This window comes from Bos mutus, chromosome 23 (genome assembly GCF_027580195.1).
Source record: "Bos mutus isolate GX-2022 chromosome 23, NWIPB_WYAK_1.1, whole genome shotgun sequence".
Classification (NCBI taxonomy): domain Eukaryota; kingdom Metazoa; phylum Chordata; class Mammalia; order Artiodactyla; family Bovidae; genus Bos; species Bos mutus.
In genome coordinates, this window is record NC_091639.1 from 22,320,314 (window position 1) to 22,391,021 (window position 70,708).

A 70,708-nucleotide genomic window follows, 5' to 3' on the forward strand; every position below is an offset into this window, starting at 1 on the left:
ATTACTTTTACTAGCAGCTCCTAAAGCCTCTGCTGAATTCTCCTTTTTTCCTGATGCTCCAGTCTTGAGCTCCTATTCCCCTCCCTTCCTTTTTCATAATCGTGGAGCAGATAGATTAAGGTTCAGCATTAGACATTCTGCATTTTAAAATTCTTGGCTATTTCTGCTGTCGGATATCTTTCACTGGCACTTTCTTCCTTGGTCTCTGCCTATTGCTGCTCTGCAGGCTGTCTCTCCTGGGCTATACCCCTCTTCCTCTTATATAGTTTTATGCCCCCTTCTCCTTCTTCCCTCCCTCTTCCTGAATGTGCATATATCAGAGCTAACTTTCCACAGCCAGGTATGTCTTGCTCTGAGGAATTACAAGGCCAGATGTGAAACTCATTTTAAAATGAAAAGTCCCAGGGCCCTGAGTCATTCTGCCTCCCAGAGATGAAAATAAGGTGCGTCGTGTCTTGGGAGACAGCGCCACCTACTGCCCAATGAAGTGAAGTGAAGTCACTCAGTCGTGTCTGACCCTTTGCAACCCCATGGATTTTAGCCCACCAGGTCCTCTGTCAATGGAATTCTCCAGGCAAGAACACTGGAATGGGTTGCCATTTCCTTCTCCAGGGGATCTTCCCCATCCAGGGATCTAACCCAGGTCTCCCACAGTGCAGGCAGATTTTTTACTGTCTGAGCCACCAGGGAAGCCCTGTTCTGGGTAAGGTGGCAAATAATCCAGATAAGAATAATTTAGAATTGAAGTTGAAATGGTGATGAGACATACAAGGATGCACAGGAATTTTAACTCAGTAAGTACATCAAGACCATAGATAAAGATCTGGATGGCAGTGGAGCTCAGGGAGCTTACTGGACCTTCTTAAGGTTCACAGCTGCAAAGTGGTGGAGCAGAGATGGGAATCTGGCCCATCTGCCTTCAAAGTCCATTCAGCTCCACCTCATTGTGCTAGGATGCAGTTGATCCCCTGTAATGCATGGTCAGAGAGGTGAAAGGAAACCCAGGAGGCAGCAGAGGTAAGAATTTCAAGGAAGGGACTGCTGATGCTCTCATGTTTCAGAGTCATCAGTTTGGATATGGACTGACAAAACATTCTTAGGATTTAGTTGGAGCCTTGAAAGACTGGCTTAAGATACCCATCAGCGGGCTAGGCATCAAAAGGTATGTCTTCCGCGAAGGAAGACATAGTCCTGTCCCTCATGGAGCTAAGCATGAGCCAAAGTCAGAGAAGTTGGAAAAAATTTAACAGTAATAAATTAGGAGCGGAGAAGGCAATGGCACCCCACTCCAGTACTCTTGCCTGGAAAATCCCATGGACGGAGGAGCCTGATAGGCTGCGGTCCATGGGGTTGCTAAGACTCGGACACAACTGAGCGACTTCACTTTCACTTTTCACTTTCATGCATTGGAGAAAGAAATGGCAACCCACTCCAGTGTTCTTGCCTGGAGAATCCCAGGGTCGGGGGAGCCTGGTGGGCTGCCATCTATGGGGTCGCATAGAGTCGGACACGACTGAAGTGACTTACCTTACCTTACCTTAATAAATTAGGAGATAGCTCAGGGACTTCTCTAGGCTTCCCTGGTGGCCCAGCAGTAAAGAATCCACCTGTCAGTGCCAGAGACATGGATTCAATCCCTGGGTAGGAAAGATTCCCTGGAGAAGGAAATAGCAACCCACTCCAGTACTCTTGCCTGGGAAATCCTACGGACAGAGGAGCCTAGTGGGCTACAGTCCATGGGGTCTCAAAGAAACTTAGTTACTAAACAACAACAAGGACTTCTCCAGTGGTCCAGTGTTAAGACTTGGTGCTGTCAATGCAGGGAGCACAGGTTAGATCCCTGATCAGTGGTCAAAAGATAATTTTTAATTAAAGATAATTTTAAAAGAAATTAGGAGGTGGTTCAGGAAAAAGAGTGATGCATATAGACCTGCCAGCCCCTCTGAAACCTTTGTACAAGTTAGAATGTCCCCTCCCCTTCATCGGGGGCAATGCTGCTATGGGATGCCGAGGTTCACGGCTCTGTAAGTAGACTGTGGGCTGGGTCTCCTTGCTGACTCATCCCATCTCCCAAGTGTTCTTGTACAGTGCACACCCTGCCCAACTGTAAGTGGAGGCCCTGGAACAATGAAGATTGAGTAGTTAGGAAGGTTTCATGCAGTAAACTGGGACATGAACTAAGTTTAAACTGATTCTAAGAATTTGAAGCAGCTACAAGAAGAGGTAAGGGGCTTCTCTGCTGGAAAGTGTCAGAGCAGAGCCAGACTGAAGTAGAGGGAAAAGATGCAAATCACTGGGCTCCTGGCTCCAATATTTTAAAGTAGGTGAAATTAGACAAGATCACTCATTCAAATGGCTCTCTATATGCAAGGAACTAGGCTGAATAGTCTGTGAGGCAGGGAAATAGTAATCACCCCTAACCATTGTGCACTGGTTTGTAATTTCTGAAGCATCTCCATTCCCAGATGTGACATTTGATCCACTTTCCTGAGAAGGAGGCTGAGATTGTGGCTGTCTTGGAACATGAAGCTCCAAATCTCAGAATTAGGACCATAATCCAGATCTTTGGGGTAGTTTAAATTTCTTTCATTTTAGCCAGAGACTTTTCTTCTTCTTTAAATGTAATTGTTTAAATAGATGATATCCTTGTTGTTGTCATTTAGTCACTAACTCATGTCTGACTCTTTGCAACCCTATGGACTGTAGTCTTCCAGGCTCTTCTGTCCATGGATTCTCCAGGCAAGAATACTGGAATGGGTTGCCATTCCCTTCTCCAAGGGATCCTCCCAACCCAGGGATGGAACCTGCATCTCCTGCATCGGCAGGCAGGTTCTTTACCATTGAGCCACAGGGGAAACCCAGGTGATATTCTTCAGTTCAGTTCAGTCGCTCAGTCGTGTCTGACTCTGATATTCTTACTTGGTTCCCAATTTAAAAGGTACAATGGGAACGTAAAGAAGAGTCCCTTTCCAACCCCAGTTCTCCATTTTAATGTGCCTTTTCTTCATGGGAGAGAGATTGAGCATCTTTTCACATGTTTTAGAGACTTTTTTTCTTATGAAGTGTCTGTGTATTTCCTCTGTCCAGTTTCATACTTGTTAATTTTTGTGTGTGTGAGTTATCTATGCATTAAGGGAATTAATGCTTTGATTTTTTTTTATAAACTACCATTTTTATTTTATTTTATTTTTAGCTGCCCTGGGTCTTCACTGGGGCTTGCAGGCTTTCTCTAGTTGTGGAGCACGGGCTCGGTAGCTGTGGCTCATGGGTTTAGTTGCCCTGCCACATGTGGGATTTTAGTTACCTAACCAGGGATGGAACCCGTATCCCATCGCAAGGCAGATTCTCGACCACTGGACCACCAGAGAAGTCGTAACCCTTTGATTTTGATGATAATTCTAAGTATGTTTTCGTTTTACATTTTCATTTTGTCACTTGTCTCTTGACATTCTTTCGCAATTCCCGCCCCCCCACACACTCAGATCTTTTAAAATATGATTGAATTTATTTGTCTATTCTTCTATGACTTCTATATTTGAATTATTCTTAAGTTGGCATTAAGTGTGTCTCTACCGTCAAGTTGCTCAATAAGCTTGTAGGAAAATCAAGAAAAGTACCTGAATAACTGTAGAAGAAGTTACCATATGATCAGTAAACCAAAGTGGCACAAAGTGCTATTTTTCATCTATCTATCCAGAATCCATTCCCAGCTTTCCTGGGAAGGAGGCTGAGACTGTGGCTGTCTTGGCAGTGAAGCTCCAAATCTCAGAATTAGGACCATAATCCAGATCTTTGGGGTAGTTAAAATTTTTTTCATTCTAGCCAGAGATTTTTTTTCTTCTTTACATGTAATTGTTTAAATAGATATCTTTGTTGTTGTCATTTAGTCACTAACTCATGTCTGACTCTTTGCAATCCTATGGACTGTAGTCTTCCAGGCTCTTCTGTCCATGGAATTCTCCAGGCAAGAATACTGGAATGGGTTGCCATTCCCTTCTCCAAGGGATCCTCCCAACCACTAACTTCCCAAGTCAGATAATTATCAATCTATCTGACAATTCATCTTTCCATTTATTAAGACTTTATTGATCTTTTTGTAAGGACAAGGAAAAGTGTAAAAAGATGACATTTTGTGGTGAAGAAGCCCATGGGCTAAAATGACAGACACCCAGATCTAAATCCCAACTCCCTGTTTACCAGTCTATGGACTCAGCAGGTTACTTAATCTCTCCTCATTTTCCTTTCTCATATTATCTCATGAGACGTGACAAATTAGGAATGTGGAGGGGTCAAGAATTAGAAATTGATGACCAGATGATGTAGTAAGAAGCTTGGGAGAGAGATGTAAGCCAAGTCTAATGCCTGGATTTGTGACTTTGGGTGGTAAAGGCTGTTCTGACAAGGACCAGAGAATGGTTACCAACGTGGTCCCCAAAAGGAAACGTCACTGGATGTGAGCAAGTCAAGGAGCTTAAGGGCCTCAGGCCTGATGGTCAACTACATCGTCCTTGAAATCACCCAGGACAACAGCAGGATTGCAAGGTAGGGTGGGGAAGAGCCCATGAGCTTCATTCACAAGACTCCGTGGCTCATCTGTAACAAATCGGGGGAATTGGCTCTGTGGAGGACAGTAAGGCAGAGGGAGAAAGTGGACAGCCAGAGCTCCACACACAGGTATTTTTATCTGGCTCTGGGGCATCACGCTCAGGAGGTGGTGGTAGGGAGTGTGTAAGATGCTCATTCCATCTGTCACCCTGAGATTTGAGGGAGCCATTGCCTTTGATAAAAAGGCCAAGTAACTCTGACTATGGTGAAAGTAACATTTTTTAAACAATAATTTTTATCTATTATTTATTTATTTTTGGCTGTGCTGGGTCTTCATTGCTCTGCAGGCTTTACCCTAGTTGCTCTGAGTGGGGGCTACTTCTCGCTGCCGTGCTAGGGCTTATCGCTGTGGTGGCTGCTCTTGTGGAGCATAGGCTCTAGACACACAGGCTTCAGTAGTTGTAGCACATGGGCTTTCTAGTTGCAGCTCCCCAGGCTCTACAGCACTGGCTTCATAGATGGGGCACACGGGCTTAGTTGCTCCATGGCATGTGGGATCCTCCTGGATTGGGGACTGAACCCATGTCTCCTGCATTGGCAGGCGGATCTTTACCACTGAGCCACCTAGGAAGCCTGGGAAAGTGACTTTTTAATAAGAACCCCACAGCAGACAGTGGCCAAGTGGAATTGAGGAAGGATAGTATGGAGTGAGATCTGAACAAGAATGTTGGACCTTTTAACAAAGCCTCAGGAATTCCCTAGAGGTCTAGTGGTTAGGACTCCACACTTTCACTGCCAAGGACCTGGGTTCAGTGCTTGGTTAGGGAGCCAAGATCCCACAAATCTCACAGGGTGGCAAAAAAAAAAAAAAAAAAGGCCTCAACTGGCAACTCTTATTAGTGTTATTCCCCATGGGCTCCCCCAGGGTGAGTGCTGAGGCCAGCCTGACTAGAAGTGGGTGGGCACCGGGCATTCCGGTATCACGAGCAGATGCCATGGTTCTGTGTCACCGACACCGACCACACCTGGATCCCGAGGTATCAGCTGGGCTCTGGGATCATTCTGTGTCCTGACTGACTTCGTGTCGTATTCACGTCGGAGGCACCAAGACTTTCCTCCTTCCTATGTGCAAACAAGCCACACCTTTCACCAACCAAAGTCCATCTCACCCCTCGGTTAGTCACGCAGCTGTAGGGAGGATGGGCCTCATCACCTTTCCCCCATTTTTACTAACACGTGAGCATATATAATTCGCATGATTTAAAAAGAGCCAGTCGCCTGCTGGCCATCTCTCCAGATCTGGACCGTGAGACACGACCTGAAATCGCCACGGGAGAAACTGAGGTAGGATACCAGAGGAGCTTTTCTGGAGGAGGACAGACAAGAGGCTTGGGGATGAGGGGATGAGAGTTGAATGCAGTGTTTTAAGGGACATAGGGACGGGAGAGTACTTTCTTCCTTGGGTCTTTGGAGGTGGTTTGAAAAGAAGGGAAAAGGTCTCTGGACTTTTCTCTGTCCTTTTCTTCTTCTCTGTCCCTTTGATTGTGGAATTTGTATAACCCCGAAAGAGATGCTGGTTGACAGAGATGCTGACAGAGGTGCTGATGCAAATGTCAAGTCATAATTGACAGCAGTAGCTAAACTCTTAGAGTGTGACCACGAGCCTTCAAGTATCGCAGTGTGGTTCTCGACCAGTTCCTGCAGCTTCTCTCAACTGAGGGCAAATCAGAGACTTTCAACTTTGAAGTTTACGAAGCTCTGGCTTCTGACAGGGACATTCTGGCCTCTTAACTTTGAGCTGTAAAAATATTCACAGAAAATTCTGAAGAGGAAACATGGTCTTTGAATCACCTACTTCCTCCAGGTGTATGAAAAGAGTGATTTTATGTCTAGTAAAGACTAGGAAACCAGAGAGTAATGTGAAAGATGACGTATTTCTGGAACTTGTTGCAGAATGGTGATTTCTGTGGTCCATGCTACGCTCTGTTGATGAAGAGCAGGCGGTTGCTTGAAATTGGAGGGCTGAGTTGTGTCTTCTGAGCCTCTCCGGGGCTGCCTCCTCCTTAGCTGGACTGTCAAGGGTGGCAGGCCGTCCGAAGTTCCTGTGGAGAAGAAGGCCCTAGTAGATAGGACGCTGGTAGCGTGCAGTGGAGGCCATGGGCCCCCTGCGGGAGGACCGCCAGGAAGGGGGCGTCTGCCCCATCTGCCAGGAGTGCCTGAAGGAGGCAGTGCGCACCGACTGCGGCCACCTCTTCTGCCGGGCCTGCCTGGCCCAGCACCTGGAGAAGGTCTCGGCCTCCGGAGTCCACAGCTGCCCCCTCTCTGCCGGAAGCCCTGTTCCGAGGGGGTCCTGGGGGCCGGCTATACCTGTGACAGCCACCAGAAGAAGGTGTGCTGGTTCTGTGAGGAGAGCAGACGTCTTCTGTGCATGGAATGCCGGGTGACCCCTGAACACAAGTCTCACTGTGAACTGACCATTGAAAATGCCATCAGCCACTACAAGGTAACGCGAGGTCATTGTTGCTATCCCCCTACCACCACCTCCCCGAGTTACTCCTTTCTACTCCCTGTCCTTGATCCCAGGCATGTCATAGAGGTTCAATAACTGACACTTGTCTTTGTTTCTTCTGCTTCATCCTGTTTTAGACCTTTGTCTTCATTTCCCTGTGTATATCTTGCTACTGATGTTAAAGTTTCAATGTATTAATACAATGAATCCTCAGTGAGAGGAGACACTGTCACGTGACATCAGATTCCCAGGAAGCATGACCTCCTCACACTTTTCATCTGTAGTACGAAGGAGCTGGACTAAATAAGGCAAAACCCTTTTAATATTAAGACTATATGGTTCCCTTGATTGATAGTACTAGGATATTGGCCAGAAACATAATCAGGTTTTGTTGATGTTTATTCGATAAGTCATAGTCCGACTTTTTTCCAACCCCATGGACTGTAGCTCGCCAGGCTCCTCTGTCCATGGGATTACCCAGGCAAGAACACGGGAGTGGGTTGCCATTTCCTTTTCCAGGAGATCTTCCCAACCCAGGGATCAAACTTACATCTCCTGCTTGGCAGGGGAATTCTTCACCGCTGAGCCATATTTACATATGTTACCAATTATCCTGTAAATATATTGAAACTTGGAAATTAGTACATGATTCTCTCTTTTCCTTCTTCCTTTGTCTTTTTTTCCTTCCTTCCTGTAGTAACTATTTTTATCTTATTTTTAAAAACTTTTATCATCAAAGTGGTACATTCAGATAACACTGTAATGTATAAAGTCAAAACTAAAAATCTTTCTTCCTGTTTTCCCCCATTCTCGGCCCCTAGAAGTAACCATTGTTAGATTTTTGTGTATAAATCTTTCAAAAAATTGTGTGTGTGTGAGCACACTGTCTAAAACACAGACATATAAGGATTCTCTACATATCTTTCTGTGACTCATTTTTATCATCTAAAAATACATCTTGGACATTATTTCATTTTCCCACCAGTACCTTTAGATCTTATGAATTCAACAACTGCATGGTGTTCAGCTCTATGAATGTACCATAAATTGGCTGGTATTGAGTTATCTATACATTACTGTTCTGTTTTGAGATCACAAGAAATGTTGCAACGAGTATCCTTCAACATTTATTTTAAAGAACTTAGAATATCCAAGATATATTTTGATGAAATAATAAGATAGCTTCCAAATTATAATCAGTTTTCCTGTCATCATTTATTACTGAATAACCCATGGTCCCCCACTGATTTGAATCCCAACTTTGTAGTATGCCATGGTGCGTATAGACTTGCATATTTTCTTGACTCTATTCTATTCTATTTCTGCCTGGGTGTAAAACCATTCTTAAAACTGTCCTTTTCCAATGTATTTTAGTGTCAGGTAGGTCTTAGAACTGTCAGAATATTCTTATTTTTCAGAATTTTTGTGGATATTTATATATGCCTATTTTGCCAATTAGCTTTAGCATTTTTCAAACCAGTCTTCCCCCTCTCCCACTCCCAATTTAGTTTCCCTTTGATTGGATGGAAAATTGACATATTTTCACCATGGTGTCTTTCTATCCAATAATGAAGGATGAATTTCCAAAGCTTTCTTTTAGATTCTTGACTTTTTGAACACATTTTGAAACAGAATGAGAAAGTGAGGAGTCCAGATCAAGGGTGACTATGGGAAGAGAGAGAAATAACTCAGAAAACCAAAGAGGCCAAGTTCTCTAGTTCTAACATCATCCCCTCTAAGTGTGGGGGATCACAGGAGGGCAGAGGGAGGCCTCCCACCTGCTGATGGGCCAGTGAATATATGGGAAAATCGATTCACTCACTCAATGATTTATTCAGGTCTGCTTTGCGTATGATGTCATGCCAGGCATTGTTGGAACTATAAAGATGATTCATAATCTCTGTCCTCAAGTCTACCTTTAAATTATGACAGGGAACCTGAAGTAAATAAAGAGCAATATTTGTTTAAGAAAGACTTGAGTAAGTTCCTGCAGTGTATCAGTAACTACCATGCATGCTAGGAATACAATGCTGAATAAGTCAGATGCCATCCCTCCTGCCAGGGATTTTCCAAAGAAAGACAGGCAAGAAATCAAACAAATGACAAGTCTTGTATGATCTAGGAAGAAAACAAACAGATGGAGAGTAATGGGTGACCCATGCGGTCAGTGAGGGCCTCACGGAGGAGGTGGCACTGGTGCTGAGACCAGGGAAAAGAGAAGGCGGCCAGTGGGAAGACTGGGCAGGAGGAGATTCAGATTGGGGAGCCCCAGATCTGGAAATGTCTTGTTGTACTTGAAGAGTTTATAATTAGAGTGTGAATTGACAGCATCTACTGACAGATTAGAAGTGGGGTGAGGGAATGAAGGGAATCAAAAGATGACTTCATGAGCTTCTAGTGTGAGAAACTAGATGGATGATGGAAAGATAAGGGCTGAGGAGGACAGGTTTGAACAAAACATCAAGTTTCATTTAAGACAAGTCTAGTCCAAGTTGAGACACATCAAAGCAGGATCTTAGATATGCAGCTGGCTAAGAAATCTGAATCTCCAAAGAGAGTCTGGGGTAGTATTCCCAGAACCTAGGACAGGGTGCCATCAAAATAAAGATAATATTTAAGGGAATTCCCTGGCAGTGCAATGGTTAGGACTCCATCCTAACCCTCCCTGGTCAGGGAACTAAAATCCCACAAGTCACGCAGAGCAGTCAAAAAAACAAATGAAAGTAAATAAAATAAATTTTAAAAGATAATATTTAAAACTAAGGGAATTGCTGCAATATCCCCAGGAGAGAGTCTAGGGAGAAAAGAGTTTCCAGGGCAAGGTCCTGAGAAAGGCCATCACTTAGACATAAGATGGAGGGGGACCCAGTAAGGGAGACTTGGACTGAGCCACTAGCAAGGCTTCAGAAAAGCTAGGGAAGTGGTGTTCCAGACGCTAAGAAAGAAGTGACTGCAGAGTACATTGAATGATGCTGAGCCATCTAGTTAGATGGGCGTTGGCAAAGAAGTGGATGCTGGGCTGGGAGGGGGCACACTCTTTCCATTGAAACAGTGGGGAATGAAAGAAGGCATCTGCAAGGGGAGGGAGTCTTGCAGTTTGGGAGGAGACTCACGTGTTGTGATTTGAGCCACTGAACTGAACTGAACTGAATATTTGAGAAAGAACACCAGCTGTGTGGTTAGAGGTGGGGATGTGAAAGGTTTGAAAAGAGTGAAGCTGTGGTAGGTCAAGTTTGGAAAAGTGAATCTATCTGTGAGTGAAACTGAGTGGGACTGGAATGCGGCATGGAGCACCAACTTGATTTTTGAAACTAGGGATTTAGTGTTTTCTGTTCGAAAGTTATTATGCAGTTTTGATACTTACTGCTTTTTGATTTATTTTTAAATGTAGTAGCATCTTCACCAAATAGTAATTTTTGTCCCTGATATTCTTGCTGTCTTTTCAGAAGGGTTTTCTTATGCAATGCTTCTAAGCATGATGGAGAAGTCCATGAAAGTTTAATTGGTATCACACTAAATTTGTTGCCTACATTAAGAATTATTACTTTTATGGGCCTACATGGTCTTGACCAATAGCGGGATATATTAATATCACTAAGTGTTTTCCTTTATGTTGGTGAATCAGATGTTACACTTCTTAATTTAAATCTCATATTGAGAGTAGCCACTCCAGTTCTCTTGCCTGGAAAATCCCATGGACAGAGGAGCCTGGTAGGCTGCAGTCCAAGGGGTCGCTGAGGGTCGGACACAACGGAGTGACTTCACTTTCACTTTTCACTTTCATGCATTGGAGAAGGAAATGGCAACCCACTCCAGTGTTCTCGCCTGGAGAATCCCAGGGACACCAGAGCCTGGTGGGCTGCCGTCTATGGGGTCGCACAGAGTCGGACACGACTGAAGCAACTTAGCAGCAGCAGCAGCATATATTTTATAAGAGTAATTTTTTTGGCAATTGGTACATTGTAGATCCAAATGAGAGTCTTTGCTGAATTCATATATCCTTTAACTTAATTTCCTGACATTTTCTATATGTATGATCATGTGGACATTGTCAGGTTTAGTCATCAACACCATTTTTCTTCATAAAATATAATAGACTATACCTTTCTTATCTATATTTTGGGACTTGTTCTGTAAGGAGCATGTTTTTTGAAAATTGGTCTTTTTGGTTTTTTGGTGACTGTATAGGGAAAGGTAACTTTTTGCCTTCTAACCACTTTTTGTTTGATGCATATTGTTAGTAAGTCATTTGAGAGGATTTTCAATGTTGCTAGGTTCTCATGTTTCATCACTACTTACTGCCCTTTTTGGTCAAAATTTTTTTATTGTGAAATCACATTTTAGGATCACAGACTTTAAAAAAGCATTTATTAATTCAAAACAGATCTTGAACCATTGCTTATCTTTCAATTTGTCTTTTTTCTCTCAAACTCCCTGAGGAATATTTTAGTAAGATAAAAGTTAGTAGAATTTTGCTTTTTAATTTTAATGAGTACCTTATTCACATAATATGCACACACTAAATATTATCTTACTGCAAAACTGGATGAATAAATATTTGTTTTTAAAAAGGACTTTACCTTATTCATTTTGAATACCATAAATGATAGATCTGAATTATCTTTGATTATTTCATGCATTTATCTTTATTGCTGCTATCTTTGCTTCCTTTTTTATTTACCCAATGTTCATAGTTGACTATAAACTCTTCATTAAAGCTACTCCAGAAGACAGGACTGTGATGTTTTGAACCAGATCTCAGGAACAGGCCTGACTTTGACAGGCAGAAACAGATAGCATTTCTGGCAGAGGGAACTAAAAGAGAGGTGTGGCTATATGGGGCATGTTCGGGAAACCACAAGCAACTCCATTTGGCTCCTGTGAAGAAAAGGGAGAAAGTAGGGAAAGGGAACACAGAAAACATAATTGGGTTATTGGGGAGAGGGGGATCTTGGATATTGGGTTAAGGAGTTTGGGCTTATCTTTGAATTAGAAACTCTTTTGAAGACAGGAGTAAAACAGATAAAAGACAAAACATGACTGAGATTTCAAGTTGGATGACAGGCAGAATAGTGGGTCCAAAGACAGAAATATGGCACTCAAGAGTAGTGGATTGTGAAAGAGGGTGGGAAAGAGGAAGATAAGTTTGATTACTCCAGACTGAGTTTGATTATTCCAGACTGAGTTTGATTACTCCAGACTGAGCTTGAACTGCCAATAGAGCAGTGGGAGATACTTAGGTCTCAGCTAGAAATAGGATTGACTGTTAGGACAAACATCTTTCAGGAAATTATGATAAAATCTGAAGCCTGACATAGTTCAGCAAAAGAAACGGGTTAAAGAAACAACCTTGCAATGGTCAAGGAAGGACAGGGTGTGGGAGGTGGGTAGAATGGGGTGGGGAGAATCACATCAAAGAAGAGGAGCCTGAGAAGGCACCTCTGAAGTCTCTTTCCTGGAATTCACTGGTGACCTTGGAGAGAGCAGTTTCCAAAGAGTGATAAGAAGCAAAGGCAGATGCTGGGAAGCAAAAGGCACGAGGATGTGAAGACAGTGAGAACCGCCTACTCCTTCAAGAAATGTAGTTGTGACACCAGAGAGAGTAAATGGAAGGGGTAACACAGTGAAGATTAATTGCTTGTTTCAACTTTGTGAGACCTGAACTTTCATGCTTATGCAATTCTCCACCCCACCTGAGCCTCCACCTTCACCAGCGAGGCCCCTGAGTGAAATTCACATGCCCTTCCTTCTGTTTTATTCCTTCTCTGCTGGGAAATGCATGCAGGTAACACCCAGTGATGTGACAAATTTTTAATAAATTCTGAGTGACATCACTGTCTCTTCTGTTTACTTTTGTTTGCTTGAATGTTCTTGCTGATGTCTCACCCATAGCCCTTTGACTTTGGTTCTATCTTCTGAATCTCAGGTCCAGAAAGAACTTTCAAAGTCATCTTATCCAACTCCAGCCTCTACCTGTACCTCTCCAGTGATGCAGGACACTTCTTTTCCAAAGAGGAAGTGAAGCAAAATGACAGGGAAAAAAAAAAATACCCCCATGAACAGCCAACAACAACGAAATCCCCTCTCCTCCATTTTTTTTCACCTGAGTTGAGACAGATTTATTTAGTGAAACACATACTCTTCAGTTAATTGCACACTCTTATCTTTAGTCCAGGCTTCCTTTGTGGCTCAGTTGGTAAAGGATCCACCCCCAATGGGTTTGATGCCTGGGTTGGGAAGATCTCCTGGAGAAGGGAATAGCTGCCCAATCCAGTATTATGGCCTGGAGACTCCCATGGTCTGTACAGTATTCTGGCCTGGAGAATTCCATGGACTGTATAGTCCATGGGATCACAAAGAGTCGGACACAACTGAGCGACTTTCACTTTCTACCTTTAGTCCACAAATTCCGTTTTTGTTTTGTTTGTTCCATTTAATTTAATCACTGTTCCTCTCTCCTCCATGGGTAACTGCTTAGTGTTTGTTATATTTTCATTTGTAGACAGTTTGCAAAACACACATCGCTGCACTGTATGTTTATATATTGAATTAACAAAATTACATGATGGGACTCATCTATTTCTTTTCCCCCTCAACTGGGCCCCTTGTGGGATCTTAACTTCTGAGCAGATATTGAACCTATGCCCTCTGTGGTGGAAGCGTGGAGTCTTAACCACTGGACCACCAGGAAGTCTCTACTTCTTGCTTTCCATTCTACCATGATTTGAGATCAGTTCACGTTTTGTGGGTCACACGGTCCATTGTTTCTGATAGCTGCCCAGTGTTCCAGAGCAGACACCTTCCTCATTTTACCCATCCATTTCACAGGAACGGACTCTACGTGATTCCAACTCTGTTACCACAAACAGTGCTGTAGCATACACAGTATCTTAGAACCTGAGTGAGGAATTCTCTGGGATTTTTACCCAGAAATGGGACCACCAGATCATAGAGGAAAGCACACCTCAGTGGCCAAGATCCTCAACAGAATGCTGTGCTAGTGCACCTCTCACCAGCCCGCAGTGTGGTTCTCACACCCACGTACATCCCACCTTCCCCAGGTGTTATCCGTTGTCTAATTTTTTAGTAATCTGATGAGGGTCAAGTAATATTCCTTTGTATTAATTTCCATTTCTCTAATCACTGATGAGTTTGGGCATCCCTTCTTCTGTAAATTAATTGTTCATATTCTTTCCCAACTTTTCTTTTGGTTTCCTGTCTTCTTATTTATTTCTAGGCTTTCCTTTTATTTATTTATTTATGTATTTATGGCTGCACTGTGCAACTTGTGGAATCTTAGTTCACCAACCAGGATTGAATCCAGACCCACGGCAGTGAAAGCATTGAATCTCAACCACTGGGCTGCTAGGAGGTCCCTAGGCTTTCCTCTGATGTCCTGTATATAATAAGTCTCTTGTTGGTTTTAGACATTGCAGATATTATCTCCTAGTCCATCATTTCTCTGTTAGTTTTGTCCATAGTGTTGTTATTGAACAGAAATATTTAATTTTTAAGGTCATCAAATTAAATCATTGTCTCACAGTTTGTGCTTTGGGGATTTTATTTAAGCCAAATTTTCCTTACCCCCAGGCCACAAATTTATTCTTTAATATTATGTTCTATTAACTTTATAGTTTTCCTTTCATGCTGTCTTTAATCCATCTAGAGTTCTGGATAAGCATTTGGCTTTATTTTTCTCTGTTGTTGTAAGCCAGTTTCTCAACACCATCTCCTACAGATTTTGTCTCCTCTCTTACTGATCTATATACTACTTTTTATTTTCTTTTCTTTCAGTTATATTGAGATATGATTGACAAACAGTAGTATGAAAGTTTAAGATGTACAGTGTAATGATTTGATGTATATTCATAACAAAATGATTATTACAGTAAGTTTGGTGAACATCCATTATCTCTTATAGACATGAAATTAAAAAAATTAAAAAAAGACTTTCTTGTGATCAGAACTCTTAGGATTTACTCTGTTAACCACTTTCATATATAACATACAGCAGTGTTGATTATATTTATCGTGTTGCACATCCATCTCTAGTACTTATTTATCTTATAACTGGAAGCTTGTACCTTTTGACTGTCTTTATCCAATTCACCCTCTTCCTATTCTCTACCTCTGATAACCACAAATCTGATTTCTTTCTTCTGTTTGTTCATTTTGAAAGAACAATTGACCTGCAATAATATGTTAGTTCCTCTTACACAGCATGCTGCTGCTGCTAAGTCGCTTCGGTCGTGTCCGACTCTGTGAGACCCCAGAGACGGCAGCCCACCAGGCTCCCCTGTCCCTGGGATTCTCCAGGCAAGAACACTGGAGTGGGTTGCCATTTCCTTCTCCAATGCATGAAAGTGAAAAGTGAAAGTGAAGTCACTCAGTCTTGTCCGACTCTTAGCCACCCCATGGACTGCAGCCCACCAGGCTCCTCTGTCCGTGGGATTTTCCAGGCAAGAGGACTGGAGTGGGGTGCCATTGCCTTCTCTGCTTACACAACATAGTGATTCAATATTTTTATACATTTCAAAATGATCGCCAGGACAAGTCTAGTTACAGTATGTCACTATACAAAGATATGACACAGTTACTGACTATATCCTCCACACTGTACATTTCATACCTGTGACTCATTTCTTTGTAGTTTTTCTTTTTAAAGTCTTTTGTAAACATGGGTCTCTCCCTGAGCTCTCTCTTCTTTCATTTTCTAAATGTTCTTGCCCCAGCACCATACTGTTTTATTGCTAAAGCTTTGTACACCCTTTTATCTAGCAGGGCAAATACATTTTGTCACCAGTCTAAAAAGGGATGACAAGGAGATTGTTTCTAGAATCTTTCGCTGTCACCCCCACCCTGTACCTTTCTTCCATTTTGAATGATTAAAGGCCTGTGTTGATATCTGTATCAGCTTTGTTTATTTTTGCCTCCTACATAGTTTTTCAAAAACCTGAAAGTAAATTTTTTAGAAACTGAAATCATTCATTATATCCTTAGTTTCCCAGACACAATGACCCATCCAGACACTGATTTAAGATTTAGAGAGAGGTCCCATGCCTTCCTGGGCTACAGGTTTACCTCTAAGAGAGGATTCTTGTCCATCCCAGCCAGGGTGGGGGAGTGGTACCAGAGGCTTTGCATCTCCTAAGTCAGTTCTCACTAGATTGGCTTCACTTGTTAATGAGAAGTAGTAAGAGTTGCCAGTGATCAGCACAAAACTTTTAGGTGTTGGGAGAAAAACACCCTGAAGTCAGAGTAGAAACGATTCTGTTACTATCTGTTATTCCTGTATAGTTAAGGCTTAAAAAAACCCAAACTACCTCTTTTCACCATCATTATCCATTAAATAAACTCTTGTATTTCTTCCCCCAAGGATGACACATAGAAAGCTGCCTCTTTTTAGGCAGAATTTTCCTTTAGCCTCATCCTGGGATCAGGACACCCACCACTCCCCCAATGTGTTCCGTGGGCATCACCCTCCCCCGTGGTCTCATCATCAAGCATGTCTGTCTCCCTAGGAACGACTCAACCGCAGGATCAGGAGGCTCAGAAAGGACATCTGTGAACTCCAGCGGCTCAGAACTCAGGAGGAGGAGAGACTGCAGGAGATGCAGGTGGGTTTCTTAGAGTCTCAGGAAGGACTCCAGTCTGGCCATCTGTCTGTCTGGAGCAGCCTGCTGCAAGGGGAGTGCCTGGAGGCTGGAAACATGGGTGCTGGGCTCCGTCTTGGGGTTTGTTGGCTGAGTGGCCCGGGCAAGTCAAACGCTCTGAACTTCATGTGGTTTATATGATCAATGAAAGCCAGTCCTGCTCCACCTGGTTCAAGGCAAGAATCAGAGACAAGCAGACTATCAATTGAAAATTACTCCGTAAACCATAGGTTTCTTTGTCTCTGACCATCTACCCTTCTATCTCTCTTGCTCACTTCAGTGTGGGGTCTCTCCTCACGTTATGACCCAAGAGGGTTAAAAGGCAGTGGGAGGATATAGCAGAGTCTGTGCGTGTGTGTGTGTGGGGGGCGGTTTGGGGGTGTGTGTAACATGCATGTGTGGATGTTCACAAGGGTGTTAGGTGGGGAGACAGTGTCCCGGCATTTTTGAAGAACATGGCTGCCTCTTTAACACCCATGACAGGTAGAGTCAATGTTTCGAAGGGAGGAGGACTGAGAAATCAGCATTCTCACTCAATTGTCAGAGGCGGAGGGCTAGGCGGAGCCTTCTGACATCAGATCTTACAGAATTCCTTTCCTGGAGTTTCAGGCAGACCATGGGACCCACAGGCTAGAGGCTGAGCTGGAGCAGCAACCCCAAACCAGAAGACAGCTGGATGCCCCCGCTCAGCGGCGGCCAGACCAGTGGAGGGATGTGTCAGCAGAGCTGTCCAGAATCCCTGGCATCTCCAGGGCATTACTTCAGTTCAGCAGCCTGGTCACTGATCTGGAGGGGATGGCCAAGAAACTGGACACCAGCCTGCTGAAGGTGCGTGGGTGCCTTCCAAAGCCTGGAATTCTCCCCAAATAGTGGGCAGCCTACCTGTAGTATCCCTCTGGGAGGTGTAAGAAGAGACTTCTCTGTGACATGTGGTGGTGACCTGTCCAAGGCTGCCCAATGCTGCTGCAGCAGAGTGGGTACACAGAAGGGGTGCACCCCTCCAGTCCTCAAGGTGGCAGTCCCGAGTGCCATCCACTAGTGGGGTGGAGAGGGGACTTGGAGGGAACAGGAACCTGAGAACTGATGGTGACTCTCACTCTTTCTCTCTCCTAGGATGCCAGTGACCTACTGAACAGGTATGAGCTATCCCATCTCCCTTCCTACCTGTGCTTCCACACACAAACCCACACCAACCTAGATGTGTGTGGGGGCTTTCTCAAGGTCAAGGAGTTCCACTGTTCCTTTAACTTGCATCTTCATGCTACATGGACAGTGGAAGAGTCAACAGAATATACTGAAGGATTTTTTGTTTCTAGGAGTGCTCCAGAGCAATTAGAGGCTATTTATCCCAACTTAGAGAAAAGAATCAATGAGTCACTTGTCCAGCCATCCTCAGCGGCTCTGACCTGTTCATCCCTGGGCCATCTCATCTCAGACTCACCTCACCCTCCTGGCTCTCCTTCCCCCAACCTGTCCAGCCTCCCATTAGGTCTGCCCGATGGCCCCTCAGACCTGCCATCTCCTGAACATGACCTCCATTCCTCGTCGCCAGAGCTGTGACCTGATGCCTGACCCTCAGACCCCTGGACAATAGTCATAGCCTCTCTCCTGAACCAGGCTTGTACTCTGGCTCCCACTGCAGGGGTCAGGACCCAAGACCTCTGTTTTCCTGTGAACTGATGGTAGCACCCATCTCTCACCATCTCATATTGAAATGAGAGCATCATTTGAATGGTATGAGCTCACAATGGTGAGACCACATCTGCATGTGGAGCATGCACATCTGTTGGAAGGAACATTTCTTCTGAGCTCCTGTAGCACCTGGTATCTGTACCACTCGTCTGGCACTTTTATTATTTTTGTGATGGACAGACTCTACAGTGACCTCTCATGATTCTCCCTTCATGGTGTTCATACGCTTGTGTGATCCCCTCTCCCTGAGTGTGAGCAGAACCTGTGACTTGCTTCTAATCAATGGAATATGGCAAAGGGGATCTAATCAAAGGGCTGACACTGCACGGACTGCATTACACAAATGGGACGCCTCCTTGTTAACACTCTCCCTCTTGAGATTCTCCTTGCTGAATTGATGATGTGAGTGACTCTGCGGCCAGCAGGCAGCTTCCAGGAGCTGAGAGCAGCCTCCAGCCTTCAGCCAACAGGAAGCAGAGGCCCTCAGTCTTGCAGCTGCTGAAAAATTAATCCTGCCAACTGCCTAAATGAACTTGGAAGTGGATTTTTCCCCAGTCGAGTCTCCAGAAGACAACCCAGCCCAGTTGACACCTTGATTGCAACCTCATGAGACCCTAAGCAGAGAACCCAAACTTCTGATCCACAGAAACTGTGAGGTAACAGACGTCATAGAAACTATGATATAATGAATACAGATCAATGAATAGTACCTTTGTATATTAATTATTTGTGCATCACTTCTTTGGGTGAGTAATAACAGTGACCCAACCCACATCCATCTCACTTGTCTGATGTATAAAATGAGACTATTTTTTTAAATGGGACTATTAATAATACCTACCTCATAGGGTTGTTGTGATCATTAGATGAGTTAATATATTAAAAAATATTTATTTACAGTGACTGGTCAGAGTGAGCTCTATATGTGTTCGTTATTATTACTAACATTTTTTAAATCTTTAATTCTTTCTTTGAGAACTACTTGTGTCCCCTCCAGCACCCTCACCATAGCTTCCCATGAAGCTTGGTTAGTGGTGGAGAAGTCCCATTTTCCTTATTTACATGTCTGATCTTATAATAAACTTTTCTGTTATTTGAACTAACTTGAGTGAGTTGCCATTCCTTTTACTAGAAAGAGCTGCTACAGTGTAAGCTGTGAAAAAACCAAGTGTGCACAATCCTCTGAGGGTGTTGGAGAGGGTGATGGGGAGCTTGGGGCTCTGGACTCCAGCACTTCCTGGAGGAGGGAACCTTGAGACCAGACTGTGACAAGCAGAGTGTGGAGGCTCATGGAGCTACCTTATCTTGAAGTCACCGTGTTTTAGGATCAATCCACTTCCTCTGCACTGAGTCCACACTCCAAACAAATGAACTTCAATTACCCTGCAAGTGCTGATAGACCAACACGAGTATTTTCACTCACTAGCAGTTTTATTTCTTAGTGTAAGAAATATAAATTCTATTTCTGAATCCAAGTCCCTTGTTAGGAGCATGCCCAATAATAAAATATTCACACCTACCGGGGGACCCATTTCTGAACAAGGTAGCCTGGTGGCTAAGAGCTCTTGGGTCTGACATAGATCAAAATCCTGGGTGCATGATTTTGGCTGAGCAAGTGCCCAAAATTCACCAGACCTCAGCATTTTTAACTTTAAAATGTAGATAATAATAGGAGCTACCTGGCAGGGTCACTAAGATTAAGTGACATAATACATGTAAAGTCCTTCAACAGGCCAAGATCTCTCTTTAAGTTCTAATGTATTCTTTAAATATATATACATTTTTTTTTAATTGGAGGATAATTGCTTTACAATGCTATCTTGTTTAGGCTGGGATCTTCATACACATTTACCCTAGAGGCTAATCGTCATTTTTAAAAACACAACTAAAACCAGTGAAAAATAAACAGAAAAAGACAATCCATGTTTTGGTGGAATCCCAGGTCTGGGGACTTGGGGTATGTTTTACCATTATATAAGGACTTACATGTGCCTTTTTCTTTTTCTATTTTTTTTTTTTTGACTACACATTTTACATGAAATACTGAACATTCCCAGGAAAAGCAATTGTACCTTCATTTTCCAATTCCTCACTCCTGATCTCCCCATGTTTTCTACTTGCTAAACTGAGGGCTTCCCTCATAGTTCAGCCCATAAAGAATCTGCCTGCAATGCAGGAGACCTGGGTTCGATTCCTGGGTCAGGAAGATCCCTTGGAGAAGGAATGGCAACCTACTCCAGTAATCTTGCCTGGAGAATCCCAGGGACAGAAGAGCCTGGCAGGTTACAGCCCAGGCGGTTGCAAGAGTAGAACATAACTTAGTGACTAAACCACCACTAAACTGGGGATAAACAACAGGGAATTCCCTGGAAGTCCTGTGGTTAGGATGCCAGCTTCACTGCCATGGGCCTGGGTTCAATCCCCAGTTGGAGAACCAAGATCTTATAAGCCTTTTGGCCAAAAGAGGAAAAAAAGAAGAGGGTAAATAACAGAACTTTTGGGGTGACTTCTAAGTCTGGGCCTCAAGACACTGTGCCTATCTCCCCTTAGAGTTTGCACCTGGATGGTTTGCTCCTCCCAGAGGCCGCAATGGGGAGATGATAGAACGTTTTACTTTATGTCTGAGCAGATTCAACAGAGACAGTATTAAAGTGAAAGGTTATTTAAGCAGAATAAATGACACACCACCAAGAACTAAAAATAAAATATAAGACAATGCTTTTATTGTACATAGGATTTAAACTTCCTTGGAATGACAGAAATCATCTTACAAACTCAAGGCAGCCACGTGTTAGTTCTTATCCCTGAACCAGCACCAGGCAGGGTGGCTTCTGGAGTCATGAACACTCAGCTTCTTCACACCATGTGCAGCCACAACTTCTGCCAATACAACCTGCTCCCCTACAAGGTCTCTACCCAAAACCACACATCTTTACAAAGTCCTGATTCTCTCCCTTCTTCTGCCCAGTCCCTCAGATGACACTTCTTATCCAGCCCTGGAGCAGTCCCAGTGCTTTGGGCTACAAGTCACAGGTCCCCCTCTGTAACTCCATTTGGGCAATTCACCCCCTGCCTCTGTCTGAGATTCCTTCCCCAGTACAAACCTTATTACAGTGCTATCTCTGCTCCCACAGCTGAGCTATTTGGGACTCATTCCTGTTCACCATCTTATTCCTTTCGTCTCATTTCTCAATGTCAGATGGTGATCAACAGATCAAGAACAGGATTTTCCTGATTTTCCAGAGGATGAGTGTGGACCTCAGGTTGTGGCTTATGTCCACAACTTCCCTGACCCCTTCCTACCAAGGCCCTGCATTTTCATCGCAGCCAGAAGAAGGCACTTGAGTGGTGTCAGGGGTGGGTGTCATGAGCAATCAGCTCATGAAGACAGTGCAAATGACCCAGTATCCCATGGGTCACAGATCATCCATCCATTTCTCTGCCACACCTTCTCCCTAAGATGCTTTTCCCCCTTTTTTCCTCATTCACTATAATCATCTTTTGGTTTTATTTCTTTATTTATTTTTGTCCACACTCTGAGGCATGTGGGATCTTAGTTTGCTGACCAGGGATCAAGCCCACACCCCCTGCATTGGAAGCATGGAGTCTTAACCACTGGACCACGATACCCATCTTTTAGACTCCCCTTTCTAGAAAGCCATCCCTGACTCACCTCCTGCCTCCTAATGGGTTATACCCTCCTCTGGGCTGTTCTAGTGCCCAGATCAGACTCCCATCACAACACTGTGCTCTCATTTCCTCCTTAGGTCACTGTCTCTTCTCATGACCTCCTTCAGATACAGGACAAGTTTTGTGGGGTTTTATTGTTTGTTCGTTTTTTTCTTTTCCCTTTCATGTCACCAGTGGCTACCATACTGCTTGGCTCATAATTAGCACACAACAAATATTTCCTAAGGATATGAGTAGGTGAACTCTAATATTTTAGGGGAGAAAACAAGATGAAAAGAGGTGAGATGCCTAGTTTAAGATCGTATAATTCATTGCAAGGCTGAGTCTAGAACCCAAGTCTTCCTCGCTCAAATCCAGTATTCCTTCCTCTTACACAGTGCTTCTGTGCCTGGTGGAGATGGTGGTGAGGAGGGCTAGCAGTAGTCTGAGTCCCATCCACCCGGCATTGAGGAAAGGGCTTGATCAGCAGACTGAAGTTCATCCCACCTTGTCCCTCTCCAAAGTCCCGACTCTTACCACATCATCTAAAGCAGTCATTTCAAATCTCAGGTGACCCAGCCAGGGTCAAGTCCTTAGGTCCCCTCTTTGAGCCCTGTGCTTAGGACAGGGTAGCTGCACCCTCTTGGGAGCTCAGGGAGAACTTGGACCCTCGGCCCCAGAGCCCAAAGAAAGGAAAGACTTTCTGGGTGAAGGACGCAGTGAAGGTGTAAATGGGTTCCTGGGTGACGGCGTTGGCAAAGGTCACCCAGCCCACCTCGTAGTCGATGGACACCCGCACCTGCTGGGGCTGCTCCTCCAGGGTCAGTCGGGTGGGGAAGGAGCTCAGGGCTGAGACGAAGCCCCAGGCCAGCCTCACCGCCCACACCCCCTCCTCTGGCCGCATCCGAAGCTCCCCCTTCCGGCGGATGTCCTTACTGACCACGCCTAGGGTGCAGCTGCCCCCGTGAGCCAAGTCCACACTCACCACCCACGTGTGTCTCCCCCCTGTGAAGCCACCATGGGCCAGGACACAGGTGGCCCGGTCAAAACGCTGGGGGTTGTCCGGCGACTTCTGCCACTTGTAGGAGAAACGAGCCTGCTGGTAGTCCTCGGACAGCAGGAGCTTGGGGTGGGAAGTCCGGGGGTCTAGAGAGATGTGCGCTGTGGGGAAAACAAAAGGGATGCAGATGTCAGCAGACACACTATCACCTTCAAGAAAGGTCTAACCACTCCCCTTGGCATTCACGTTAGCATTACTCCCAACAACGTGTACAGGAAGCATGGGTATCTCCTGGGAACTTGCTAGTGACACTCTCAAGCTCCACCCCAGACCACCTGAGACGGAATCTGCATTTTAGCACAATCCTTAAATGATTCCTGAACCTGTTAACACCTGCTTCAGAGGATGTGTCCAGTTCAGTCGCTCAGTTGTGTCCGACTCTTTTCTGTGACCCCATGGAGTGCAGCATGCCAGGCTTCCCTGTCCATAACCAACTTCCAGAGCCAACTCAAACTCATGTCCATCGTGTCAGTGATGCCATCCAACCATCTCATCCTCTGTTGTCCCCTTTTCCTCCTGCCCTCAATCTTTCCCAGCATCAGGGTGGTACTGATGCTGACTTTTCCAATGAGTCAGTTCTTTGCATCAGATGGCCAAAGTACTGGAGCTTCAGCTTCAGCATCAGTCCTTCCAATGAATATCCAGGACTGATTTCCTTTAGGATTGACTGGTTGGATTTCCTTGCAGTCCAAGGGACTCTCAAGAGTCTTCTCCAACATAGCTTTCTTGATAGTCCAACTCTCACATCCATACATGACCACTGGAAAAACCACAGCTTTGACTAGAAAGACCTTTGTTGATAAAGTAATGTCCCTGCTTTTTAATATGCTGTCTATGTTGACCACAGCATTAGTCAGTTGGTTAGTGTGTTAGTTTGGACATGCAGGCTCTCATCTGGTTCTCTGCAGTCCCCTGAAAAGCACTTCTGCCGCCTGCAAACTGGCTGACGCCCAGAGCTGTGTGTGCCTGCTCTCATTTCCTCTGCTGACACATCACGTCCTATCCCTCCTGTATCTCAGAGGGCGGGGACATCCCCCCACCCCCAGTCCAAACTTCATGATCACTCCCTGGGTGCATATGACTCATATACTCAGTCTTCTTCGCTCCTGTCAGGCTCCCTGACTCACCCACGGGGCATTCATTTTGCCTCAGGAATCTACAATCAGGCTGTCTGAGGGCCACTTTTTGACATCAAAACTTCTGCAGATCTCTGCATAGTGCTACTTTTAGTATCCATAAGTTGAGACAAATACGTGAATTCTGATATGTCCATGAATTAGAGTCGCTTCCAAGAACCCCACGACTTCCCAGTGTCTTTGGCTGATAGACTAGGAACAATGGCCTTGAGAGGGGTCCAGAATTTATTCCTTTCCTGCCCACAGGTTGCACGCCTATCATCCATGAAACAACACCCAAGAGAGAGTGGGGGGGGTCCTGACAATTCTAAGAATGTTATTCTAAATCCAGATCAAAGTTCCCCTCATCCAGGAAGCCCTTCCCGATAGACCTTGGCCCAGGCTCATTTAATCTTTCTATCTTGTCAAGTGCAGATCAGAACCTGAACTTCCTGTCAGGTACGTGGTATGAGTGTGTGCATTTTCCTTCTTCATGGTTCTCAGGCAGTCCTTATAAAGGCAGTGACATATATCACTGCCATGTGTGACATTATGTGTGTGTGTACATTTATTTATATATATATATATATATTATATATATATATATGTATGATATATATGTATTTGACTAGTACATTTTCCAGTGTGGAACCCGGCAAAATTATCCGTCCTTTTCAACTTTAGATTCCTCACTCCCTCCCATACTGACAGAGGCAACTTACCTGGCTCATAATCCAACTCAAAGCTGAGTTTTTCTGTAAAGAGGAAGTAAAACAAGATGCAATTTCATTAGTCTTACAAAACCACAGAACATTTACCGATGAGGAAACTGAGGCCCCAGGAAGGGAAGGGACAAAGAGAAGAATGGCAGGTGGAACCCTCTAGACCAGTGGTTCTGAACTTGAACTTGCATCAGAGCCCCCGGAGCACTTGTTTTTGATTCAAGTGGCCCAGGGTGGGGCCAAGATTTGCATTTCTGGCAAGTTCCCAGGGCATGCTGATGCAGGCTGGGACTTCATTTTGAGCCTCACTGTCTAGCTCTGAGCAGGCAGAGACCATGTTTACGTTCAATGCCTCCCACAGAACCCAGGACATAGTAAATGCTCAAGAAACATCTACTTAATGAACAGATAAACGGGTTAATTTGTTTCTCATTCTGCTTGGAAATAATTTAGGGGAGAGTCAAAGGTCAGCCTTTGACGAGAGTAAAATTTCCTTCTCTGCTAGGCCACTTACTTGCAGGAAGTGGACTTAGGGGAAAACTCTTCTAAGGTGACTTTTTTTGTGGGCAGGTCATTTAGAACTAGGTGGCATCATACATGATGTCATGTGGGACGAGGGGGAGGTGTTGGCAGCAAGCCACTTTTCTGACTCTCATTTCAAACCCTCCATTCCCTCACCTATCACCACTCCCTGTCTCAGAAAAGGGGGTCATGGTCCCCACATGGGCAGTTCAACTCTGAGAACCAGCCTAATGGGGTGGAGGATGGGGGAAAGCCAGGGAAAGGAGGAAGGGAAGTCAGCTACCACAGGGCACAGAAAAATACTCTCAGTGGCTATTAATTAACAATTATAAAAAAAACTCATTATATATCACAAATGCCCCTATGGCTTTTTTAAATTATTGACAGTGACTAATTTTGTTAATCATTATCTTACATGTCACTTCATGACAAGTGGTTAGATCGGTTTCATTATTTTTCAAAATAGTTAAATTTTTCTGGAAAGCTTCAGCTTTCTTATCTCACTCCTTGTCACATTATTCTGAAAGCAGATTTTATAAAGATTGGCAAATAAGGAAAACAAGGCACTGGAAAGGCTTGAGCCTTGTCAAAGGTCACACAAGCGTAGGGAAGCAGGGCATGGAGGCCACTCGTAAGCCCAGGCTTCATGGCCACCTGTGCTCCATGGGGTCCTCTTACCCAGAAACATCTTCATCTCCCTCTGCAGCGGGAAGGCTTGCTGGGGGAAGTCCCGAATCCTCTGGCCCAGCTCCGGAGATATAGCCACTGGTTTCCGGCACCTCCTGGTTTCACATCTAGGGGCACAGAAATGGCGGGGTCTGGGATTTATCCTCCTTAGCGATGCCCCCAGACTCAGTTGGTCATCTTCTTCTAACTGAGCTTGGAGGTGCTAGTCCCCATGGGCAGACATCATTCCTCTAGGATGGACCCCCTTCCTCTCCTCACTGCCCACTCTCGGGCAGTGCCATGCTGGGTGTGTACCTATGGTTATACGTGGAAATGCAATTGAGGATGTGAAAGTTTACATGTGAGTTTTATCTGTAATGTGAGAACGTATGTTTGTTTGGCAATAACCAGGCGTGTAGTGCCTGTTTGTTTATGTATGTGGGGAAAGAAGAGACAAACTTACCTTATTAGAGTGCTTCTGATATCCTAGGAAAAAGAGAGAAAGCAGAGACTTGGTTTCCACTTCTCCTTCCCACAAGAAAAGACAAAAATACTGTATTCTCAGCCCTAGATAGAAAAGGACACCAGATCCATGGAGTCACAGCATTTTAGGGTTTATGAGGCTTCAGGGATCTTGGAGCCCAACTCCTTTATTTTATAAGATGCAGACAGTGAAGTGACCTGGCCCTCAGAGGCAAAGACAAGTCCCATCCCAAGGTCACCTGCTTCTCAGTCCCAAGTGTGTCCCCCTAAGTCATGCTGCCTTTGTGATGCCATACTGGGACCCCAGTATCTCTCCTCCAGCAAGACAAAGTGAAATAGACTAGAAAGAACTTCCTGACTGGGGGGTGGTGACACAGAGAATGGTTTGCCTTGAAAACAGCACCTGACATTTGTTTGCTTAGTGCCTGATGCTTTTCAAAGTGCTACTTTCACTTGCATTTTACTGTAGGATCCTCACAAATAAATAAAGTATTTGTGAGATAAATAAAGCATCTTCCCTATCTGAATGGATGGTAGGATGAAGAGACCACAATCAGAGCAAAGTGACCTGGGAGCTCTAGGGGAAGCAAGGATTCTTAGAATTCAGAACTTATGGTCCTGTGACCCATCTTTCACTTGGGGTACACAGATCTGTGAGTGAAGAAGAGATGGCTCAGGTGCTAAAGATGCCACAAAGCCTAGGCCAGCATGGTGGGTGGGGCGGGGCTCAGCTCTCACCGTCAGGAGCTCCCTCGCCGGCCTCTCCTTCTTCTCCTCCAGTTCCTCAATGAGGGTGTTGAACCGGCCAATCTCCCCAGTGACCAGGACATCAAACTCATCCCGATGCTTCAGGATGTCCTCATCCAGCTTCTCCAGCTGGTCTAATAGGATGTTCTGCTGCTCTTCCAGGAACTGGCTCAGATGTGCAAACTCAGAAATCACCTTTTGTTTCTTGGTGGCCACCTGAGTCTGAGAGGGCAGGAGAAGAAAGAGGCCAGGAAGTTATTCCTCCTCTTTTTCCCCTTCCTTTTCCTTCTTTTTCCTTGATTCACTCCCGTCTCCCTCCTGGCCCAGATCCACATCTTCCAAGGTTTGGTGGTAAAGTCAGAGCCCCCTAGTCTCCAGGTCCCCGGACAGACTTGGTTTCCTTTCCACCTGCCCTGCCACTTCCGGGAGGAGATATAAGGAAGGGGTGAGGACACCCAACTTCCTGCCATTTACCAAGTGCACACAATGTGCGTGTCACTAAGGGACAGTCGTTACAGAAATTCAGTGAGATAGTGACAATTTTTAATCTTCATTTCACAGAAAAATAAACTGAGCATAGAGAGCTGTTTGAGGTCACAGAGCTAATTTGTTTCAGGATTCAAACTCAGAAGGACTTCAAAGCCACTATATGTGATGTTTCCTTGATTTCAGATAGGCACTGGAGCCAGAGGAAGGCAAGAGGGCTAAGGAAGGGATGATGACCCACCAGGAGGACTTGTATCCTTCGATTTTCCCTTGACTGAATTTCTTGAATCTCCTCTCTCTCTTTTCTTAGACATTCAAGACACTTTTGTATTTGTTCCTGGAAAGAAGGGGCATAAAATATCTAAGATGGAGGTGGGGGAGGGATAAATTAGAAGTTTGGGATTAGCAGATACAAGCTACCATATGTAAAACAGATAAACAACAAGGACCTACCGTACAGCACAGGGAACCAAATTCAATACCTTGAAATAAATTATAATGGAAAAGAGTCTGAAAAAAATATGAATCACTTTGCTGTACACTAGAAACTAATACAAAGCTATAAATCAACTATACTTCAATTAATTTTTAAAAAATATTTAAGATGGAAACAATGATTTGTTAAGAAGTGTCATCTCTGTCTCCTGGAATAGAGTGACCCAACGGAAGGAGTTGGGTCTCAGCTGACAAAGCTTGGGCTGTTATTGTCCTTAACAGCTGACTCTCTTTGGGTCTTTTTCCTCTTGTTTGGCTCTCCAAGAATTTTGATCAGGGCTTTCCCCCTTTAATCTGTGCCATTATAGGCTATGATTCCATGTTCCCACCTGAGCCTTCCTGTTATCAAGCTGTGTGAATGTGCTTAGTCGTTTCAGTCTTGTCTGACTCTTTGCAAATTAACAGACGGTAGCCCTCCAGGGTCCTCAGTACATGGGATTCTCCAGGCAAGAATACTGGAGTAGGTTGCCATGCCCTCCTCCAGGGGATCTTCCCAACTCTGGGATCGAACCCTTATCTCCTGTGTCTCCTGCATTCAGGCAGATTGTTTACTGCTGAGCCACCGGGGAAGCCCTGTCATCAGGCTAAACACACTCTAAATTATTTTGCCTTTAATAAATGGTATCTAGGGTCTGTCCTGAATTTGATATGCCCTTCTTTGAAATTATCCTAACTTTCTCACATCTCCCAAAAGGAATACCTCCAAACAACCTCTGTTATGAATGGAATCAACTTTCTGAGTATGATCTGGAGGGAACAAGAAACATGGATGATGCAAAAAATAATCAATGATTTGTTTTAAAAACTGCTTGCTCTTGGGGACTTCCCTGGTGGTCTAGCAGTTAAGACTTTGTACTTCCACTGCAGGGGGCACAGGTTTGATCCCTGGTTGGTGAACTATTAATAAGATCCCCACAGGCCACACAATGTGGCCAAAACACTCTCCCAAAACAAACAAACAAAAAATTTCTTGCTTTAGAGAAGAGTTAGGAACAGTTATACACATATAAATGGCCATAAAAATACACTGCAAAATATATTTAGAACTCTTACCAATACATGCTAATTAACTAGCTGACACATGAACACAGACACCTACTTGTAATAAAACAAGATGCATAAACAACTAAAAGCAGCATACACTCATTTAATGACAGAGAAAATTACACACTATATGTATCTACCCAACCTGCATATATGTAAACACTCATTTACTCACAAACATGAGCACTCAGTTACACATACACACTCAAATTGTCAGATCCCCCCAAACACACTGTACCCACTGGGAAACGTGCAAACATTAATACTAATACACACTATGCAATCACTTCCTCAAGTGCAAACCCAGACATCCTCAGACACACCTGACTGATCCAGGGCCCAGACACACATGCTCGTGTTTTGGTGACTCATTCACTCAACAGGTATTTGTTGAGCTACTATTCTGTGTTGGCCATAAGGAAACAATATAGGACATACTTAAAACACAAACACATGATCTTGCATACCTGGGTCTATTGCCTGGCTGATGATAAAATAAAGAGTGGCCCAAATTATCCACCCCTCCGCTCTGCTTCTTTCAGTCTAGTCCCATTTGAGACACACCCCAGAAAGCCCGCAGTTTCCCCTTCCTACCCGGTAGGGCCCCGCTGCATCCTCCAGGAAGCGCACGGTGTGGGCGCGGTGCTCCCAGGCCTCCCGGCACACCACGCACAGCTGCATCTCATCGTCCTCGCAGAAGAAGTAGACCTTCTCTCCGTGCTCTGGGCAGACATCCTCCTCGTCTAAGTCCATCTGGGACACCAGCTTGAGACGCTCGATGTTCTCCACCACGTTGGCCAGCTGCCAGTTGGGCCGGAAGTTCCCTGGGCGGAAAGGCTCCTTGCAGAGTGGGCAGGTCGGGGGCTCCTCGGGGTCCGGGCTGGTGATCTCCAGGTAGCGGGTGAGGCACACTCGGCAGAAGTTGTGGCCACAGTCGATGGTGACCGGTTCTCTGAGGGTCCCTTGGCAGACGGGGCAGTTGACTTCATCTGCCAGGCTGGTCACGGAAGCAGCTGAGGCCATGGTGCTGCTGTTGCTTGTGATCTCTTCAAGGTCACCTTCTCTGCTCGGCTTGGGGGCAGGGCTGGGAGAAGAATGAGGACGCACAGCGCTCACTCACACACCCACATGCACACACGGCCAGACACAGGGGCATCCTACATACCCAGTGACAGCCTCATGGTCACACACATACACACCTGCACTTGCACACAAGAGCAAGGCACCCACTTGCACGCCTGGCAGCCAGGGTTCTGCTTTCCCCCTCCCAAAGGAACAGACACACACCTCCAGGGCAGAAACAGAGAAATAGCAGAGGAGGGGAAGAAGAAGGGGTGACAGCCTCCCAGAGATGACCTCAGTTACTGTCTGAGCTGGTGCCCATGACCAGCAGGTTGCTGCCTCGTCCCGTCCATCCAGAGACGCTCACGGTAGAAGTATCTTAACCACCCATGGGTAGAAGAGACTGTTCTTTTGGGAGCAGGAGGGAGACTGGGTCACAGAGCAGTGATGCCACCCAGCCTCCCTGCAGTATGACCAGCTGTCTCCAGGGAGATTGAAGGTATCAGCCAACCCAGGGGAGTGTGGGGACTCAGATAAGGGTGTTGTGCCCGGGGCGGGGGCGGTGGATCAGGGCACAAGCAACTTCACCAGTGATGCTCCAACCGGCCTGCCTTTGGCTGCCCAAGGGGTTGGAATGTACTCTGCGTGGGGGAGGAGAAAGAAAAATAACACCAGCCAGAGTTTATTTACGATAACCATATTCCTCATACTGACATAAGCGGTTTAAACACGCCATCTTATTTATTTCTCCAGTCTGCTCTGTGACGTCAGTGCTGTTACGATATTAGCTGAGCTCAGCCAGTTTACTTAGCTTGCTCAAGGCACACAGAAAGGGAGGTGAGAGGCCATAATTTTCACTCAGATTTGTGAGTCTCAGAGCCATGCTGTCCAACAGAAATACCATGTGAGCCACATACGCAATTTTAAGTTCCAGTAGCCATATTTTTTATAAGTGAAACTAATTATTGTTGTTGTTTCGTCACTCAGTCGTGTCTGACTCTTAGACTGCAGCATGCCAGACCTCCCTGTCCTTCACCGTCTCCTAGAGTTTGCCCAAGTTCATGTTCATTGCATCAGTGATGCCGGCCAGCCATCTCATCCTCTGACACCGTCTTCTCCTTCTGCCCTCGATCTTTCCCAGCACTAGGGACTTTTCTAATGAGTCGCCTGTTCACGTCAGATGACCAAAATACTAGAGCTTCCGCTTCAGTATCAGTTCTTTCAGTGAGTATTCAGGGTTGATCTCCGTTAAGATTGACTGGTTTGATCTCCTTGCTGTCCAAGGGACTTAAAGGAGTCTTGTCTAGCACCACAGTTCAAAGGCATCAATTCTTTGGCGTTCTGCCTTTATTACGGTCCAACTCTCACAACTGTACGTGACCACTGGAAAGACCGTAGCTTTGACTATACAGACCTTTGTCTGCAGAGTAATGCCTCTGCTTTTCAACACACTGACTAGGTTTGTCATCATGTTCCTGCCAAGAAGCAGTCATCTTCTGATGTCAAGGCTGCAGTCACCATCCACAGTGATTTTGAAGCCTGAGAGGATATCTGTCACTCACTACTTCCACCTTTTCCCTTTCCATCTGCCATGCAGTAATGGTGCTGGATGCCATGATCTTTTTTTGACATTTAGTCTTAAGCCAGCTCTTTCACTCTTCTCCTTCATCCTCATCAAGAGACTCTTTAGTTCCCCTTCACTTTCTGCCATTAGAGTGTTGTCATCCGCATATCTGAGGTTGTTGATGTTTCTCCTGCCTATCTTGATTCCATTGCTTGAAACTCATCCAGCCTAGCAGTTCTCATGATGTGCTCAGAATATAGATTAAACAAGCAGGGTGACAGGAAACTAATATTTAGCCCCAAATAGTACCAATGTGTGTAATCGATAGAAAAAATTAGTCATAGACATTTTACATTCTTCTTATTTGGTGCTAAAGTCTTTGAAGGGGCTTCGCTGGTGGCTCAGTGGTAAAGAATCCACCTGCCAATGCATGGGTTCCATCCCTGGGTCGTGAAGATCCCCTGGAGAAGGGCATGGCAATCCACTCTAGTGTTCTTGCCTGGAGAATTCCATGGACAGAGGAGCCTGGCGGCCTACAGTCCGTGGGGCTGCAAAGAGTTGGACACGACTGAGCAAGTAAACAACAAGAAAGTCTGGAATCAGGGCGTATTTTACACATATGGCATTTTTCAGTTGGGACCGGCCACATTCAATGCCCAGCAGCCTCGGGCATTTGGAGGCTCTTGTGCTGGACACTGCAGCTCCAGGGACTGCACTCTTGGGGGCAGAGGGTGTAGGTGGGGGGAAGGGAAGTCGATACACAAAGTAGCTGGAGTGGAAAGGGAGTGAGACAGGGTGGAGGGCTGATCTCCAGAGGGGTTATGGGAGGTGTTTTCCTTGGTTTTATACACAGATGCATGTGAGCGGATGAAGACCCATGACTGTCTGATCCCCTTGTCCTGGCTGGGAGTTCAGGAAGGGCATGCAGCTAGAAGCCAGGAGACTTGAGTAGACTGCAGCCTTTCAGCTTTCTAGCTCTGTGACTCAGGAAAGGTCACTTTACCTTTCGCTTTACATTTCCTATAATCATCACCTGCTCTCAAGGGCTGTTATCAGATTGGATGTAACAATACGAAAATACTAAGCCTTAGATAAATGTGGTTGAACCTGTTTATCTTTTTTTTTTTTTTGACTTTTCTAAGTTGTATCAACACAGATCACTTGTATTATGCTTTTTTGCCTTCTCCTTGCTGCAGTTGAAAGCTAAAATGGAAGTGCAGAGGAGGGGTCCTGGTGGGCGATCATCACACCTGCAGCATTGAGCAAAGCCCCCAGAACAATCTCCCGGAAGTGAGCACTCCCACTCCAGCTGGACTTTGCCGCTGTGTGCACACCTGTGCACACCTCAGGGCCTGAAGTTTATGGCTCCCACCTGCTCAGCCGGACAGGAAGCAAGGTCTCCTCCCCAACTCTCCCCACCCGCCAGTGGTCAAGGGAAGGATTCCAGGAAACCCCATCTCCCTGTGACCTCATGGTGTGCTCTGTTCCCCACCCCAGGGGCCGGAAGGACTAGGACGAGGGGAGAACAGGCTGCCAGGGCCGCTGTTGGGGAATGCTGGGTAATTCGAGATGCCCTGGAGTTTGAACCCACTCAGCTGATAAGTGGTAGCCGGGACTCTGGGAAGCACAAGAGGTGGAGCCAGGTGGCTTTTCTGTCCGGACACCCCTGCCTTCCCCTCTCTCAGCCTCCCATTCCTTTCCTCTGTGACTCATGTAAAGTGATTCAATTTCAGGGAAAGAGGGTTCATGTGGACTGAGGCAGAGGCCTGAGAGGACGGGCTGGGGAAGACACCGTGATGCCCGCGACCCCCTCCCACAAAGGGGCTACCTGTTCCAAGTGCAAAGGGCCCCTGGAGGATGCAGTGACCGCCGCCTGCGGACACGCCTTCTGCCGGCTGTGCCTTCCTCCACCCTCCCAGATGGGGGCCCAGCCCTCCGGCAGGGTCCTTCTCTGTGCCCTCTGCGAGGAGGAGGAGCCGAGAGAAACCCTCCTGGTCCCTGTGCCCCTGGGCCCTCTCGGGGAGACTTACTGTGAGGAGCACGGCGAGAAGATCTACTTCTTCTGCGAGAATGACGCTGAGTTCCTCTGTGTGTTCTGCCGGGAGGGTCCCTCCCACCAGGCCCACGTCGTGGGCTTCCTGGACGAGGCCATCCAGCCTTACCGGGTAAGAGGCGTGGGATCAGCTCGGGCCATCTGGGGCAGGACAGTGTCCCGAGGTGGTGAAGGGGATGGAGCGGAGAGCTCCAGGAAGAGCCATGGCTGGATATGGCCATGGTCCATATCAGGAGACCAACCCCAGGCTGCTGGGACCTGGGGCAGCCCCAGGCTGAGTGAGACATGGTTCCTTCCATTTGGATGTGTGGCCATTCACAGTCTTGGAGAACTTCAGCTCCAGCCCTGAGGGGACCCCACAGTGATGGAGCACAGAGCATTCTAGCCACGGCTTCACTGGGAAGGAGAGAGAGCAGCTGTCCTCCTGCAGGTCATGGGCAGGGTGGCCTTGGTCTCCCCGGATCCAGACTGGGTATAGGACCTAGCAAGGCCCCGACGGCTGGGGCTCAGAGGGGAGGCAGGATGGGGAGGTCATCCTACAACAGCTGCTCTTCTTTTTGAGAAGTGGGGTGTGGCAGTACAGTAGTCCCTCTGGTCCTGGGGACACTATCCACTCCTATCTGCCCCTCAGGTCCCTTTTGTCACCCAGTCACCAGGTCTGGAAGTGGCTTCCCTGGAACCATCTCTCATCTTTCCCTCGGCATTATCCCCACAACCACCATGGAATCCAGGCTGTCCCCGTCTGTCACAGAGGCTCCATCAAGGGCCCTGTCTGCACTCTCACCTTTCCGGTCACCCTCCAGTCTGCTGCGAGGCAGAGCCTCCCAAATCACAAAGCCCATCATGTCGCTCCCCTGCTCACAACCATCCTGTGGATCCTGACTCTGTGTCTGAAGAAAGCCCATGCCTTTAGCATTCAAGGCCACTTGCATTCGGGATCCTGCCTTTATCTGTCAGCCACCTTCTCCAGGCACGTCCAGACAGACTGACCGTTATATACCTGCTGTTTGCTGAATTAACACTCTTTCTGCTTCTAATACTTTTTAGTAGTTTCTTCTTCTTGGAAAGCTTTCCACTCCCCTCACTCTTTTTTCCCCCCTAGTGTTTTCTTTTTTTTGTATTGGGGTATAGCCAACTAACAATGTTGTGATAATTTTAGGTGAACAGTGAAGGGACTCAGCCATCCATATACATGCATCCATTCTTCCCCGAACTCCCCCCCATCCAGGCTGCCACATAACATTGAGCAGAGTTCCACGTGCTATACAGCAAGGACCTTGTTGGTTACCCATTTTAAATATAGCAGTGTGTACTATATATATTTAAATATTTATATATATATAAAAATATATATACTATATATATTTAAATATATCAGTATTGATCCCCAAATCCCTGACTATCCCTTCACCCCACCCTTCCCCCTGCCAGCAACTGTTCAATTCACTAAGTCTGCTTCACTATTTTTTTTTTTAGCCATTTTACCAAATTTTAAGTGTACAGTTCAGAGGCATTAACTACCTTCCTCCCCTTCTCTTACCCAACTGGAAATTTGTCTTTCATGGCCCATTGTAACTGGTAGCTGCTTTCTACAACCTTCCCTTGCCCCTGCAGGCAGAATTGCCCCTCTGCTGTGCACCCATCTCACTGTGTACACACCTCAATTGTTGCATTTGTCTGTATGTCATTCACTTGTGACAGACTCCATCTCTACATGGTGGTCTTTTTTTTTTTTTTCTTCAATTTTTGAGCTGAGCAGCATGGCTTATGGGATCTTAGTTGCCCAACCGGGGATCAAACTCTGGGCCCAGGCAGTGAGAGAGCCAAGTCCCAATCACTAGACCACCAAGAAAGTCCTGATAGTGGTCTTTTACAGACAAGAAGTGGGTCTTTTTTTTTACCTTTGACTTCTTCAGCACATGACGATGTGCCGGAACATGGTAGACAATTGAGTCAAATCATGAACTAAGCTACCTCCTTCTGCCTATTCTTCTATCCACAGGACCGTCTCAGGAGTCGGCTGGAAGCTCTGAGCACGGAGAGAGATGAGATTGACGACATGAAGAGCCGGGAAGACCAGAAGCTCCAAGTGCTCCTGGTAAAGGCCACATCCCCATAGGCCGTCTTCTCCTTTGGGGATTTTCTTTTCTCATTTTTTGTTAATTTTCAACTCTGTTAATTTTCATCTTAGTTTTCACAGAGCTTTCTATTTGGTTGTTTTCCAAATACAGTTTTGCAGTTCTTTTTTTCCTTTCAAATTAAGCTTTTTCCTGTTTTTTCCATGTCTTTAAACCTTATTGTTGGAGAAGGCAATGGCACCCCACTCCAGTACTGTTGACCGGAAAATCCCATGGATGGAGGATCCTGGTAGGCTGCAGTCCATTGGGTCACAAAGAGTCGGACACGACTGAGTGACTTCCCTTTCACTTTTCCACTTTCATGCATTGGAGAAGGAAATGGTAACCCACTCCAGTGTTCTTGCCTGGAGAATCCCATGGACTGAGAAACCTGGTGGGCTGCAGTCCATGGTGTCGCACAGAGTCAGACCTGACTGAAGCGACTTAGCAGCAGCAGCAGCAGCAAACCTTATTGTTAGTATCTGAAGGTTACGTGATGTTTAATTTCTTTTAACCCTTCATCTTGGTAACTTATTTTCTTGTGCACTTTTCTGTGGGTCTCACATTTCGGGTCCCACATCTGGGGTGGCTCCAGTCAGCACCTTTCTTTGTTTATTCCGAGGGGGCAGGGTGGGGATGATCCACACGGGAGTGAGGGCCATGTGATCAGTCAAGTATCTGGATGGAGCCCTGGCCTCTCAGTTTGATCGCTCTTCTGGATCCTGCTCTTAATAACTTCTGGTCCTGAGACATTCCCCAAGCTTCCCATCAGCTCCGTCGGACATTTTAAGGATTCTTGTAAACTTTGAGAATTTTTGGTTGTCTGCATTAGACAGCTTTTGGGAATAAGTATAATTTTGTTCTAAATCATCAAATATCCACCTAGCATCCACGAATAAAATGTCTCACAGAGACACTCGTGGCAGAACAGAGTCTCATAAGAAATCCTGATTTTCTTCATTTAGAACACCCCACCCCACATATCATATAATAACATTATTTGTAAAGTGTAATTATTTTCTATATATTTATTTTTGGCTGCACTGGGTCTTCGTTGCTGTGCACGGGTTTTCTCTAGTCGTGGTGGTCGGGGGCTGCTCTCTAGTTTCAGTGTGTGGACTTCTCTTTGCAGTGGCTTCCCTTGTTGTAGAGCATGGGCTTAGTTGCCCTGTGGCATGTAGGATCCTCCCCGACCAGGGACTGAACCCATGTCCCCTGCATTTGCAGGCAGACTTCCAACCACTAGACCACTAGGGAAGCCCTATAATTATTTTCCTAATACTTGAAAGTGTTTTTATGGTTTGCACAAATTTCTGATGTGATAATCCTCCACTTTAATGAATAAGGCATGTACATGGCCAGAATTACTATTTTTCTTTTCTTTCTTTTAAGGGTGCATTTTCTCCTTCCACCCCAGCTTTTATTAAGGTATACTTGAGAAATAAATATGCAACATGATGTTTTGACAAATGTATACATTGTTTCAGAGAAGGCAATGGCACCCCACTCCAGTACTCTTGCCTGGAAAATCCCATGGATGGAGGAGCCTGGTAGGCTGCAGTCCATGGGGTCTCGAAGAGTCGGACACGACTGAACAACTTCACTTTCACTTTTCCCTTTCATGCATTGGAGAAGGAAATGGCAACCCACTCCAGTGTTCTTGCCTGGAGAATCCCAGGGACAGGGGAGCCTGTTGGGCTGCCGTCTATGGGGTCGCACAGAATCGGACACGACTGAAGCGACTTAGCAGCAGCAGCATACATTGTTTCCTGTGACATTAAGGTAGTTTTGGTAGAATTAGGTGAATTTAGTCTTTTATCTCTAGTCTCAATGCTTCCTCCTTAGCACTCCTTTGACTCTGCAAAAGTAATATCAGTTTGGATTTGCTATTTAATCCGGTAGCTATTTAAAATGATCCTAAATTCAATTTTCTTGCAGCTATATAGTACTTATTAGTTATATCTTAACTAATATTTTTATTGTCATTCCCAGTGCTGAGAAAATATGACCTATAGGATTTCTGCTGTAGGATTTCATAAAGTAAATGATACATTTTTAGGCCTAAAACCTTGCAATATTAAAATAATATTCTGTAGTATTTGAAAGTTATGTCCATATTCTGATAAGTGCTCAAAAATGCTTTTCATAAGTCTACCTGACTAGTCAAACTTTAGAATAAAGTTATTTAACACATTGTGTTTATTTGTTTTTAAAACTCACTTTATTTAAACAAAAATTTTACCCATTTCTCCCACTTGGAAATCCCCATTTAGGGGTTTTCTTAGCAGACTCTGGGGCAGCTTGTTGTCTGGTGTCCATTACCTGGCTGGGAAGAATGGGCAGACTGTTCTTATTCACCTCCCTGACTTGCTTCTGCCTCTGTCTCTGCAGAAGGGCATTTGGGGTCAAGGTTGAGGAATCCCAGAATATCAGAGCTGGAAGTGGTTCTGGCATCTTCTAATCCAAAACCCATCTTGCCAGCCATTATTTTTCAGAGCAGAAATTTCATGTCCAGAAAAGTGATGCTCCCAAGGCCACATGGCAAAGTCCAAGTTCATGATGAAATGACTAAAGCCTGGTTCTCTTAACCCTTAATCCATTGCTCTTCCCATTACAGTCTGTCTACCTGAAAGCATTGCCTTCATATAGGAAGCTTGGGGCCAGAAAATGTATGCCAGTGTCTGCATGCTAGGACTGATCACAAGGCTGACCCCGAGGACAGTGGGCTGATGGTGTGGCAGTATCTGGCTCCCTCCCATCTCTTTTCTTGTGCTACAAAGTTCTCCAGGAGGAAATCCACACTGTGGAATCTCTGACCAAGGAGAGAGAGTCTGGGGACAGGAAGATCTCCAGCATCCCTGAATGCCCATCAAAACATGCCCTGTAGATGGTGACCTTGGTGGCTAAGACCAACGCCACACCATTCTCTCACACAGTGCGTGCATGTTCAGTCATGGACACGACCCCATGAACTGTAGCCCCCAGGCTTCTCTGTCTGTGGAATTTTCACAGCAAGAATACTGGATTGGGTTGCCATTTCCTTCTCCAAGGGATCTTCCCGACCCAAGGATCGAACATGTGTCTCCTGTGTCTCCTGCATTGCAGGTGGATTCTTTACCACTTGAGCCAGTAGGGAAGCCCTCTCTTCTCATAAGTTGTGCTCTAATCACAGCCTCCTCTAGCTTCAGTTGCTCTCTAAGAGATCATCTCCACCTGACTCTAGAGATGGTATGGGAGGGTTAGGATGGTATTGCAGATGTGGAAGTATGTTTGAAAATCCTGGCTCTGAGAGCATGATGTGCATTATTATTAGAATCTCTAGGCGAGATGAGAGCATGACTCTCATCCTTGGTAAGTTTATCCTGACACCTACCTACTTGTATTAATACCATAATATTATTTGGGAGGATGAATCTTGGAACTGCTTACTCCCTGACCCTTTTAATCAACAGTAAGGATATAAACGAGGCTCCGGGAACCCAGCTCTGTGAGTTTCTCCCTAACCATGCCTGTCTTTCTACCCCTTGCAGACTCAGATAGAAAGCAAGAAGCAGCAGGTGGAAGCGGCTTTTGAGAGGCTGCAGCAGGAGCTGGGGAAACAGCAGCGCCTCCTCCTGGCCAGGCTGACGGAGCTGGAGCGGCAGATATGGAAGGAGAGGGATGAGTATCTCTCCAAACTCTCTGAGGAAGTGGCCCGGCTGGGTGCCCAGGTCAAGGAGCTGGAGGAGAAGTGTCAGCAGCCAGCAAGTGAGCTTCTGCAAGTGAGAGACACCCCACCAGCTCATGGGATAGGAGAGGGAGCCCACAGGAAGGGGACACCATGCTGGGGGCTGGAAGATGCTGGAGAGAGACAGGAAAGGGAAGCAGAGATGATGTGTAATGAGAGGGACTGATGGTTATTGGGTTCCTTTGGCCCAGGGAGGTTACAGAGATGAAGTCTCAGAAGAGCTGGATGACTTTCCCATGTCACATACAGTGGTCATGCCAAAGGCTTTGGAGTCTGATGGTCTTGGGCTTCAGTGTCAGTCAGCTCTGCCAGCTGTGACACTGGCAAATCTCATAACCTCTCTAAACATGGGGAGATAATTTTACCTCCCTCATGGGGTTGTTGCAAAGACCATAAAAAAAAATTTCATGCAAAATGCTTACCATAGTCCCTGGCTCACTGAAAGGACTCGGAAAACAGTTCCTGTTGTGATTATCACTACATTATCCTGTTTCATATCTTCTGGCTGGTAACTCAAGGCCTGGTCCTTGCTCTCCACCATCTCCTAATGGTTGGAGGCAGAACACACTCCTAGGATGAGGCTGAGACAGAGGAACCAGCTAATGAACTGACAACACAGTCCCACGTGAGTAAGGAAGCATGATGTAAATGAGCAGTCTATGAGTAGGTGATTAAACAGATCAGCTCTCTGGAGGGGAGAGTTTTGAGCTGATATGAAAAGGAAGAAAGGATGTACAGAAGCCCTGATGGGAAGGATGTATGGAAACTAAGTGCATTTTTTTTTTCCTTTTGTAGGATGTCAGAGTCAACCAGAGCAGGTAGGCCCCACTCTCCCAGACTGAAGGGGGGAGGCATGCACTGTGGGACTGAAGGTGCAGGCTCCTACACCTTGCACCTACATTTGGTTACCCAGAGAAGCAAAAGCACTTCGACAGACACTCTGTCATCCTCTCACACACAAACAGCCCCAGTTTACTCAGGTCTGTATGCTAAGGCTCCTTTTTAAACTGGTACTGGGGACACATTTTCTTCCCCTTAGAAGTGAAGTTATAAATAATAATCATGGGGAATTCCCCGGCATAGAACTCCATGCTCTCACTGTCTAGGGCCTGGGTTCAATGGCTGATAGGGAAACTAAAACCCCACAAGCCATGTGGCACGGCCAAAATAGTAATAATTTTAAAAATTACATAATAATTATGTTGAACTGATCCAGGAACATCTTATTTAATTCCTGAATTATTAGTGTTTGAGTCAGTATTTAACACCATGTAAAATGTCAGTCAAAGGGGAAATATTTAGTACAGAATATGAGAAGCACAAAACAGAAAGACCAGTCTATTCTTTCAATCATTTTTCCCACTCAACTTGAGACACAGTGACTAGGGAAGAGTCCTCATGTATTGTTGCCCATGTGTGTGTAGGGGGGCTGAAGTCAGGTGCCCATGAATCAGGAAGTTCTCTAAACATACTTCCAAAGAGTGTCAGAGATCTAGATCTAGAAGAGTTTTTCTGAGGTCTTCATGTCTGATGAAGAGGAGAAGTGCTTGTCAGTCACACAGAGACTGACAAGCAAAGACTGAACCGGAACCAGCATTGAGGTCTTTCTCACTGCGGTGTAGGATTTCTTTCATCTCCTTTTTTCATCCCTCTTCAACCCCTTTCCCTTTGTACCAAACATCATGCAAATTAGATTGTTTAAGGCTGTTTTTCAAATGGCACTGTACCGCCCTCTAGAGGCTAATAGGGGTGGTGATCTTTTCTCTTTTGGTCCCCAGGGGTACATTCTCTTAAAGCACCTGTATCTAATTCCTGAGAAGTGGTTACCTAGTTCCTCTTAGGTCTAGCTGAAAGGCTTCTTGCTTTAGTAACTCCACATTACCAGCAAAGATAAGAGATGTCACTCAATCTAATTATTCACCACAGATGCCAAGATTCTTGAGTCAGATTTTAGCCTCATTGGGTCTGAATGACCCAAACATTATTTTTGGAATTAGAACCTAACTGGTTACCAACTTGTCTGCAGGTGTGAGATGAAGACTTTTGTGAGTCCAGAGGCCATTTCTCCTGACCTTGTCAAAAAGATCCGCGATCTCCACAGGAAAATACTCACCCTCCCAGAGATGATGAGGGCGTTCTCTGGTAAGTGAAAGGGGACAGCAACTTCCCCCATTCCCATCAGTTTCCCATCTGCCTTCCATGAAGCTCCATCTTCACCTTCCCAACCTGGCTCAAGGCGTCTCCCATCCCTTAAGCCTTCCCTTAGTGATCCTACTCTGCCCAGAGAGACCATTCCTTTGAGCATCCCCTCTCCCCAAGGATGGGAACGGCAGAGTCAGGAAGGTGAGGACATCATCTCTCTCACAGCAGAAGCCCCCTTTCTTCTGTCCTTGTCCTCACATTGTTCCCAGGACACACTGTGCTTATTTATTTGAAATAAGAACTAATAAGTCCTATAAATCTAATAATAATAAGGCCTATAAGAAGTAATAAGTCGCAGGTCTTTCTATTTTTGCTTCCCTCAGAAAATCTGGTGCATCATCTGGAAACAGAATCAGGTAAACACTTGGGGGCCTTGGGAGCCATTTTTTCATTTATCCCTTCGTGCACTCATCCATCCACTCCAAGACAGAAGGACAGAACAATTAAACATACAAACTCTGGAGCCTGGTTGCTTGGGTTCTCTGTTCTAGCTTTTGCTAGTTATGAGACACTGGCAAGTCATTAAGCTTCTTTGTCCCTCTTTGTACTATTATAATTAATATAATAGTACCCATCCCATAAGTAGTTGAAGGTAAATGAATTCATGTATTAGTAAACTTAGTATAATACCTGGCACATAGTAAGTGCTCAATTAATGTTAGATTACACATACATATTATTTATTTAAAATACTTATCAAATGCTTGGTCTTTTTGCCCAAATTTGTCCTAGACTCTTTATTGACCTGGACAAATACTGTACAATTCTTTAAATAGCATTTACTTTTAAGCTTCCCTGGTGATCCAGATGGCAAAGAGTTCACCTGCAATGCAGGAGACCCAGGTTCAATCCCTGGGATGGGAAGATCCCCTGGAGAAAGGAATGGCAACCCATTCCAGTATTCTTGCCTGGAGAATTCCATGGACAGAGGAGCCTGGTAGACTACAATCCATGGGGTCACGAAGAGTCAGACACAACTTTTAAATTGGTGCTTAACTGAGAAACTATTTCCAAAAGCATCACCTTATTCTGCTTCTCAAATTTAACTTGTAGAAAACTCAACTGTGGGGGGTGGGGGGGGTCTTACTAAAATGCAGATTCTGATGCAGTAGGTCTGGGTTAGGGCCCAAGATTCTGCATTTCTAACAAGCTCCCAGGCAAGTGATGGTCCTGATTCATGGACCCCACTTTGAGAAGCAAAGCCTTGCAGCACCCCTTGCCGGTCAGGTATAGATGTCATCCTCTGCCTCCTGGAACAAAACTGAGGTTCTGAGAAGCGGGACAATGACAGGCTGCACAAGGCGGATGCTCTTTGTACCTCCCACTCACAGTGCTCCCTCTAGGGGCATTTTCGGAGCCGCCAGTTCTGATGTACACGCCTTCCTCCCAATAGGGGTCGTCACTCTGGACCCTCAGACCGCTAGCCGGAGCCTGGTCCTCTCCGAGGACAGGAAGTCTGTGAGGTACACCCGGCAGAAGCAGAACCTGCCCGACAGCCCCCTGCGCTTCGAGGGTCTCCCGGTGGTGCTGGGGTCCCCCGGCTTCTCCTCGGGGCGCCATCGCTGGCAGGTGGAGGTGCAGCTGGGGGACGGCGGCGGATGCACGGTGGGGGTGGTCGGGGAGGAGGTGAGGAGGAAGGGGGAGCAGGGCCTGAGCACCGAGGAGGGCGTCTGGGCGGTGGTCCTCTCCCACCAGCAGTGCTGGGCCAGCACCTCCCCGGGGACCGACCTGCCGCTGAGCGACATCCCGCGCCACGTGGGCGTCGCCCTGGACTACGAGGCGGGGCGCGTGGCCCTGCTGGACGCCGACACCCAGGCGCCCATCTTCACCTTCACCGCCTCCTTCTCCGGCAAAGTCTTTCCCTTCTTCGCTGTCTGGAAAAAGGGTTCCTGCCTTACTTTAAAAGGCTGAAGCAGGCCTTCCGATGGGCAGTGAGGCGCCCGGGGGATCCAGCGCCGACCCTTGGACGATTCGTTAGGACATGGGATCTCCAAGTCCCTATAGTTTTGTAATTTTTTTCATTTTATTTATCGTATGTCTTTCAACTCTCGGAAGTCCCTGGTCACCCTGCTGAGGCTCCTGCCTTCTGTGCACTCCCTAGGGAAGAACCAGAGACAGGCAGGTTGCCACCAGGACACCAAAGTTGAGTAGTCAGTGGTTTTTTTTTTTTTTGGTTTGGGGGGGACTAAAATAAAACTTTTTAAAGTTTCGAAATAACTATCATGGGAAAAGCCAGAACTGTGTGGAGCTTGCATTAATGTATCAAGTTGACTGTTTTTTTTTTTTTTGGACATACACATGGAGATGCTTTCGTCTCTCTGATCTTAGAGTCTCTTCATCCAGCCCCAAGTGGACCCAGGTCCCCTTTCTTTCTGGTCCTTTCTCTTGTAGAGTATGTCCTAATAAAGTGTGCAACCCACCCAGACTCCTGCGTCCCGTGTGTCTAATCGGTGCTGCTGGGGTGGACAGAAAGGCCAGTGGAATCTCTGTGACCAATACATATCCTGTCCCTTTTACTCAGGACTTGCCTGAGGGCAGGCTAGCCAGACCTTACTTTTCAATAAGAGGAGGCTTGTGTTCAGTTCCAACTCACCTCTTAAACATTTATTATTGTTACTGTTGTTATTGGACACAGAATCTGACTACACATTCAAGTAAGTTCACAAAGTATGAATCTCTGTAAGAATGATGATGATTCACACACTACCACCATCACCACCTCGACTATACTTTCTGATTCTAGCTCTCTCCTTTCAAGTTTAACACTTATATTCCCATCCTCCCATCCCAACCCTGGGGAAAAAATCTACCTTCTTCCCCTATCAGGGTCTCTCTAGTAGAAATCTATGTACAAGATTACCTTTTTGTATCCTATGAGCCCTGTTCCTGAACTATGGGGTCAGATGTTTTCAAGATACTCCAAGTGCTTGTACCCTGTGTGAACCGCATTACTAAACTGTAATATGAATCATTGTGATGTGAATAATTACCACCAATTTCAGTAGATTAATATAAGTCCTTGATACAAAAGAAGCAAATCCGAGGCTCTTCTGTCATCACAGGCAGAACCACTCTGTGTCTAACCCAGAAAAAAATCAAATTGTTTGATAGTCCAACCTAGTACTAGTAGTAGTGAAACGTGAAAGCTGAGTTCTGTTCACAGAGCTGAAGAATGAATTCTGCTAACTCGTGAACACTCACACAGGCAAAGTTTATTTTAGAAGATAGAGATACAAAGCCCTCAGTATAGACACTGAGAGGGGATGAAGAGGCCCCAAAAGGCAGGGATTACAGCAGTTTTGTATCTTTATTAGTATTGATCTGTACATTTTTGGTTGGCTCATGACTTTAATATATGTCTTTTTTGACCAACTAGTTTAAATGTTTCAATGTCCAGTTTGTCAATTTATGGTTTTCTTGGATTCCCCAGTTTCTCAGTTTCTCCAGACATTGTGATGCCATCCCTTGACCCTTTCTCAAGACCCCAGATCATTAGTTAGGGGCTAGATGTCTGTTTAGGAGCTAATTGTAGCTAATTGTCTACCTGGAGTTTTTCTCCTTGATAAACTGGACAGCAGTTAATGATTGTCTTGTCCTGGGTCTGAATGTTTTATGACCCTCCAGACCAGGGAAGCATTCCTCTGAATGCCTGGAAATTGAGTGAGATGCTTACTTAAGAAGAGAAAAATTGAATTTAATAAAAATGAATTGAGGTCTCAAAGTCTTATACTGTCTAGCAATTTCTGCCTCAGTCGTATTACCTAATGTTTATTATAAAAGCTGTATCAATATATACTCCTGGTTTTTAAAAGATTCAAACATTTTCAGAGTGAAAAGTCCCACTGTCCTCACTTCCTCTTATAACATCTCATAAAACCCTGGTTAAACATTTTGTGTATACTGCCAGTTTTGTAGACAAGTGTATTTAACCTTTTTTTTAACAAACTTATGAGATTATTCCATAAATACTCTTTGCAATCCCCCTCTCATGATATGCAACACATGCCTCATTGTAACATTTGTCAAATATTACCCAAATCAAAAGTTACTTTTCAAAAATACATATCTTCCTTTGAACATTTTGACAAACCTGAAAATACAGAGGACTTACTTTGTTTTTCTCATCCCGTGGCTGAGAAAACTGGCACAAGTTAAAGGAACTGTCTGACAGGCTTCTCAGCTGGTCTTTGTAACCTGCGGGAAGTGGAATCCTCAGGCCGGTGACCTGATGAAGAAGCTCAGACTTGCCAGACAGGTCGATGGGGCTTTGTTTCTTTTCCTCTGTCCTGAACTACTGTTTTAGACAGACAAGACTTTTTCAGTTGAGTATGAAATAGAAAAAAACAAATGAACGACTTACACTGTATTTCCAGGCCTCTAGTACTTCTCCTTTTAGGGTGGACCAGCAGACAGAGGGCTGTGGATATGCACATGTGGAGGCTCTGGGCCAAAATAAAATTGCCCTGAATGAAGAAAAGATTCAGAAGCCTGAAGCGGAGGCTTAGGAGTACATAAGCCCCAAGGATGAGGACTGGGAGCTATCTGGAGGAAAGGCAGAGGAAAATAATCCATTTGATGGCCCCACTGGAAAGTTGGAGAATATCTGTGTTGCAGTGTTTGTGCTGTAAAGCCATCCTTTATCTTCTCTGTGGGATCTTTGGCACAATCTCCATTGATCTCGATATTTCTGTCAGCACTGCAGTTTCCTGGGAACAAGAGAGTGTTGAGTTTTGTCCACTACTGAGAGTGTGCTCAGTTGCTCTGTCATGTTCGACTCACTGCAAGTCCGTGGACTGTAGCTCACCAGGCTTCTCTGTCCATGGAATTTTCCATGGCAAAATTATTGGAGCAGGTTGCCATTTCCTACTCCAGGGCATTTTCCTAACCCAGGGATCGAACCTGCGTCTCGCATCTCCTGCATTGGCAGGTGGATTCTTTACTACTACTACCACCTGGGAAGCCCGTCCCCTACTGGGCAGGAGGCAAAAAGAGATCTCACAACTTCCTTACCCATTCCTCTGTTGATGGATGTGTTCCGGCTATTGTAAATAGTGCTGCAATGAACACTGGGGTGCGTGTATCTTTTTGAACTGTGATTTTCTTTCCTGGGTATATGCCCAGGAGTAGGATTGCTGGATCATATGGTAGTTCTATTTTTAGTTCTTAAAGGAAACTCCATACTGTTCTCCATAATGACTGTATCAATTTATATTCCCACCAACAGTGTACAAGCATTCCCTTTCTCCACCCCTTCTCCAGCATTCATTGTCTGTAGATTTTTTTTTTATGGTCATTCTGCAGATGTGGTGCATATATTCAATGGAATATTCAGTTCAGTTCAGTTCAGTCATTCAGTCGTGTCCGACTCTTTGAGACCCCATGAATCGCAGCACGCCAGGCCTCCCTGTCCATCACCAACTCCCGGAGTGCACTCAGATTCACGTCCATCCAGTCAGTGATGCCATCCAGCCATCTCATCCTCTGTCATCCCCTTCTCCTCCTGCCCCCAATCCCTCTGAGCATCAGAGTCTTTTCCAATGAATCAACTCTTCGCATGAGGTAGCCAAAGTACTGGAGTTTCAGCTTTAGCATCATTCCTTCCAAAGAAATCCCAGGGCTGATCTCCTTCAGAATGGATTGGTTGGATCTCCTTGAAGTCCAAGGGACTCTGAAGAGTCTTCTCCAACACCACAGTTCCAAAGCATCAATTCTTCGGCACTCAGCTTTCTTCACAGTCCAACTCTCACATCCATACATGACCACCAGAAAAACCATAGCTTTGACTAGATGGACCTTTGTTGGCAAAGTAATATCTCTGCTTTTCAACATGTTATCTAGGTTGGTCATAACTTTTCTTCCAAGGAGTAAGCGTCTTTTAATTTCATGGCTGCAGTCACCATCTGCAGTGATTTTGGAGCCCCCAAAAATAAAGTTTTTTTTTTATCGTTTTGACACTTTATTAATGGAATATTACTCGACCATAAAAAGGAACGAAATTGTGTAGTTTGAAGAAACATGAATGGACCTAGAGACTGTCATACAGAGTGAAATAGATCAGAAAAACCATATATTTACACTTATATGTGGAATCTAGAAAAGGGGTAGAGATGATCTAATTTGCAAAGCAGAAATAGAGACACAGACCTAGAGAACAAATGTATGGATACCAAGGGAGCAGAGGATGGCATGGGATAATTGAGAGATTGGGCTAAAGAAAAAAAAGAGAGAGAGACAAAGATATCCCACGAAAGAGTTGCCAGGCTGCTGGATTACATACACTCAAGGTGCCTTAGTGAACTAGAGGGGTGATTATAGGGAACCTGAAGCCCAAGAATGGTGATTACGCTGGGCTGGTTGTGATGGGAACAGGAGCCATGGCAATGCATTATCTCTGATTCTTGCCTTGCTCTCCGTGCAGGGCCCATTTTTGAGCCTACCAGTGGGGCTTGCTGTCCTTACTCGTGTCCTTTATTTTCCTGCTCATTTCAGTCCTTTCTTTTTTTCTGGCTTTCAGTGCAGAGTTAACGCAATCATATTCCTTCATTCTAGGAACATGATCATCAGCCCATGCAAGGTCTTCTTGTTTTGTTTATATTTTCTCCTGTATCTCCGTTCTCACATTGTCCTCACCCCTGCAGGCAGTTACTCTTTAATGTTTTCCATGTATCCTTGGATACAGAAGAATCTTTGAATATATTAATAGTACTGTACTAGACCTGTTTCTTACTTTTTAAAACCCAGTACTATGATTTTTAAAGTTTAATCATGTTGCTGTTTATACATCTAATTTATAGGTTCTAATTGCAGAATAGTATTCTACAATATGCAGTACCATATTTTATCATATTTTATTTTGGCAAAGGGTTTCTGGGTTACCTCCATCTGCCTTTGACAATAAGCAACGTGTGATGAACTTCCCTGGTGGTCCAGAGGTTCAGTCTCCGTGCTTCCATAGATCACTGGTCAGGGAACCAAGATCCCACATGCCACAGTGTGAAGGAGGGTGGGGAAGCAATACTGGGATGAACAGCCTAGTACTCCTCCTTGCATAAGAGGCCTCAGATACAGCCCAGAAGAGGATGACCGCTAATGCCCTCTTAATTTCTCAAGCACCACCAAATTGCTCCCTAGAACTATATCTGTTACAAGGAAGAACAAATCTGACTCCATGTTGGATCTGCTTCTTTTCACTTTAACCTTTGTTCTCCATTGCTTTTGTTATTATAACCACTAAAAGGATGCTGTCTATAGCTGTAAACATACATTATGGCCTGTTTTGGGAAACCCAGCCCTTCTGCCTGAATGTTAAGCTAAAGTGCCCTTGTTCAGCTCCCAGGGAGACATTCAGATCCTGCCCACCTGTGAATGGTTGCAGAAAAGAAGAAATCAACACATTCCCTCCTTGATGCTGGTCTGGCCAGGAGATATTTTGTAAGATTTATGGCCTTTATACTATATTTCCTCACCTCTTCCAGCTCTGTTCTATAAAAGAGACTGGTGTCCAGACCCTGATAAGATGGTACTCTCGGACATTAACCTCCTGGGACACCCAGATTTCCAATAAAGTTGATATTCCTTGCCTCAACACATCATCTCCCGATTACTGGCCTGTCTTGCGGCAAGCAGACCAAGCTTCAATTTGGTAACATACCCGTTTACATTTCCACCAGAGGACCTCTGAGATTCTTGCTCCCCCATCCCCACCCCAAAAACAGGTGCTATCAAACTTGCTAATTTCTGAAAATCTCCTGACTGTAAAGTGATCTCTCACTATTGTTTTATTTTTCTCATTTTCTGACTACATGTGAGGGTGCCTATCTCTTCTGGAATTTTCTCTCAGGTCTTCTTCTCATTTTTCAGTTTTCCATCTTTTCTTTATTGATTTCCAGAATTCCTTGTGTATTTGAGACATTCATCTCCTGCTCATTTTAGACTTGAAACTGACTCATTAGCTCTGATAATGGTGTTATTCATTAGGTTAAAATCTTGAGTTTTGGTAATACATTTCATAAATTTTCACTTTGCTATTTATGTTTTTAAGGTCTTTATCATCACCACAAGATCACAACTCTTACTCTTCAGGTCCTACCTGAGCTATTCAAACTCCAAATTCCAGAGAAAGGCTTTTTTGATTGGCTCAGTGCTGATTTTTGTGCCAGATTGCAGGTCACTAGAGAGTGTGTCTGGATGACCCTTGATAATGTTATGGGAAGCACACTGACTGAAACCACCCACCCTGGCCAGACTCTCTAGTAACCACTTCGCATGAGATGTTTTACAACAGGAGGTCCTGGTAAGGAATACAGAACTGATAAGCCACCACCAACCAGAAGAGTTCCAGTAAGGTCAAAAGGAGACACCACGTGTCCGTCCACTTCCCAGAATCCCTCTCGCTAGCATCCATCTTGACTGAGCGATGCGTGAGCCACCAGGAAGGACTCTGAGTCAGAATGATTGGCAAAGACAACCCAGAAACTAATCCCATCACAATAAAACCGAGACTGCGAGCCACATGGCAGAGCAGTTCTCCTGGGTTCCCTTACCCTACTGCTTTCTGCCCGGGTGCCTTCTTCCAATAAAGTCTCTTGCTTTGTCAGCACATGTCTCCTCGGACAATTCTTTTCTGAGTGTTAGACAAGAGCCTACTCTTGGGGCCCTGGAGGGCCCCCATCCCTGCCCCCCCTCCTACAACAATAAGATAGCCATCTCAGGGCTAATCATTGTAGCCAGGTCCCTGGTACAGTTCAAAGCCCTTTGGCTTCATTATTAAGAAAGTCCAAACTCTCATTCTGCCAGAGGCAAGTTACATAAGGCCTCTGAATCTTAGTCTCTTTAAGTGAAAAAGATTTTATTTAAAAATGGATTAACAATATAATATGATTCTGGAACCTTATTCCAATGTGAAGTAGCTGCAGGGAGTTCAACACATCAGCAATTCTCTGGACACCAGCTGGGTGTCCTACAAGTTGGCTCAGTTCTGACACTATCTACCTGGAAATAGCATTGAAGGAGGAAACAGACAGAACAGGGCCCCATCTTGAAAGCAGGACTCCATCTTGGGCAGACTGTGGACTTTGAGCTATATGCCCATTATCTATGGAAATGACATACCAATTGGAAAATCAGACCCCAGGTTGGAAGAGCCTAGGGCTTGTACCTAGACTCTCCATTGCCTAAAAGAATACCCTAATTATCTGTGTAACTGAATAGAATCATAAATTCTATTTTGCTTATTGGGGTATGACCACAGGCCTATTGATAATTGTCCACTGTTAACTACCTAGGCTTAAGGCATAAGAATCACAGGTTAACTTTGATTGTATCTTTCTTTTCCTTTGTTCAGACTAGTTTCAGAGAATTTGGGGAGGTGGGTTTGAGCACGTACACTTAGGGTATATAAGGTTTTCACAAAAACTGGTCAGGGTCCTTGGCTAAGAGGACACTCTGCCTTGGGCCCGCCAGTGTAATAAACTGCACTCCACCATCTGCATTGTCCTTCTGAGTGAGTTTATTTCCCGGAACGCGTGGCTACAACATTGCAAGACTGAAGACCATTTCACTTTACTTCCCCACTGCATCTCCCTCTCTATCCTGCCTCTTTAGTTCCTCTCTGATCTATAAAAGCAGGTGGCATCCAGACCCCAATAAGATGGCTATTTTGAGGCGCTAGCCTGTCCTCTTCTTGGTCTGCCAGCTCCCCGATTAAAGTCTCTTCCTTGCCTCAACACCTCGTCTCTTGGATTCAATGGCCTGTCGTGTGGCAAGCAGAGCGAGTTTGGACTCAGTAACATCACCAGTGAATATTATTTTTGTAAATTTTCTCCTCCCACCCCTCATTAGAAAGAAGACACAAGAGCTAATTATCCTTATGATGACAATAAAGCCACTGCCACAGGCATCATCCCCTCATAGCAGTCTCTTTGTATAGGGATTCTGAGACAGGGTGAATGGCCCCAAGAGAAGAAACAGTGAATGCAAACAAGTCAAGGTACCCACCCTGGGAATGTGGTTTCCTGTCCTGGTCTTGGTTCAGCCAATGACTTTGACCTTGGAAAAATCAACCGATTTCCCCAGGGCCTAAAGAGCAATAGGATCCCTTCCGAGACCTCATGACTTACCTCCTACCCCCAGGGAGCTGTCAATCTGAGGGACTGAAGAGTGAGTGCTGATTCTACCCCTTGTTTCTCATAGGAATGGGGACAGATTTCAGATTCTTCCTTCTAGGTCTCCTGGGAAAGCAATGACCCCATACCTTTGTGCTCAGTGAAAACCATGGGTTCTAGAAACAGGGACACCCCAATTCAGATCCTGACTCAGGTTTTAGTTGTGTGACCTCAGGGAGGTTTATTTCATCTCCTTGAGCTTGTAGACTCCTGATCTGAAAACTGGGAACAAGAACCTGATTTCAGACATAGGCAACAGCAACCAACAGTGAGCAGTAGCTGGAAGCAAGACCCTCGTTCCCTGGACTGGGAGTCCTTACCACTGGACCACAGGGGTCAGCAGTTATGGTCTGAGTCTCTAGTTCTTGCCTGCTTTGTCAAAAACAAATGCAGGTGAGGAGGCAGAAGGTAAAAGTTAAGTAGAAAGTTTATCAAAAAGAAAATTATATTGCAGAAAGACAGGCAAACTCAGAGACAGAGACACACACCTTTGGGAAGTTTAAAATCTCTTATTAGGAGGCAGTCTTCCAAGTATTTGTCTTCTTTTGGCCAACTGTATTTTTGACCCCATGGTTAATTTGCCTCTGGACCCTCCCCTGGATACTCACGCATCCTTCAGTTAAGATGGATCCCCTGGTTGGGCCAGTGGGGGCTACTCTTTAGTTGCAATACACAGGCTTCTCATTGTGGTGGCTTCTCTTCCTGTGGAGCACAGCTCCAGGGAGTGTGGGCTTCAGTAGTTGCGGCTTCTGGGCTTCAGTAGTTGCGGCTTCTGGGCTCCAGAGCACAGGCTCAATAGTTGTGGTGCACGAGCTTAGTTGCCCCATGGGATGTGGGGTGTTTGCAGACAGGGGATTGAATGCACATCTCCTGCCTTGACAGGTGGATTCTTTACCACTGAGCCACCAGGGAAGGCCCTGTTGCTGGTTTTTATACTGAGATGTAGCTTGTGGAACCCTGCACCAAGGTCACAGGATAAAAATCTCTGGAACTGACCAAGCCCCAAAGCAATAGTTGCCATGAGCCTCCAGATCAAAACCAGCCAGTTCCCTGACCCCATATTATGTCCACCCTAAAAACTAATCACCTAATGCCACCATTTCAGTAGAAATTTTCTCATCTTAACCAATCACCTAATGCCACCATTTCAGTAATTTTCTGTCTTGAGGCTATAAAAATTGACTGCAAGTCTTTGAAAGTGTTAGCTCTCCTTTGAGCCGGGCTGCTGTTTTAACAGCCTCTCCCACTCTAGTGAACTTTATTCTCCTCTCATTGTGCCTCACATCTGGAAATTCTTTTCCAACCCCTGCACAGACCACAACATAGATCTCAAAATATAGACAGGAGTTCAGTTACAAACATACAGTCCTAGGGCCCATTTGAAGCAGGAGTGCTTCAGGATTTGTAACAGGGGCTGCTGATGAATGGACAGCCTGGGGCTCATCATCTCACCCCAGGTGTGAACAGGCAGCCAGTTGTAAACAGGGGATTATTATCAGAAATCAATGATGAATGGACATTGCCTGGGAATGTAAGTGTCAACAACGCTCAGTCATGTCCAACTCTTTGCAACCCCATGGACTTCGCCTACCAGTCTCCTCTGTCTGTGGGATATTCCAGGCAGGAATACTAGAGTGGTCACTATTTCCTACTCCAGGGGATCTCCCCAACCCCAGGGATTCTAACATCTCCTGCATTGGTCTGGAAAGCCCTGCTGCTGCTAACAATGACTTAAAATCTTAGAGCTGGGAAGAGCCTCAAGATCCAGGCTTTATCTTTAGAATCATCAGAAATCAATTGAAATAAAGTTTAAACTGAGTGCTCCAATAAACAAGACCCGGCACACTGCCTGATGTCCATTTTACAGATAAGTATTGTAAAGTGTCAGAAAACACTGCTAAACAAGTGTTTGTAAAAGACCTTTTTTCTCCCCCTAGTCATGTCCCTCAAAGGCTTCTCTCCAACCCCATGATCATAGAGGCACTGTGGACTTGCTACAGGAGTTTTTGAAATTTTCATCTTAAATTTACAGCTGATGAGTAGAACTCATCTGTCCCATATTGTGGGATTTTCCAGTTGCAGTGGAATACTGGAGCAGGATGCCATCAGACTTTTGCTCTTTAAATCAGAAATGGAATATTTCCGCTCATCAGTAGATGAGCCCTGAGGAAAGCCCTCAGATGTGAGTTTAAAGGATGTGAAAATGGGATAATGGCCCCAGACAGCTGAGGTGTCTATCAAAGGAATGATTTCAGTGAGTCTAGACTTTTGCATCTTCCCTTACTTTAGAAAAGTGCTAAATTCCTTAACTAGGGACATCTGGTTTTCTTTAATTAACAATAATCTTTTGATGGTCAGACTACTTGCCCTTTGCTATAAAACTTATCTACATAACCTGGCTCCTCCCCTCGCCTTTCTGGAGCAGTCTTCTCAGGGTTACCTGAGATCCTGTCTCCTGGGCTTGGAGTCCTAAAAATTTCCATAGAATAAAATGTAACTCTCAACTTTTAGGTTTTGGAAAACTCACACTTAATGCCTCTTAAAATATTACTTCTCTCAATTTCTCTCTTCTCTCCTCCCGGAACTCTTGTAAGTTGTCGACATCTATGTCGACATCTCTGGGAGGAATGAAGAGAGAAATTGAGAGAAGTAATATTTTAAGAGACATTAAGTGTGAGTTTTTCAGAACTGATAAAAGCTACCAAGCATAGATTCAAGAAACACAGGTGCTGAACAGGATAAAGACAAGCCTACCCCTAGAACAGAACGTGAACAAAAGACAGACAGGGAAATCTGAAAAGTAGTGAGAAGGAGAACATATCCCAAGGAGCAAGCAAGTCAAACGTCAGCAGACTTCTCAACAGCAACAAGGGAGTTTGTGGAAGAGTCCCTGACCTTCTGAAAGAAATGCCATTAAACTAAACGACCACTCAGTTAAACTCTAGCTCCAAAATGAGAAAAGAAAATGTAGTTTACCACAAACCTTTGCTGAGAGATCTCCTAACATTTTCCTCTCAGGAAGAGCAAAGTTAAACCCAGGAGGAAGAGGGAGGTGATGCAAGAGGCAGCCATAAGCAGAGACAGAGATTAAGCCATAAGCAGAGACAGAAGCAGAATGACATGGTGACTAATTGGGGGTATATTACAACAAAGTGTGTACAAGATTGTCTTCAGACATCAAAGTGTAATTTCAGACATCAAAATATTAAAGAAAACCTATATGGGAAGCGAAAGTATTCATAGTTTACCTTATGACTCAGGTATAGACTCGCTTGGACATAACATGATAAAGAACATATTTAGTACTTATCTAACTGATGCTAGGCCTACACTGAAGGGATGGGAATAGGTGGTGAGTTTGTGTGTGTGTGTGTGATAAGGAACAGGGAGAACAGAGCTAAATCTTCCTTCTCCACAGTGCAAAGCTAGATAGAGCCCCAAATCCATGCTGTTTACAAAAAATGAAGGTGAACAGTGAAGCAGTCTGCCAAAAAGGATGAACTGGGTGACTGGGGAGAGGAATAGGGCAAGGCACTGTTTAAAAAACAAACAAACAAACTTAAAAGAATACAAAAAATTTAAAAATTCAAAAACATCTGTTGAGTAAATCTTGCTGGCAACTTTCTGTGCTAAGATGGCATCATACATTTTTATTATCACACATTTTTATTATTTTGCAAGGGTCTTATATGCTGACAATTTATCTTCTATAGTTTATTTTAGACATATGACACTCATAACTCATTAAAACAACGACCTGAAGGCATTAACATTTTGCTCAAATGGAAATATTCCCTATTTAGTAAGTATTAGCTTTTATATCGGACAAGGCAATAGCACCCCACTCCAGTACTCTTGCCTGGAGAACCCCAGGGACAGAGGAGCCTGGTAGGCTGCAGTCCATGGGGTCGCTAGGAGTCAGAAACCACAGAGCGACTTCACTTTCACTTTTCACTTTCATGCATTGGAGAAGGAAATAGCAACCCACTCCAGTGTTCTTGCCTGGAGAATCCCAGGGACGGGGGAGCCTGGTGGGCTGCCGTCTATGGGGTTGCACAGAGTCAGACATGAGTGAAGAGACTTAGCAGCAGCAGCTTTTATATAGTAATCACTTTAGAAAGTTTAAAAAGTCTCTCATTGTATAAAAGCTCTTTTTAAGAAAGGATAAAAGGCATTTTGAGAATGATGAAATTATTTTATAAATAGTAGTGTATTTTAGGGTACAGCTCATATTAACCAACAAAATAAATTTAAATTTTCAAGGATATGCTAGTAATCAGAGAAGACAAATATCATATCATTTATATGTGGAATCAGTTCAGTTCAGTCTCTCAGTCATGTCCGACTCTTTGCGACCCCATGAATTGCAGCACACCAGGCCTCCCTGTCCATCACCGACTCCCAGAGTTTACTCAAACTCATGTCCATCGAGTCGGTGATGCCATCCAGCCATCTCATCCTTTGTTGTCCCCTTTTCCTCCTGCCCCCAATCCCTCCCAGCATCAGGGTCTTTTCAGTAAGTCAGCTCTTCACATCAGGTGGCCAAAGTATTGGACTTTCAGCTTTAGCATCTGTCCTTCCAATGAACACCCAGGACTGATCTCCTTTAGAATGGACTAGTTGGATCTCCTTGCAGTCCAAGGGACTCTCAAGAGTCTTCTCCAACACCACAGTTCAAAAGCATCAATTCTTCGGTGCTCAGCTTTCTTTATAGTCCAACTCTCACACCCATACATGACCGCTGGAAAAACCACAGCCTTGACTAGACGGACCTTTGTTTGCAAAGTAATGTCTCTGCTTTTTAATGTGCTATCCAGGTTGGTCATAACCTTCCTTCCAAGAAATAAGAGCCTTTTAATTTCATGACTGCAATCACCATCTTCAGTGATTTTGGAGCCCCAAAAAATAAAGTCTGACAGTGTTTCCACTGTTTCCCCATCTATTTGCCATAAAGTGATGGGACCAGATGCCATGATCTTAGTTTTCTGAATGTTGAGCTTTAAGCCAACTTTTTCACTCTCCTCTTTCACTTTCATCAAGAGGCTTTTTAGTTCCTCTTCACTTTCTGCCATAAGGGTGGTGTCATCTGCATATCTGAGGTTATTGATACTTCTCCCAGCAATCTTGATTCCAGCTTGTGCTTCTTCCAGCCCAGCGTTTCTCATGAAAGTGATTCAGTTATACATAAATCTGTTTTTCAGATTGTTTTCTCATGTTATCATAGAATATTGAGTAGAGCTCAATATTACTAAAGAGCCTCTTGAGAAAAGTGAAAGAGGAGAGTGAAAAAGTTGGCTTAAAGCTCAACATTCAGAAAATTAAGATCATGGCATCTGGTCCCATCACTTCATGGCAAATAGATGGGAAAACAGTGGCTAACTTTATTTTGGGGGGCTCCAAAATCACTGCAGATAATGACTGCAGTCATGAAATTAAAAGACACTTATTCCTTGGAAGGAAAGTTATGACCAACCTAGACAGCACATTAAAAAGCAGAGGTATTTGCCAACAAAGGTCAGTCTAGTCAAGGCTATGGTTTTTCCAGTAGTCATGTATGGATGTGAGAGTTAGACTATAAAGAAAGCTGAGCACCAAAGAATTGAAGCTTTTGAACTGTGGTGTTGGAGAAGACGTGAGAGACCCTTGGACTGCAAGGAGATCCAACCAGTCAATCCTAAAGGAGATCAGTCCTGGGTGTTGATTGGAAGGACTGAAGCTGAAACCAATACTTTGGCCACCTGATGCGAAGAGCTGACTGACCCTGAAAAGACCCTGATGCTGGGAAAGATTGAAGGCAGAAGGGGACAACAGAGGATGAGGTGGTTGGATGGCATCACTGACTCAATAGACATGAGTTTGGGTAAACTCTGGGAGTTGGTGATGGACAGGGAGGCATGGTGTGCTGTGGTCCATGGGGTCGCAAAGAGTCGGACACGACTGAGCGACTAAACTGAACTGAACTGAATCACTTTACTGCACGCCTGAAACTAACATTCTCTCAAGATTCAAATGTGAATTAAGACCTTACTATAATTAATGCATAACATTTCTAGGAATCAACACATTTTGCATATATGTATTTAGAAAGAAAAAAAAATCTTTAAAAAGGAAAAACATTAATGAGCCCACATGTGAGTTCAAGGAGGAAATATGGTCTTTGCCATTTAGTATAATCTTAGAGGCACTTTCTGTAATCCTCCCTTTCCTACTTTTAGATGACAATTTAAAAAAATCAAAAAAGAGCAGACAAGAAATGGTCAAACAACTGAATGTAAGGAGGGAGAATTGGCTCTGTAGGTTATATCTCCGTTGGGGCACTCTTATTTTTCAGGGAAGGATTGTGGGGGTGCTGTACAGATGTCACCCTTCTCATGGGAGCCCCTGCTCTACAGAAGCTAGATTTCAGCACTGGGTCACCACTGCAGGAGAGGAAGAACAAGCTGGAACCTTGGCATTGGCTGGTCTGTGCCCCAGGTGAAGCTCTTCTTTGGGGACTTCCAGCAATGACAGCATGTGTGTGCAGGCTGAGGGCAGTGAGCAAAGCTGCAGTTTTAAAGGACCCAGAAGAGGCACTGTAGAAAAACCTTGGCCTACTGCCAAGGTTCCTATCAATGGAACCTTTGTGTGGCCACAGACTGTGAAGGTCTGGTGATATCTGAGTCACAATTAAATATATATGAATCCAGGCTGTTCATTCAGCAAGTTTTTATTGAGCACCTACTCTGTGCGCAGCACTGAACTAGGTGTCATGGAGAATACAAGAGAAGTAGAAGACATGGTATCCGTCCTCGATGAGCTTACAAAACTAGAGGCAGAAATCAGAATGTACACGTGACTCAGGCAGCATGTGAAATATACAAAGAGCGCAACTTCAGACAATGAGGCAGCTAAGAGACCCCGAGATCCACAGCAGCTGGGAACAGTCTCCTAGAGCAGGGGAGGGGTTAAAATTAGTCAGCGGGAGATTGGCAGAATGCCTGGAATGGATAAGAATAAAGGCTGCGAGGTAATCTGGTAATTCAGCACAAGCTTGTGCTAAACTGTGGGCATGAGCGGAGCCTGGACAGAGGCTGGGACTGGGGGCTGGGCCCATGGGCAACGAGGATACGCTGTGATCCCTCTCGACAGGCAGACCTGGGGCGTTGCTGGGGACCCTTGCTGCCCTTCTCACAGCCTCACTCCTAGGAAAATCTGGATATTGAGGAAAGCTAGTGACAGAAACTTAATATTCCGCTGTAGCACCCACAAGGGCTTCTATATGAACCGACCAAGAGCAGGATATTCTGGATTCTTTTAGAGACTCTCCTCACAAGGACCAACTCAGATAATTTACTGACCACTGACCACAACTGTTACCCTAAAGACATATGTATCTAGATTAATTCCCCTGAAACCACAGATGGCTTCAGGGAGCCCCGCCTCCTAGTGATGGAAACCTCAGCCCTGGTCTCAGAGAAGCATGGACTCTGCCCTGTACCTTAAAAGGAGATGCTTTCTACTTGCACTCCAGGCGGCTTAACTGACCTGGGACATTTTCATGTACATTTAACTCTGAGTTGGGGTGGCGGGAGGTGTGCTCAAAGTGCTACGGAGGCAGGCAGCAGAAGGGGATTTGGGCAAAGGGGAAGCCATAGGATTGGAGGGCAGTAAAATGGCCTTGGGGGTAATAGTCAACTGGTCTTTCCCAAGAACAGCTGGTACGGGATGCCATTTGGGGCGAGGGAGGGCAGAGCTGGGTCAAAGGCAGTGGGGAGGAGGAGGTGGAGCCCTCGTGGACTTCAGAGTCGGAAGTCAGCACAGGAACCCCAGGGGCAGGGAGAAGAGCCCCAGGGCAGGATGGATAGAAGAGCGCTGAAGAGGTCCCGAAGGGGCCACAGCCACAGGGAGGGAACGGCAACGGACATGGGGCCCCTTCTCTCGCCTGCTCCAGGTGCTCTGGCCAGACCCGCCTCTCCTGTCACAGAGCCCAGGATTCCAGAGAAGAGAAGTGTCGGTGGGTGTGGGCCTGGAGCTGGGGCTCAGGGTCTCAGCAGGAGGCGTGTTCCCGGCCACTTGAGCCACAGGAAGGGGAGCAGGCGCCGGGTGAAGGTGGCAGTGAAGGTGTAGATGAGTTCTTGTGACTCCGCGTTGGTGAAAGTCACGGTGCCCCCTTCGTAATCCAGGGCGATGCCCACTCTCCGGGGCCGCAGTGCTGGGAAGAGCTCAGCCTCAGGGCTGGTGTTGGCCCAGATGCCGGCGGAGGAGAGGCGCAGCGCCCACACACCATCCTCCGGCCGCAGGGAGAGGTCTCCCTTCCTCTTCACCGAGTCTCTGGCCACCCCCACCAAGCAGCTTTCCAGAACTTCCTCCTCCTCCTCCTCCGCTTCTTCCTCTTCATCCCCCAGCGACTCCTCATCCTCGTCCGTCTCCCAGTCGTCATATCCGTCCCGGTAGCCGGCCTCCTCTTCCTCCTCCTCCTCCTCCCCTTCTTCCGCCTCGTCCCCCTCGTCTTCATCCTCGGACCAGCCCTCCCTCTCCACCTCCACCTCCCAGTAGACCTTGCCCCAGGTGAAGCCCTTACTGCCCAGCACCCCCGGCTCACAGTCAAACTGCTGGGGGTACAGGTACGCGCCCTGGTACAGGCCGCTGTAGGTCACACACTTCCAGTCCTCCGACAGCTGCAGGTACCCGCTGGCCGACTGTGGGTCAAGGGTGACGCTCACTGTGGGGACAGAGGAAGAAGCAACGGTGTCACCAGCAGGCCGGGAGGGGACCCCAGTCTCCACGGCAGGGCTGCCACGCTGCATGATCCAAGGGGTATGTGCCACACCTGTGGCAGTGTGAGCAGGCCCCTCGTGGGTCTGCGGTGAAGGCAGGGCCAAAGGGAGCACACGATGGGGCCTGGGACAGAGAGGTCTCTGGTCTTACGAAGCCACGGCAGTTTGCTCCGAATACAGGAGCCACATGATCAGGCACATGCGAAGAAGTCAGTCACAGGGACTCAGTCAAAGGACTGGTGGCAGGACTTCTGAGGACAAAATAACCAACCTTGGGGCAGGAGGGGCCAGACTATCAAGCGGAGGCCTCTCCTCCCACCTGAAGAGCAGCAGACGGGTCAGAAAATACAAGGCGGGGCTGCAGATGTGCGGCTGGGAGACCGCCCTGCTGGACGTGAGGGCGGGCAGGTGGGGGCAGCACAACCCTGTGGGGAGAGCACTCTTTGTCTGAGAACAACCCTTTGGATACTCACCGGTCTTATATTCTAAGTCTCTCAGCAGCTTCCCTGGAGAGGAAAAATGGACAGCAATGACCCTTGAGCTCAGCAAACTTAGGAGCCTATTTCTCACAGTAATTGTCAGTACTAATTTTGTGCCAAGGGTCCATCTGTGAAGAAGATGGAGAAAGAAAACCCCAGGAGACCTCAGAGGAATGAGGTCAGAGACACACAATAAGGAACTAGATACCCTCTTCTCAAAGCAGCACCCAATCCTGATCCCACCCCAAGACCCTCCCCAACCCTTACCCTGGAATTCTCGCAGGCCCCGTTGCAGAGACTGAAGTTTATCTGAGAACTCTCCTGTCTTTTTTTTAACTACTCGAGCAATGGGTTTCCCAATCCAGAACTTCTTCCGTGGATACCTGAGATGACAGACAAACCTGTTACTTAGCTCCTCTTACACTTCTCTCAATCTTTGTGACAATTTATGAAGGAGGAGGGATAGGTATGATTATCCCAGGTAACAGAGAAACAGGCCCTCAAAGGTACTCAGTCCAAGGCTGAGCCAGGACTGACGACCACCAGCAGACTCAACATCCAGAGCCCTTTTGTCTACCAAGGTGTGTCCCTGAACCATCCTGTCCGGTCGCAGACGCGGATAGTGGGCCCAGGAGTGGAGATTACACAGAGAACTTGCCCTAGTACAGACCAAGTCTCCACCAGTTCTCAAGGATGTGCACTTGCTTCCAGGAGACAAGGTCATTGTGATGAACCCTGGGATGTGGGTACGTCTAACCCTGTATCACATGCTACTAATTTGGATCATGGCCAAGGAACAAGGGAAGGGACACGGGCACAAGGGAATGAGGCACACTGTGAAAACGAAACTCTGTTACCTGTTTAAGAAGTCTCTGGTGTCCTGGAAGGGAAGAAAGTACAAGCATCAGTGTGAATTAAACACTTCGTTCATATGTATCAACACTATTAGAGACCAGGCTGCATCAATGAACAAATAGTTTTTTCCTTATGAAGCTGACATTCTAGCGGCAGCAAAGGATAAAACAGAAAACAAACAAAATAATCACAATGACAGAGTGAATGGAGGGGGGCCAGGGGATGACTGAGCCAATTTCTCTGAGAGGATGACACTTGTGCTCAGGTGTGAAGAGTGGCAGGAAAGCAGGGTGCGCAAGGGCTTGGCAAAGGTGGCAGGGGCTGAATCATGCAGGGCTGGGCAGGCACAGTAAGGAGTTCAAATTCTGTGCCACATTCAGAAGAAAGCCACCAAAGAGTTTCAAATAGGGGAGTTATTGTATGTGATCTGCTTCAAAGTGACTGAGACTGCTAAGAACCCTCTAGAATCCATTCTCCCCTTCTTCCTTGTAGTAACAGAATCTGTGAAGTAACAGCTGGGCAGAGCATTACCAAAGACTACATTTCCCAGATCTCTTTGTAACCAGGTGTGGTCATGTGACTAAGTTCTAGCCAATGGGATGTAAAAGGAAGCAATGGCTATAATTTTGGGGTTGTGCCCTTAAAAAAAAAAATTCATTCTTCTTCCCCTTTTTGCTTGGTTCAGGTTTGGAAACAAGGGTGAGCCCAACTTTGGCTACACAGCTGAGGACAACATCCCTTAAGGTTAGTGAAGCCACCAGATGAAAGTGACCAGCTCCCTGGCTGACCACATGGACAGCTGCCCTGACAGCTCTAGACCCCTCATGTCTGAACTGTCACTGGGAGAGAAATAATTTGTTTGGTATAGCAGCTAGCCAAAATCCTAAGTGATCAAGCTCTTGGCCATCCTGTACAGAATGGATTAAAAGAAGCAATGCCAACATGGGGGGCAGATTAGAGACTGTTTTGTGGACCGGCAAGAGTAATGATGCCCTGACTAGGGCAGTACAGTGTGGCCAGGGAGGCAGCACACACCAGGTGTGGGACAGACTGGGCATACTGGTAAAGGACAACTACGGACAGGCCACAGTCTGTGCAGGATGGAGAATGGTGCTACCTGAGTGGCGGGACATGGTAGAATGGGGAGGCGGTTCTTGTGAGATGCTGGTCATTTCCTTTTTGTGAGCTAAAGCCTCCATAACACTTTATTTTTTTATTTTTTGTTTAATTTTTGCTTTCCTTTCATGTATTCCACAAATATTAAGTGCTTCCTGTGTGTCAGGTGCCACTCCAGAAGTGGGGATAGAGCAAGAAAAAAGAGACACAAATCTCTTAACAGGGGTAAGCAGAGAGCAAAGAATCAACCTAACAAATCCATTAGATGATGCCATTAAGTGATGAGTGCTACAGGAAGAGAGTAGCCTGGAGGGGTACTGGGTAAGGGTGGGGGCAGAGTGACCTCTGAGAGAGTGAAATTTGGGAAACAAATGAAATCACAGACTGTTTCAGCAAATTCTCAGGAAGAACTTGGGGTCTTGCTCCCAAGAGGCCATCAAACAGGTGAGAGCTACATGGGTGTGCCACCATGAAGCAACTGCCCAGAGACTTGTTGCCCGTCTACTCGGCCCCTCAAAACAAGTCCAAGCCAGTTCCAGAGTGGTGATAAATCTGAGACAACAGCTCTGCCAGGAAAGTAAAAGTCGCTCAGTCGTGTCCGACTCTTTGCGACCTCATAAACTATACAGCCTGTGGAATTCTCCAGACCAGAATACTGGAGTGGGCAGTCTTTCCCTTCTCCAGGGGATCTTTCCAACCCAGGGATCAAACCCAGGCCTCCTGCATTACAGGAGGATTCTTTACCAGCTGAGCTGCAAGGGATACGTGGCATAAAAAGGCAAATAAATGGGCAGGAGGTGGGCAGGATTAGGGAGCGAAGAGGGTGCATGGTGGGACACAGGAGTTACTACTGCAGTCTCACAGAGAGAGACTGAGGCTCATCTAAGGGCAGGCTGTGAGCCACCCAGAGAGGACGGGGCCCAGAGCACCAGTGCAGGAGCCCATCTCCCAAAGGCTGCACAAGGGGAGACCTGAAAGTCCTGAGATGACCTGCAGCCTCACACACGGGGCCTCCACAGGGAAGCCACCTGCCCATGGCTCCTGGAGGCCTCCCCCACCACCTCCAGCTCCTGGGGCTGTGGTGAAAGAGGCAGTCAGAGCAGCAAGCCTGGGGCAGGAGTCACAGCAATGCTGGGTAGTAAGAATCTGAAGGTTCTTCATGGGTGTGGATGGCCCCCAACAGTGGAAGGCAGAGTCACCAATTGCCACTCGACCCTGCAAGGCCCACCCTGGGCTGAACCAGGGAGCTGGTTCCTGGTACCCTCGAGGTGCCCCCACTTCCCCTAGCTCCCTTAAACCTCCTCCTGACAGTGCCGCTCCAGAGATCTTTCCTGTTCTATCACCTCTGTCAAAAGGCCTCTGTATTTATCTCCTGTCCTGCTGCTTGTCCCTCACCTCTATTTCTTTACCAGATTTTGGATCAGGACCCCCATCTTAGTAGGGCCTCATCCTTACTGTCCACTGACAGTCATCTCTGGGGAAATACTAACGCCAGGGCAGGAGTTAGCTGTCCCATTCCCTTCAGCAAAGGCAGACCCAAACACACACTGACAAAACTCACCAGCACCACACTCCCGTGCTGACCTCCAGCAGACACCCACTTTCTCTCCCTCTCCCCTCCCACCCAGCCCCAGGGGTGCCTTCTATCTGAGTGGTCTCAGAGGCTCTGAAGGCTGGGCCTCTGTCGGTCCACAAAGCTCTTCCAGGAGGACTGGGGAGAAGCTCCCCTCTGGGCAGACGCAACCAGATCCCCGCGCCCCAGCACCCTAGCTGTGCCCCTCTCTGTTGCACAACAAGTGCATACCCACACGGTGGCAGTGGCTGGCCGCTGTGGGGAGAGGAAGGATGTGCACCCCTGAAGGGGAGGGAGAGAGGGAGAGGGGAGACAGCAAGTGATCTAGTCAGAGAGACAAACCTGAGGGAACAGAATGACAGAGGAGGAAAGGAAGGAGCCAGAGAGACATTCTGGACAAAGTGAGAGAAAAGAAGAGCAAGAGGCCGGAGGCCTGGGAGTCAGGACACCCGGGCTGGAGCTCTGACTCACTTCCTGATCTGCCCCACAGCCTGGGACGAACTCTTCCACCCTCTGGTCCTCTGAGACTTCATCACTGAGGGCTGGAGCGGAAGAGTTCATAATGCTTGAGTCAGAATCCACAATGACAGAGAGGCAGGCAGGGGCCACCTGTACGGCACACGTACCTGGGGGCCTCACCATCTCCCCTGACGTCCCGCCACTGGCTTGCCTGCCACAGGCCAGGGCCAGCATTTCCCTAGACGTCCTGGGTAGTCCCGCTGCCGACAGACAGACCAGCCACCCCGCACCATGCAAGTAAAGGAGCTCATTATACAGGCCTTCTCCCGGCCTGTGGGGTCGGGGGCAGAGGGATCACACATGCTCCACCCAAAGGCAGTTCAAAGCCCTGTTCAAGGCAGTGTGACTCCTTTGGGAGGCTCCCGGTAGAAGGGGTTGTGGTGTCATTTCAACTTAGCAACCATCCATGACTCCAACCCATGACCCTCCCTTTTTCAGCATCAAAGCTGCCTCCTCCAGGAGGTGCCCCAGAGGCACCCTGCCTGCTCTCCACCCGATTCCCCGAGGCTGATGTCACAGGCCCAGAGAAAACCTCTGCCTTCTGACTCCCTTCCCCAGCTGCCCATCTCCTACAGATCCTCTGGGTTCTTAAGAGAAGCCGCCGTTCAGCCATCCCTCAGCCACCCCCAACCCCACAGACTTCTTCATCTCCAGAACCATAAAAAGCCTCCCCCTAACCAGCATCTGCCAGTGACTTTGGAAGACAGGCTCGTGACAGCAGTAATGAGAATGAAGGACAGTAATGAAAATACTAATAAGCTTCTCCTCCATTTCTATAGCACTTCTCAAGACTGTAAACTCTTGCTCGTAGAAAGTTTACTTTTTGAAGTGACACCGTGCCAACTGTCTCATTTTACGCTCATGCAATCGCCACAGTGAGTGGTGGGGATAAGGATCATCGTCTCCATGCCTAGATGAGAAAACGGAGGCCTGGGGAAGAAGAGACTCTCTAAGGTCCCCTGAGGGAGAGGCAGGGCCATGCCTGCTGTCCTGGTCTCCCGGCTCCCTGCCCCGGGGAGGTCTCTCACCTGCATGAGCTCTGCAGCTGGCTGCTGCGCCTTGCCCTCCAGCTCGGAGATGACCTGTGCCAGCCGGGCAAGCTCCCCGACGCCCCTGGTCTTGAACTTCTCCCTGCCCTCTGTGAGCTCCTGCTCCAGCTTCGCCAGCTGGCCCAGCAGGTGCTGCTCCCGCTCCCTCAGGAACTGGTGGCCCTGCTCAAACTCAGCCACGATGCACTGCCTCTGGTCCTGGAGCTTCTTCTGCAGGGTAGGAAGGGGGAGAAGGGGGTGACACCGCCGCCCCAGAGGGGAAGACCCCTCCAGGATTTGGCGTGGAGTACACACGCTGGCTCTTCGCCTTCGCTAACCCCATTCATGAGTTCTACAGTGTCTGGGCTGGAAGGGGCTTGGAGCCTTCCTGGGCCAACCTCCTTTCCTCAGGAAAGACATATAAGTCAGCCAGGTCAGTCCCCTCACGGGACTGGAAGCCTGAGTGCCTACCATCAGCTCTTCTAGGTAAACCAGTATGTTCTGCGGGGCCCTCTGAACAACACTATGAGTCAACACAGTTTCCAACTGGCGTGTGCTGCCTCTTCCAGGACGTTTCCCTCGACTAATTTTATTCAAGCCTGACTAACCCTCTCTTCAGAATCCTCCCCAGTACGTGTAAAATATTTGCGTGCACACTACCCTTGCCACACAGGACTATCTCCTCTTTCCTCAGTGAAACTCTGGAATGTCTTCGACCGGGACCACGTTCTTTCTTGTCTCCCAATCTCCCTGCTGAGTCCAGGCTGGAACCTGGTCAGCATCTTCGCACACGGGGCGCCTGGAGGCACTGCTCGGGCTGGGCTGTCTCCTGCCTCACCGTGCCTCTCCCGGGGCCCACCTGCTCACTGCATGGACTGGCCCCAACAGCCCTCCACCCTCCAGTGCCCACTTCCCCAACAGACTCTGCCCCAGAAAACTGGAATCTCCTATCAGTTTTTTCCCTTCCTGATCACCTCTCTAACCAAGCACTCGATGTGCTGCCTCTGTTTTCTAACTACAGGCAACCATGGACTCACTGCACACAGCGTCCTCAGAGCTGGTCAGGCCTGGCCAAGCCCACCCCTCTCAGTTCTCCTCCTGGAGCCAGTTCCCTCCTTCCAAACCCTCTGGCTCCCCTCACTCTCAGGAATCATGTCTCCCGCTCTTTGAAAGGAAGGACAAAGCCAGGCCTTCCTCAGTTCCTCACACCCTGACTCTGCTGAGCAAACAGGCCCTGCAGCTGAGGTGAATCACAGAAGGGACCTTAGCCGACATCCAGGCAACCCCCTCACTTGTGAGATGAGGAAGCAGGCCAAGCCCGCAGACCTCAGACTGGCAGGGCGTGGGCCAAAACCCAGGTCTCCCACTGCCAGTCCGGTCGGGGCTCCTCTCCCAGGGAGCCAGCAGCCTCCCAGCTGTGTCTCTGCAAGCTCAAGAGCTCCTGATCTGCACGGCTGATACCTGCCTTAGGGTTCTCTCTCCCTTGACAGCCTCACTTACCAGCGCAGCCAGGATATCAGCTTCGCCCTTGGCCTGAAAGCCCTGAATTTTGTCTCTGTCTCTCCTTAGGGTACTCAGGTGGTTCAGGATTTTTTCCTGCAGAAAGACAAGCAGTGGGGATGCTCTGGGCTGAGGCAGGAGGGTGGGCTCGGGCCAAGTCCCTGGCCAACAAGAAGCCTTCCAAGGGGCCTGCGCCAGGCCTCGCCTCCGGGTGGGTGCCGAGCAGAGCATCCCTCCCTGCGGGGGAGCGGAGGGCTTACCCTGTGGGGCTGGGCCGCCTTCTCCACCAGGACGGCCGAGTGCGGCCTGTGCTCCCGGGACTCCCGGCACATGACACACAGCAGCTTGCCGTCGTCCTCGCAGTAGTAGTGCAGCTTCTCCCGGTGCCGCTCGCACAGCCTCACGTCCGCCTGCTCCTGGGCCGCCTCCCTGGCTGCCGGCCCCTGTCCACCTTCAGCCGCTCAATGTTCTCCACCAGGCTGGCCAGCTGCCACACTGGCCGGATATTCTCCTTCTTAAAAGGCTTCTTGCACAGGGGGCAGACGGGGCGGCCCCCTGAGATGGAGCGGATGTCAGTGGTACAGCTGCGGCAGAAGACGTGGCCACAGTCAATGGTCACTGGGTCCCGCAGGTAATCGAGGCAGATGGAGCAGGTCACCTCCTCTTCCAGACTCCGCAGCGGTGCCGATGCAGCCATGGTATCCCGAACTCAGAGGGGCCCCTGTTCACCGGCTGGGATTTCTCCTCCTTGGGGACCAGACACGGAGTCAACAGCAGGCCCAGCAGAGGGGCAGGAGTGGCAGCCTCACATGGGGCTGCGTGCCCAAGCAATCGACCAGTCAACTGCAGCTCCTATGAGGCTCCCCCAGAATCAGAGGGAAAGGACCTTACTGATCCTCAAGTCCAATGCCCTCATTTTACAGATGAGGAAACTGAGGCCCAGAGTGTGTAGCTGGGAAGAAGGGAGAGCAGTGCAGGTACCAGCCCATGCCGTACTCTTGGCAACACACTCCTATCTCCAGACCCTTTCCTTCCATCTGCTGGAAAATTGCTCTAATGCACCGATTATGAGAACAAGACACCAGATAACTACCTGCTGAACTGTCATAATATACAAATCCACAACACCTACTATGTGCACAGTGCTCCCTGACTTGTGCTGTGCATGGGCTGCACAACTGTTCATGAGGGGCCTTGACAGAGTCAAGAGACTCCTTTGTTTGCCCTGCAGACTTCAGGTTGCAAAGACTAAGTACCCTGAGGTTCTTTACTAAGACTCAAGGAGCATCAAGAGGTTGAGTTCAGGTGTCCTCCTTTATAGATGTTTCCTTGGGCTGTGTGAGTTTTTGACTGGGTTCACTTGCCCTAGAGAGTTGGTCCCTACCTACGCAGTCTGCTGGCAGAGCACTGCCAGGCCACAATGGACTTGGTCTTAGCTGTGCCCCTCCATGCAGCTGGCCTGGTTGCTAACAAGCATGACTGAAACCAACGTGGGAGGAACCTTCAGGTGGCTCTGACAGGGATGTGCGGATGAGAGCGTGGCCCTCAGAGGGAGCACAGAAGTTGAGCACAGAGGACTTTAGTTCTGTTTACCTCTGCAGCCTTGGTGCACCTCCTGTCTGAGGTTAGGAGCCTCAGCACACCTAAACCAACAGCTGCCTCCTGCCCTTACACGGTGTGACAAGAGAAAACTCATTTAAGTACTCTGAGCCTCAGTTTATCCATCCATAAAATGGGGAGAGTCATACTTACCTTCAAGGGGTTTCTACATGGATTGAGTAAAAGAATTATGCTACAAGTATTAGGCATAAGCGTGGTATTGAGGGGGAATCTAGAAGAATCCAGAACCCTTGGCTCCCAAATCCAGTGCGTATTCAAAGCACAAGAAAAGCAAGAGTGGAAATTTAAATTGGCAGCAAGAGAGGAAGTGGATGAAACGCCACGGTGACACATGGGCTCCAGAGTTAAAGTCTTGTGGAGAGACCCATGGTAGGCCACCGGAGCAGTCTCTGGGAAGACAGCCAGCAGACAGGGCACACAGGTAACTGCCAGGCTGGAATGAAGCCCTTGGAACCACAGGCAAATCAATCTGATTACTTATTATGTACATGAAAGTTCATTACAACAGAGTTCAGTGACCTTCAATTTCTTTCACGTACTGACACGAATGAGCTAGAAATAAAGCCCCAAAGAGAAAACAACACAGGAATACAAAGTCTACTTGAGGATCTAACACAGCAGTATATAAAAAGTGCTTTATAAAGTGAAAGTACTGTACAAATGTAAGGGATTATTTTACTACTGACAATTAACTCCAACTAGAAGCTCCAACAGATTTAGAAATGTGTGACTTTAAGGGATGTAACAGGTGTGGAAAAGACCTGTACCTACAAAGCTCAAATGAAATAAGAATTTAACTGGTAAATGCAGGTAATAAAGTTTTTAGAATGTTAATAAGGATGGTATAAAGTCTAGGAATTGCCTGGTGCAACTCCCTGGTTTGTCTGTTGAGGAAGTGAGCCTAACCCGGCACTTGGAAATGTAACACAAGGTTCAGTTCAGTTGCTCAGTCATGTCTGACTCTCT

General features: G+C 46.5%; 4 protein-coding genes across 4 annotated transcripts in view; 2 read left to right on the forward strand and 2 right to left on the reverse strand.

The window, feature by feature from the left end:
* Positions 1-6,701: 6,701 nt before the first annotated feature.
* Positions 6,702-18,468, forward strand: TRIM40 (tripartite motif containing 40). Its single transcript, XM_014483585.2, is given in 6 exon segments — positions 6,702-6,860; positions 6,863-7,048; positions 16,576-16,671; positions 17,311-17,535; positions 17,821-17,843; positions 18,024-18,468. Coding segments are annotated over 6 exon segments (933 nt in total). The 3' UTR covers positions 18,268-18,468.
* A 2,683-nt stretch (positions 18,469-21,151) lies between these two features.
* TRIM10 (tripartite motif containing 10) lies at positions 21,152-30,455 on the reverse strand. Its single transcript, XM_070360718.1, has 7 exons — positions 30,003-30,455; positions 28,111-28,206; positions 27,375-27,605; positions 26,617-26,639; positions 26,166-26,281; positions 24,966-24,998; positions 21,152-23,229 (listed from the first exon to the last, which is right to left on the reverse strand). Exons 1-7 carry the CDS (start codon positions 30,429-30,431, stop codon positions 22,688-22,690), a joined length of 1,470 nt encoding a protein of 489 aa, XP_070216819.1. The 5' UTR covers positions 30,432-30,455; the 3' UTR covers positions 21,152-22,687.
* Positions 30,456-33,830: 3,375 nt separating this feature from the next.
* TRIM15 (tripartite motif containing 15) lies at positions 33,831-44,098 on the forward strand. Its single transcript, XM_005911373.3, has 7 exons — positions 33,831-34,199; positions 36,090-36,185; positions 39,735-39,965; positions 40,727-40,749; positions 41,958-42,073; positions 42,457-42,489; positions 43,527-44,098. Exons 1-7 carry the CDS (start codon positions 33,831-33,833, stop codon positions 44,042-44,044), a joined length of 1,386 nt encoding a protein of 461 aa, XP_005911435.2. The 3' UTR covers positions 44,045-44,098.
* Positions 44,099-58,984: 14,886 nt separating this feature from the next.
* TRIM26 (tripartite motif containing 26) overlaps positions 58,985-70,708 on the reverse strand; it is a 17,793-nt gene continuing 6,069 nt past the window's right edge. Inside the window, 8 exon segments of the mRNA XM_070361437.1 lie at positions 58,985-60,997; positions 61,526-61,558; positions 61,799-61,914; positions 62,389-62,411; positions 66,623-66,853; positions 68,123-68,218; positions 68,383-68,549; positions 68,552-68,869. Of these exon segments, the coding sequence (XP_070217538.1) occupies positions 60,315-60,997; positions 61,526-61,558; positions 61,799-61,914; positions 62,389-62,411; positions 66,623-66,853; positions 68,123-68,218; positions 68,383-68,549; positions 68,552-68,819 (1,617 nt within the window). The 5' untranslated portion in view covers positions 68,820-68,869 and the 3' untranslated portion in view covers positions 58,985-60,314.

What these genes read in the sequence shown, in the direction of transcription:
- TRIM10 (XM_070360718.1), bottom strand. Translation starts at nt 30,431, where the DNA reads ATGGCCTCAGCTGCTTCCGTGACCAGCCTGGCAGATGAAGTCAACTGC. An exon ending in ATGCAGCGGGGCCCTACCGG is followed by an intron (nt 28,207 to 30,002) that starts GTAGGAAGGGGA and finishes CCTTCTTTCCAG; the next exon opens with GAACAAATACAAAAGTGTCT. An exon ending in TGAGTTGGATTATGAGCCAG is followed by an intron (nt 23,230 to 24,965) that starts GTAAGTTGCCTC and finishes TTTTCCCCACAG; the next exon opens with CGCACATCTCTCTAGACCCC.
- TRIM15 (XM_005911373.3), top strand. Translation starts at nt 33,831, where the DNA reads ATGCCCGCGACCCCCTCCCACAAAGGGGCTACCTGTTCCAAGTGCAAA. An exon ending in AGGCCATCCAGCCTTACCGG is followed by an intron (nt 34,200 to 36,089) that starts GTAAGAGGCGTG and finishes TTCTATCCACAG; the next exon opens with GACCGTCTCAGGAGTCGGCT. An exon ending in CAGCAAGTGAGCTTCTGCAA is followed by an intron (nt 39,966 to 40,726) that starts GTGAGAGACACC and finishes TTCCTTTTGTAG; the next exon opens with GATGTCAGAGTCAACCAGAG.